The sequence below is a fragment of the Borostomias antarcticus genome, assembly GCF_949987555.1.
Source record: "Borostomias antarcticus genome assembly, chromosome: 17".
Lineage (NCBI taxonomy): Eukaryota > Metazoa > Chordata > Actinopteri > Stomiiformes > Stomiidae > Borostomias > Borostomias antarcticus.
Window position 1 is genome coordinate 1,335,248 of NC_140250.1, and position 69,301 is coordinate 1,404,548.

Here is a 69,301-nt window from a genome sequence, read left to right on the forward strand (position 1 = left end):
TCTCTATTCTTGGACTAGCCTCTACAGCGTTGGTCTCTATTCTCAGACTAGCCTCTACAGCGTTGGTCTCTATTCTCAGACTAGCCTCTACAGCGTTAGTCTCTATTCTCAGACTAGCCTCTACAGCGTTGGTCTCTATTCTCAGACTAGCCTCTACAGCGTTGGTCTCTATTCTCAGACTAGCCTCTACAGCGTTGGTCTCTATTCTCAGACTAGCCTCTACAGCGTTGGTCTCTATTCTTGGACTAGCCTCTACAGCGTTGGTCTCTATTCTCAGACTAGCCTCTACAGCGTTGGTCTCTATTCTCAGACTAGCCTCTACAGCGTTAGTCTCTATTCTCAGACTAGCCTCTACAGCGTTAGTCTCTATTCTTGGACTAGCCTCTACAGTGTTGGTCTCTATTCTCAGACTAGCCTCTACAGTGTTGGTCTCTATTCTTGGACTAGCCTCTACAGTGTTGGTCTCTATTCTTGGACTAGCCTCTACAGCGTTGGTCTCTATTCTTGGACTAGCCTCTACAGTGTTAGTCTCTATTCTTGGACTAGCCTCTACAGCGTTGGTCTCTATTCTCAGACTAGCCTCTACAGCGTTAGTCTCTATTCTTGGACTAGCCTCTACAGCGTTGGTCTCTATTCTTGGACTAGCCTCTACAGTGTTGGTCTCTATTCTTGGACTAGCCTCTACAGTGTTGGTCTCTATTCTCAGACTAGCCTCTACAGTGTTAGTCTCTATTCTTGGACTAGCCTCTACAGTGTTGGTCTCTATTCTTGGACTAGCCTCTACAGTGTTGGTCTCTATTCTTGGACTAGCCTCTACAGCGTTGGTCTCTATTCTTGGACTAGCCTCTACAGTGTTGGTCTCTATTCTTGGACTAGCCTCTACAGTGTTGGTCTCTATTCTCAGACTAGCCTCTACAGCGTTGGTCTCTATTCTTGGACTAGCCTCTACAGTGTTGGTCTCTATTCTTGGACTAGCCTCTACAGTGTTGGTCTCTATTCTCAGACTAGCCTCTACAGTGTTAGTCTCTATTCTTGGACTAGCCTCTACAGCGTTGGTCTCTATTCTTGGACTAGCCTCTACAGCGTTGGTCTCTATTCTTGGACTAGCCTCTACAGCGTTAGTCTCTATTCTTGGACTAGCCTCTACAGTGTTGGTCTCTATTCTTGGACCAGCCTCTACAGCGTTAGTCTCTATTCTCGGGGCGCTGTAGTGTAATATCACAATATTGGTTTGTTACATAACTTGCTGTGAAGTGCCATGACTGCGTGGGAGTCCTTTCCATTCCCCGGTTGCTCCGCGTGTCCGAGTGGTTTCCTGTGTAGGCTAGACTATATCCTCCTGTAGGCTAGGCTATATCCTCCTGGGTAGGCTAGGCTATATCCTCCTGGGTAGGCTAGGCTATATCCTCCTGTAGGCTAGACTATATCCTCCTGTAGGCTAGGCTATATCCTCCTGTGTAGGCTAGGCTATATCCTCCTGTAGGCTAGGCTATATCCTCCTGGGTAGGCTAGGCTATATCCTCCTGTAGGCTAGGCTATATCCTCCTGGGTAGGCTAGGCTATATCCTCCTGTGTAGGCTAGGCTATATCCTCCTGTGTAGACTAGGCTATATCCCCCTGTGTAGGCTAGGCTATATCCTCCTGTGTAGGCTAGGCTATATCCCCCTGTGTAGGCTAGGCTATATCCTCCTGGGTAGGCTAGGCTATATCCTCCTGTGTAGGCTAGGCTATATCCTCCTGTGTAGGCTAGGCTATATCCTCCTGTAGGCTAGGCTATATCCTCCTGGGTAGGCTAGGCTATATCCTCCTGTGTAGGCTAGGCTATATCCTCCTGTGTAGACTAGGCTATATCCCCCTGTGTAGGCTAGGCTATATCCTCCTGGGTAGGCTAGGCTATATCCTCCTGTGTAGGCTAGGCTATATCCTCCTGTGTAGACTAGGCTATATCCCCCTGTGTAGGCTAGGCTATATCCTCCTGTGTAGGCTAGGCTAGGCTATATCCTCCTGTGTAGGCTAGGCTATATCCTCCTGTAGGCTAGGCTATATCCTCCTGTGTAGGCTAGGCTATATCCTCCTGTGTAGGCTAGGCTATATCCTCCTGTGTAGGCTAGGCTATATCCTCCTGTGTAGGCTAGGCTATATCCTCCTGTAGGCTAGACTATATCCTCCTGTGTAGGCTAGGCTATATCCTCCTGGGTAGGCTAGGCTATATCCTCCTGTGTAGGCTAGGCTATATCCTCCTGGGTAGGCTAGGCTATATCCTCCTGGGTAGGCTAGGCTATATCCCCCTGTAGGCTAGGCTATATCCTCCTGTGTAGGCTAGGCTATATCCTCCTGTGTAGGCTAGGCTATATCCTCCTGTAGGCTAGGCTATATCCTCCTGTGTAGGCTAGGCTAGGCTATATCCTCCTGGGTAGGCTAGGCTATATCCTCCTGTAGGCTAGGCTATATCCTCCTGTAGGCTAGGCTATATCCTCCTGGGTAGGCTAGGCTATATCCTCCTGGGTAGGCTGGGCTATATCCTCCTGTAGGCTAGACTATATCCTCCTGGGTAGGCTAGACTATATCCTCCTGTAAGCTAGGCTATATCCTCCTGTAAGCTAGGCTATATCCTCCTGGGTAGGCTAGGCTATATCCTCCTGTAGGCTAGGCTATATCCTCCTGTAGGCTAGGCTATATCCTCCTGTAGGCTAGACTATATCCTCCTGTGTAGGCTGGGCTATATCCTCCTGTGTAGGCTGGGCTATATCCTCCTGTGTAGGCTAGGCTATATCCTCCTGTAGGCTAGGCTATATCCTCCTGTGTAGGCTAGGCTATATCCTCCTGTAGGCTAGGTTATATCCTCCTGGGTAGGCTATATCCTCCTGTGTAGGCTAGGCTATATCCTCCTGTGTAGGCTAGGCTATATCCTCCTGGGTAGGCTAGGCTATATCCTCCTGTAGGCTAGGCTATATCCTCCTGTGTAGGCTAGGCTATATCCTCCTGTGTAGGCTAGGCTATATCCCCCTGTGTAGGCTAGGCTATATCCTCCTGTAGGCTAGGTTATATCCTCCTGGGTAGGCTATATCCTCCTGTGTAGGCTAGGCTATATCCTCCTGTGTAGACTAGGCTATATCCCCCTGTGTAGGCTAGGCTATATCCTCCTGGGTAGGCTAGGCTATATCCCCCTGTAGGCTAGGCTATATCCTCCTGTAGGCTAGGCTATATCCTCCTGTAGGCTAGGCTATATCCTCCTGTAGGCTAGGCTATATCCCCCTGGGTAGGATAGGCTATATCCCCCTGTAGGCTAGGCTATATCCTCCTGGGTAGGCTAGGCTATATCCTCCTGTAGGCTAGGCTATATCCTCCTGTAGGCTAGGCTATATCCTCCTGTGTAGGCTAGGCTATATCCTCCTGTAGGCTAGGCTATATCCTCCTGTAGGCTAGGCTATATCCTCCTGTAGGCTAGGCTATATCCTCCTGTAGGCTAGGCTATATCCTCCTGTGTAGGCTAGGCTATATCCTCCTGTAGGCTAGGCTATATCCCCCTGGGTAGGCTAGGCTATATCCTCCTGTAGGCTAGGCTATATCCTCCTGTAGGCTAGGCTATATCCCCCTGTAGGCTAGGCTATATCCTCCTGGGTAGGCTAGGCTATATCCTCCTGGGTAGGCTAGGCTATATCCTCCTGTGTAGGCTAGGCTATATCCTCTTGTAGGCTAGGCTATATCCTCCTGTGTAGGCTAGGCTATATCCTCCTGTGTAGGCTAGGCTATATCCTCCTGTGTAGGCTAGGCTATATCCTCCTGGGTAGGCTAGGCTATATCCTCCTGGGTAGGCTAGGCTATATCCCCCTGTAGGCTAGGCTATATCCTCCTGTGTAGGCTAGGCTATATCCTCCTGGGTAGGCTAGGCTATATCCTCCTGGGTAGGCTAGGCTATATCCTCCTGGGTAGGCTAGGCTATATCCTCCTGTAGGCTAGGCTATATCCTCCTGGGTAGGCTAGGCTATATCCTCCTGTGTAGGCTAGGCTATATCCTCCTGTAGGCTAGGCTATATCCTCCTGTAGGCTAGGCTATATCTTCCTGTGTAGGCTAGGCTATATCCTCCTGTGTGACGTCTCCAGCCCGGTCCGTTCATCCTCCTCAACTGGATGGTAAATGCTCTGCACTTGTATAGCGCTTTTATCCAAAGCACTTTACAATGGCCTCTCATTCACCCATACATTCACACACCAACAGCGTTGGGGTTCAGTGTCTTTGCCCAAGGACACTTCGACATGTGGACAGGAGGAGGCGGGATTCGAACCGCCGACCCTACGATCATTGGATGACCTGCTCTACCACTGAGCCACAGCCCAACTGGAGGCCGGTGAGGGCGAAGCTCGTTCGGCAGACCTAAAACGGACTTGGGCCGACACGTGTGGCCGGCCGGCGCCTCAGTCCAGACTTCTGGTCATGGACTTGAGTTGTCAGGGTGAATTCTGTGGGGACGCCTTTGGTGGACAGCAAGATTATAATAGTTTTTCTTTTCATTTTTTATTTCTATATAATTTTAACTTTTTTGTTTTCAATTTCAGTTTAGTTAACTAAAATGTTTTTTCACATCTAGTTTTCGTTTTTTTAGTTCGTTTTCGTTAACTATAATAACCTTGGTGGACAGTGGGGGAACATAATTCACCCCAGAACTTTGGGGCGGAGAACCGTCATTGGGGACTTTTGCCGCAATGCGATTTAAAGGCTACGCCCTCCCTGTTCCTGTGTTGTTGTGTGAGCGAGCAGATGAATACGAGGTGGACGGAGAGTCAGTGAGAAGTTGAGCTGCCTCCTCCCAGAGCTCTTGGACACAACAACGCTGTGGTTGAGGTAGCCTCAAGTCATGATACAGAATAAGCTATGACAGGTTGAGCGAGGCTATGTTGTTTATGCCAAGAACGGAATCTGGTGGGTTGATGGTGTGTTACTGATGGAAGAGGACTGTGTGTGTGTGTGTGTGTGCGTGTGTGTGCGTGTGTGTGCGTGTGTGTGTGTGCGCACGCGTGTGTGTGCACGCGCGCGCGTGCGTGTGTGCTTGCATGTGCATCTGTGTGTGTAGGGGGACTCCATTCTGGTCTGTTGTGTGGGAGCAGGATGTGATGACGGAGTGCACAGGCGGGCACGACGGCCATCGGATAACACGGCAATATTAGACCGATAATGTACCGCAAACTGGTGCTCGATAGGCCTAACTTTAATCTGACTCGCGCGATAACCTCATCCTGCCGTCGCACAGTGATGATGTCAGTGGGAGTCGACTGTTCTCTTAATACATCCATGGAGCCAGCGGGTTGGATGTCTGTTATTGTGATAGTTCAACTTCAGAGAGCTACGAAAGTTCCTGTGTGACTTTCTTCCATTTTGTGTGTCTTAGCTTTCCTTATATCAGTCCCACTTCTAGACTGGACCCCCAGCATATTGAGTTGAGTTTGAACGCTGAACAGCTGTGCACAGTAAATGCATACAGGAGTGAATGTAACCCATCTAGCTCAGTTACACAATCACTATCCTCACCGTCATATCCTATCAAATGTCCTCTCAGCTGTTAGGGATGGGAATCCAGTAACGGAATCAGAATGGGTAACTCCGAGAATCGACATCGTATGCCTCCGAGCTTATGAATTCCTTTTATCAATGCCGCCATGTTTTTCTGACAGTTGCTCATTGCGAAACAATGTAACCTGTCTACGCTGCTGAAAGGGAAAGACGAGGAGCATTGTCATTTATTTTAACGAATATTTTTAACGTTTAATGTTCAAATGTTATTAAGCAGACTTGCATGGCTTTTTTTCTACACTTGTGTTAAGACTCGGACAATAATAAAACGGTTGAAAACCTGTGTAGGCCTACTCTTTTTTCCACACTGAAAATTGACCAGGAATCAATAAGGGAATCGGTAATGAATCGGAGCGATGAGCAGAATCTCTAATGGAGCCGTCCTGACCCCTGACCCCCTCGCTCCCTAAGCCCTCCAGCTATCCCAACAACAGCCTTCCATTCCATCATCAACAATCACCAGGACCCCCCCCCCCCACACACACACACACACACACACACACCTCCCTAAACTATCTACCTTCCATTCCATCATCAACAATCACCAGGACCCCCCCCCACACACACACACACACACACACACACACCTCCCTAAACTATCTACCTTCCATTCCATCATCAACAATCACCCCCCCCCCCACACACACACGCGCACACACACACACACACACACACCTCCCTAAACGAGCTCTGATCCCTATGGACACGTTAAGCCTCGAGCCTCTGGGAATGAAGCTTCGTCCTACTTGTCGTTTGGTTTCAGCTCGTGTTTTATAGCGATAAATTTGCTGGGAACTTATTTGTATGTAGGTTACAATTCCGCCGTCAATCATTCTGTCACTTTAAACCAATGGGGGACGCGTCTCTCGTCAAAGGATTCATTGTCATGTTTTCCTGAAAGCGGTTTCTCTACCTCTCTCCTCCACACTCACAGGCTTAATGGACGACTAGTCCACAGAACAACCAGCACCCAATATAGACTTTCATCCTGCTACTCCCTTGCTAAACACAATGCGCTTTACAGAGAATAAGGGAGGTGGGCATACGTATCAGTACAGTATCACCCAGGGGCCAGAAAAGTGAGCTGTAAAAAATTCTTCCCCGACCTCTCTCAAATGTCATCCCCCTCTTACACCCTGCCCAGATCCAGTCCTGTCTTTGCCCGAATTCTGGAATATTCAACTATAACTCATTTTTAAAAATATTATATAGACACCACACCACAACAGCCACCCAAGGTGCACCGCCTCTCCGCGCTCGACTCTCGAGGGTGTGTTTTGTGTTTTTGGGGGTAGACTCCAGCTGACTGTCTGCATTTCTGTCGACTCCGTTCTCCGAGGCTGGCATTTCCGCTCCCTAATTTCAGAATGTTCTCTGCCGAGGTCTCATCTTCCTGCCCCCTCACTGTCTCTCTTCCTTTGCTAGAGGCCTAGTCTCTCTCGCTCCTCTCTCTCTCTCTATCTGTTTCTCTCTCCTTCTCTGTTTCTTGCTCCCTGTCACTCTCTCTCTCATTATCTCTCGTCTCTCCACTGCCTTTCTGTCTCTCTCTCTCTCTCTCTCTCTCTCTCTCGTCTGTTTCTCACTCTCTCTCTACCCTCTCTACCTCTCGCTCCCTGTCACACTCTCTCTCTCTCCCTCCCTCCTTCCTCGTTCTCTCCCTCGGGCGCTCCCCTGCGCTCGTTCGTTCCGATCTTTGCCTCCCCTCTCTTCCCCGGGGATCACCCTCTCTCCTCTCGCTCTCTTTTGCCCCCCTCCTCCTCACTTCATCCCCCCATCCCTTCACTCCCCCTCCCCCAGCCTGGAGAACCCCGTCCAACTCTCCTCCTCTACTCCCTCGTTAGTGAGCTCTGGTACTGTACTCCTCTCCTCCCTGCTGTCTCCTGTCCCCTCATCTCTCTCTCTCTCTCTCTCTCTCCTCTCCTCCCTGCTGTCTTCTGTCCCCTCATCTCTCTCTGTCTCTCTCTCCTCCTCCCTGCTGTCTTCTGTCCCCTCATCTCTCTCTCCTCTCCTCTCCTCCCTGCTGTCTCCTGTCCCCTCATCTCTCTCTCTCTCTCTCTCTCTCTCCTCTCCTCCTCCCTGCTGTCTTCTGTCCCCTCATCTCTCTCTCTCTCTCCTCTCCTCCTCCCTGCTGTCTTCTGTCCCCTCATCTCTCTCTCTCTCTCCTCTCCTCCTCCCTGCTGTCTTCTGTCCCCTCATCTCTCTCTCTCTCTCTCCTCTCCTCCTCCCTGCTGTCTTCTGTCCCCTCATCTCTCTCTCTCCTCTCCTCCTCCCTGCTGTCTCCTGTCCCCTCATCTCTCTCTCCTCTCCTCCTCCCTGCTGTCTTCTGTCCCCTCATCTCTCTCTCCTCTCCTCCTCCCTGCTGTCTTCTGTCCCCTCCTCTCTCTCTCCTCTCCTCCTCCCTGCTGTCTTCTGTCCCCTCATCTCTCTCTCTCTCTCTCCTCTCCTCCTCCCTGCTGTCTTCTGTCCCCTCATCTCTCTCTCTCCTCTCCTCCTCCCTGCTGTCTCCTGTCCCCTCATCTCTCTCTCCTCTCCTCCTCCCTGCTGTCTTCTGTCCCCTCATCTCTCTCTCCTCTCCTCCTCCCTGCTGTCTTCTGTCCCCTCCTCTCTCTCTCCTCTCCTCCTCCCTGCTGTCTTCTGTCCCCTCATCTCTCTCTCTCTCTCTCCTCTCCTCCTCCCTGCTGTCTTCTGTCCCCTCATCTCTCTCCTCTCCTCCTCCCTGCTGTCTTCTGTCCCCTCATCTCTCTCTCTCCTCTCCTCCTCCCTGCTGTCTTCTGTCCCCTCATCTCTCTCCTCTCCTCCTCCCTGCTGTCTCCTGTCCCCTCATCTCTCTCTCTCTCCTCTCCTCCTCCCTGCTGTCTTCTGTCCCCTCATCTGTCTCTTTCTCTCTCTCTCTCCTCTCCTCCTCCCTGCTGTCTTCTGTCCCCTCATCTGTCTCTCTCTCTCCTCTCCTCCTCCCTGCTGTCTTCTGTCCCCTCATCTCTCTCTCTCTCTCCTCTCCTCCTCCCTGCTGTCTTCTGTCCCCTCATCCCTCTCTCTCTCTCTCCTCTCCTCCTCCCTGCTGTCTTCTGTCCCCTCATCTCTCTCTCTCCTCTCCTCCTCCCTGCTGTCTCCTGTCCCCTCATCTCTCTCTCTCTCTCTCTCTCTCTCCTCTCCTCCCTGCTGTCTCCTGTCCCCTCATCTCTCTCTCTCTCCTCTCCTCCTCCCTGCTGTCTTCTGTCCCCTCATCTGTCTCTCTCCTCCTCCCTGCTGTCTTCTGTCCCCTCATCTCTCTCCTCTCCTCCTCCCTGCTGTCTCCTGTCCCCTCATCTGTCTCTCTCTCCTCTCCTCCTCCCTGCTGTCTTCTGTCCCCTCATCTGTCTCTCTCTCCTCTCCTCCTCCCTGCTGTCTTCTGTCCCCTCATCTGTCTCTCTCTCCTCCTCCTCCTCGCTGTCTTGTAACTGTCCCACTGTTGTGCTCGTGGTTCTGGTGGTTCTGGTGGTTCCGGTGATTCTGGTGGTTCTGGTGGTTCTGGCGGTTCTGGTGGTTCTGGTGGTTCTGATGGTTCTGGTGGTTCCGGTGATTCTGGTGGTTCCGGTGGTTCTGGTGGTTCCGGTGGTTCCGGTGGTTCTGGTCTTCAGGTCTCTGTAATTCTAAAGACTGTCACATGATCGCTAAAGCTTAAGATGAAAAAGAGCACTTTTCTGTCGCTTACTGTCTCTGTCTCTCTCTCTCTCTCATCTCTCTCTCTCTCTCTCTCTTCATCTCTCTCTCTCTCTCTCTCTTCATCTCTCTCTCTCTGTACATTTCTCTCTCTCTCTCTCTCACTCTATGTAAATGTCTCCCTCGCTCTCCGTCTGTCTCATCCTCTGTTTTCTTCTCTCCCTCTGTGGGTATTACAGAAATTATTTTCAGTGTGTGTGTGTGTGTGTGTGTGTGCGCGCGCGTCTATGTACTGTGTGTGTGTGTGTGGGGGGGGGGGGGGGCTAGAACAGACATGGAAGTGGGGGGTCTTTCTCACCCAGGAAGGTCTCTCTCTCTCTCTCTCTCTCTCTCTCTCTCTCTTTTTACCTCTGCCTTCTCTCTCCTGGTCTCCCTCTACCTCTATTTCCATCTCTGTGTGCATCTCTCTCTTTCTCTCTCTCTCTCCCTCTCTCCCCTTCTCTCTCTCCCCCCCCCTTTCTTTCTCTCTCTCTCTCTCTCTCTCTCCCTCTCTCTCTCCCTCTCTCTCTCTCTCTCCCCCCCCCATTTCTTTCTCTCTCTCTCTCTCTCTCTCCCTCTCTCCCCCTCTCTCTCTCTCTCTCTGTCTCTCCTACCCTCTGTTGTTGTTTTAGTCATGGAGGGCACAGCATGAGTGTGTGTGGGAGAGTGTGTGGGAGAATGCGCGTGTGTGTGTGTATGCGTGTGTGTGTGTGCGTACACACACGTGTTCACTAGCATGTGATTCACATGTTTGGAGTCAACATGGAACGGGTCGCATCCTGGTCGGGGTTCAGTCCAGACGCAGAGGCCTACATGGCAACGAATGTCACATTACATCACACAGTCATTCAGCAGACGCTTTTATCCAAAGCGACTAACAATAATTGCATTTAACGTAGGAAAAGCCAATGTACTACTACTCGCCAGAACTCACAAGTGCATCTCCTTTCTAAAACAAGTATGTAACACAGCGCATGACGAATAAACCCAAGTCATCTTGCGTGGCCCCCACACAAACACAATTATCCTCAAAACATCTGATATAGGAACGACTGATTTCTAGTCAATCCCAAACCGCAGTGCTGCGCGTTTCGAGGAGTTTCGAGTCGAGTGTGAAATTGTGAATCGCATTACGAGGGAGAAGATGTCTACTCTAAAAGACCTCACCCAAGAGAACACGAGAGACGCTTGACGTAATCAGCAAACATCCTTACGTAACCTTCCTCTGGTGCGTCTGAACGCTTTCTCTTCCTGAGGGCTCTGACCCCAAACTGAAGCTTCGTAGCGGCGTTGAGTAACGCCGGAAAGATGGCTGCCTCTATAAGGTTTCTCCCTGCTGTTGAACACCCTCTCTGATGCAAGGTACCGTGGGAGGCGACATGCGCGCCAGTACAGATGAATACTTCAAAAGAGGCAGTTTATAAATAACTTTTGTTTTGTATGCAAGGCACTGAAAGTCACACAAAAAGCTTTTCTGGAAATAAAACACGACTCTGCCTCATTGATTTGGTGCTCTGGCCTCCAGTCCTATCCTTCACTACCAGAGGGACTGATGTCAGGGGGGGGGGGGGGTGTGTGTGTGTGTGTGTGTGTGTGTGTGTGTGTGTGTGTGTGTGTGTGTGTGTGTGTGTGTGTGTGTGTGTGTGTGTGTGTGTGTGTGTGTGTGTGTGTGTGTGTGTGTGTGTGTGTGTGTGTGTGTGTGTGTGTGAGAGAGAGTCTGTGTGTGTGGGGGAGGGGGGAGTTTGTGTGTGTGTACGTGTTTGTGTGAGTGTGTGTGCGCGTGTTTGTGTGAGTATGTGCGTGTGTGTGTGAGTCTGTGTGTGTGTGTGTTTGTGTGAGTGTGTGTGTGTGTGTGTGAGTCTGTGTGTGCGTGCAGGTGCCGGGGTGTTTCGCCGAGTGGGAATGCCTGGTAGGATGTGTAGGACTCTGTTACCACGGCAACCATCTGCCGCTACGCTCGCAACTCTCTCCAGCAGCCCACACAATGTCGCCACGGTGACAGCCAGCTCGCAGTTCTGAGAGAAGAAGAAGAGAGAGAGAGGAAGAGAGACAGAGACAGTGAAAGAAGAAAATTGTGTGTGTGTGTGTGTGTGTGTGTGTGCGTGTGTGTTTGTACATCTGTGTGTTTGTACGTGTGTTTCTGTGTGTGTATAGCATATACAGACCTGTGTGTGTGTGTGTGTGTGTTCTAGATGCAGGCAGAGCCAGGCTGCCCCAGGTCTGACTTCCAGCAGAGCTTCAGTGTGCTGGACCGCCTCCTCCTCACTCACTCTGTCTGGCTACAGCTGTCAATCAACGCCGACTCCGCCCACTACATCCTGCTGAGAGAACCAATCGGGGTGAGGACCAATCAAATCAGCCCTCCGCCGAAATCCACCAATGAAATCTGTCAAACAATCCATCAATCAAATCAAAATGTATTTATAAAGCACGTTTAAAACGACAGCAGTTGACCAAAGTGCTGTACAAAGGTGAGTCCCAGGTAAAAACATCTCAACAAAAACAAGGAAATTACAGGAAACAATACAGACATTGAAGGTAAACAAGGCTTGAGCACAGACTGGTTAAAACGCCAGGGAGAAAAGGAGGGTTTTAGGGAGGATTTAAAAAAACTCGAGTCTGGGAGGATCTAATGTGAAGGGGCAGGTTGGAGGTTAGGGAGGTGGAGGAGGTTAGGGAGGAGGAGGTTAGGGAGGTGGAGGAGGAGGTTAGGGAGGTGGAGGTTAGGGAGGTGGAGGTTAGCGAGGAGGAGGAGGAGGAGGTTAGGGAGGAGGAGGAGGAGGTTAGGGAGGAGGAGGAGGAGGTGGAGGTTAGGGAGGAGGAGGTGGAGGTTAGCGAGGAGAAGGTGGAGGTTAGGGAGGTGGAGGTTAGGGAGGAGGAGGTGGAGGTTAGCGAGGAGGAGGTGGAGGTTAGCGAGGAGGAGGTGGAGGTTAGGGAGGAGGAGGTGGAGGTTAGGGAGGACGAGGAGGAGGTGGAGGTTAGGGAGGAGGAGGTGGAGGTTAGCGAGGTGGAGGTTAGCGAGGAGGAGGTGGAGGTTAGGGAGGACGAGGAGGAGGTGGAGGTTAGGGAGGAGGAGGTGGAGGTTAGCGAGGTGGAGGTTAGCGAGGAGGAGGTGGAGGTTAGCGAGGAGGAGGTGGAGGTTAGCGAGGAGGAGGTGGAGGTTAGGGAGGAGGAGGTGGAGGTTAGGGAGGACGAGAGGCGCAAAGGCCCTGTCGCCTCTAGACTTCAGTCAATGAAATCCTTCAAATATCCTCCAGCTTTACCAGCTCGGTTTTGACTCGAGGGACCTCGTGGGCAGGACTTGCTTTTTGGATTTCTCAACTATGGGCCCAAAACAGTTGAAGGGCCCATATTGCATGGCCCCTCTAAAGTACTACAGATAAACACTCATTTAAAAGTATCATGATCGTTTCTTTCTTGTGACTTGTTATTGACGTGAATGACTAAGCCCTTTGACTATGCCACAAGAAGGGGCCCCCTGAGCTCTTGGGCCCCTGGGCCGGGGCCCCTGGGCCGGGGCCCGGTAGACCCGTTGGGTCATGTGTCTTTGCCTGTGCTCCAGACGTTCCTGGTTCGCAAGTGCAGCCGGACGCAGAGGAAGGTGGTGTGTGTGCGGGTGACCTCCGACAGAACGGCGTCCGCAATCAAGGAATGTTTCGTATGTGAGGAGGACTCAAGTGAGTGTAACACACACACACACACACACATCACGAACAACCCGCTATCTGTACTACTGCATATCTGAAATAGAAATAAAAGACGTTTGACAGATATCCGTAATGCTGCCTGTCAAATCTCTCCCTGTCCAATCACCAGCCTTCGCCTTGGAAAGCTCCGCCCTCGGCTTCCCGGACCTGTGCCGGCTGGTCGCCTTCTACTGCATCAGCCGGTACGCTGACTCCTCCCACTCTCCTCCACCTCCCTTTCTCTCCCACCTCCCTCTCTCTCTCTCTCCTCCCTTTCTCTCCCACCTCCCTCTCTCTCTCCTCCCTCTCTCCTCCACCTCCCTCTCCCTCCCACCTCCCTCTCTCTCTCTCTCCTCCCTTTCTCTCCCACCTCCCTCTCTCTCTCTCTCCTCCCTTTCTCTCCCACCTCCCTCTCTCTCTTTCTCCCTCTCTCTTCCACCTCGCTCTCTTTCCTCCCTCTCCCTCCTCCCTCCCTCTCTCTCTTTCTCCCTCTCTCTTCCACCTCGCTCTCTTTCCTCCCTCTCCCTCCTCCCTCCCTCTCTCTCTTTCACCCTCAGAGACGGTTTTACTGAAAACTCTGCAGGCTTAGTTTGACATTTCACCAACTGCCCACCAGTGGACTTTCGTGATTGTCTCCCTCTCTCTCCCTCCCACTCTCTCCCTCTCTCTCTCTCTCTCTCTCTCTCTCTCTCTCCCTCTCTCTCTCTTTCTCTCTCCAGGGATGTGCTGCCATTTCCTCTCCAGCTCCCAGAAGCCATTGCCCAGGCCTCCTCCCACAGGAAACTGGAGGCCATTTCACACATGGGCCTCGGTACGGGAAAAAAAAAAGAACATCGATGGGCATGGGTTCGAATACCCACGGGACCTCCCACGCGTTGGTTTTAACGTCTCATATCCATCTCTAGAGTTCTGGAGTCCCCCGAGTCTTTCGGACCTCCAGAACGGGCCTGGCGACCAGCTGGCTCCACCCGGCACCAGGACCAGCCAGGACCCAACGGCAGTCTCCCAGGATCTGGCTGCCATGCTGGGGCGCGGCAGAGAGGGGGCGCTCTGCTTCATCAACCCCCTCTTCCTCCAGCTGGAGGTAGAACATGTCGCCCTTAAAGGGATATTACACTCAAATCCCTTCTCGTTCCACCGTTATGGTCTCAAAATGTTAGCATTTTCGATATGGTAACTGTGTGAGATGACCCCTGACCCCTAGCCTGAATGCTAACCGCTAACGCTCTGACACCCCTGTCTCTACAGCAGCGGCACCAGCAGGCTGTCCACCAGGGGGCGTCGAAGAGGCGCCACCGCTTCGAGCGCAGCATGAGGGTCCGCCTCTCCTCGGAGAGTTCCTTCAGCCAGTCGGAGGGGGGGGGGGGCGCGGCCCGGCCTCAGCCCCCAGAGGAGGCTCTCCGCCCGGGCGGGGGCGCTGAAGAGGACCCCCGCCCTCGCCGCCGGCTCCACGGAGGAGGAGGAGCCGGCGTCTCGACATCCGCCGCCGGTGAGAGAGTACTTCCTGTGTCTTTACTCGCTCGGTCACCGTCCCCTCTCTCTCTCTCTCTCTCCCTTTCTCTCTCCCTCCTTCTCTCTCTCTCTCCCTCTCTCTCCCTCCTTCTCTCTCTCTCCCTTTCTCTCTCCCTCCTCTCTCTCTCCCTCTCATCTCCCTCTCTCTCTCTCTCTCTCTCCCTTTTTCTCTCCCTCTCTCTCCCTCTCTCTCCCTCCTTCTCTCTCTCTCTTCCTCTCTGTCTCTCCCTTTCTCTCCCTTTCTCTCTCTCTCCTTCTCTCTCCCTCTCTCTCCCTCCTCTCTCTCTCTCTCTCTCTCCCTTTTTCTCTCCCTCTCTCTCCCTCCTTCTCTCTCTCTCCCCCTCTCTCTCTCTTCCTCTCTCTCTCTCTCTCTCTCTTTCTCCCTCTCATCTCTCTCTCTCCCTCTCTCTCTCATCTCTCTCTCTCCCCCCTCTCTCTCTCTGACTCACTCACTCCTCCACGTCGTCCCCAGGCCAGTGTCACCGGGTCCTGGGTGTGGGAGTCCCCCCGGTCCCTGGAGGAGGAGCTGGGTGTGGAGGTGGCGTTCCTGGCGCTGGAGGGCCGTCCGGCGCTCTCCCTGGCCGACCTGGACAGCGGCAGCTCCTTCAGCAGCCCGGACGACGGGTCGGAACCGGAGGCGGAACCGGAGGACGACCTCGGCCTCGAACCCGACCGCCGGCGCCACCGCCCTCCTCCTCCTCCAACCGGGACGGAGGCCCGCCGGCGCCCGCCGCTGCAGCGGTCCCGGGGCCGCGGCGGTCTGCACCGGGTCAGCGCCGCCTTCGTGTGCTACTTCGCCCCGGAGAAACGCCTCGCCCGGCTGGTGGAGGAGCTCTCTCAGGACCGCCGGTCCGCCTTCGGCGCCATGGTCCAGGACTTCCTCCAGGCGCAGAGGGAGGGGCTCGCCGCCCTGCTGAGGTCGTCGTCGTCCGCTTCCTCCTCCTCCTCCTCGCCGTCTTCTTCTTCCTCGCCGCCGCGACCGACCTCCGTGGAGCTGCTCCAGGGGCTGCGCCACTTCCTGTCCCAGGCCCGGAGCTTCCTGTTGGACAGCGGAGAGCTGGAGCCGCCCATCGACACCCTTGTGCCTGAGAGCGAGAAAGGTAGAGGTCAAAGGTTAAAAAGGTGCCGGGGTCATAGGGCAGCGGATTTGATGATCACAGAGATTACTGGTATGCCATTCAGAATGTGAGGGATGTGTATCATTTACACAACGCATTGAAGAAATTAAGTTTATACAAGGACAAATATTATTAGACGCTGTTAGCAAACATGTCAGTCACATCGGTTGGTAGTTAATCTCATTCGGTGTGTGTGTGTGTGTGTGTGTGTGTGTGTGTGTATGTGTGTGTGTGTGTGTGTGTGTGTGTGTGTGTGTGTGTGGCAGGTGTTTGATGAGATGTAGACAAAATGCCAATACAGCGCAGATGCGTAGGGGGTAACAGCAGCACCAAACAAAAACCCCCACACACACACAGTTGAGTTCATAATTGTCCCTGATTTAGGTCAACCCGGTCAAGTGAGCCATAACTCTGTCTGCCAAAAATACTTCTGCACGTTGATTTTTGACTGAGGGGTCGTTACTGTAGGTGTGTGTGTGTGTGTGTGATGTATGGTTGCCTGGCAGTGCTGAGGCTTGTGGAAAGAGAGGGGGAGAGGGAGAGGGAGAGGGGGAGAGAGAGAGGGGGGGGAGAGAGAGGCCACACTAGCTCTGGCTGTCTGCTGGTTTCTCTTCCGTTGCGTTGGTGGAGACATTTGCATTTTTATTTCTCCCCGTCGTTTATCATAAAAAGATATCACAGTCCCACGCGCACTTGAAGAGAAGCACGATTCCCACAGACGCAGGAGGGAGGGAGGGAGGGAGGGAGGAGGAGGAGAGAAAGAGAGAGAGAGAGACCAAGGGAGGCAGATATAAAGGGATATTGAGAGAGGGAGGCAGATATAAAGGGATATTGAGATAGCAAAGGAGTGGGATTGAGGTAGAACAGGTAAGGGATAGAGGGAGGGAGGGAGGGAGGGATTGAAAGAGAGAGAGAGAGGGAGAGAGAGAGAGGAGGAAGAGAAGGGAGTTGAGTATTGACACAGTATAGAGATTAACTAAACTGTGTGACAGTGTCGACCCCAATATGACATGATGTTTTTCACCCACACTCCCTACTGGGCAAGCAGTGTACTGACAACTCTATCATCACACACTGTGTGTGTGTGTGTGTGTGTGTGTGTGTGTGTGTGTGTGTGTGTGTGTGTGTGTGTGTGTGTGTGTGTGTGTGTGTGTGTGTGTGTGTGTGTGTGTGTGTGTGTGTGTGTGTGTGTGTGTGTGTGTGTGTGTGTGTGTGTGTGTGTGTGTGTGTGTGTGTGTGTGTGTGTGCGCGCGCGCGCGCGTGCGTGCGTGCGTGCGTGCGTGCGTGCGTGCGTGCGTGCGTGCGTGCGTGCGTGCGTGCGTGCGTGCGCGCGCCTATTACAGCTAATATTGTCATTCTGTGTGCACGTGTTTGAATACAAGTTTGAAAGTGCATTTTCAACTGTGATGTGATAAATGTATCGTGTAGTTTGCTCTCTCATAATCATGTCATCATTACATAACAAAACAATCACTACATTGCTCTCTCATTCTCTCTCCCCCTCTCTCTCTTTCTCTTCCTCCCTCTCTCTTTCTCTCTCTCTTTCTCCCCATCTCCCTCTCTCTCTCCCCCCTCTCTCTTTCTTTCTCTCTCTCCCCCATCTCTCTCTTTCTCTCTCCCTCTCTCTCTCCCTCCCTCTCTCTCTCCCTCCCTCTCTCTCTTTCTCTCTTTCTCCCTCTCTCTCCCCCCTCTCTCTTTCTTTCTCTCTCTCCCCCCCATCTCTCTCTCTTTCTCTCTCCCTCTCTCTCTCCCCCCCTCTCTCTCCCTCTCTCTCTCTCCCTCTCTCTCTCCCCCCCCCTCTCTCTCTCTCCCTCTCTCTTTCCCCCCCTCTCTCTCTCTCTCCCCCCTCTCTCTTTCCCCCCCTCTCTCTCTCTTTCTCTCTCCCTCTCTCCCCCCCTCTCTCTTTCTTTCTCTCTCCCTCTCTTTCTTTCTCTCTCTCTCTTTCTCTCTCCCTCTCTTTCTTTCTCTCTTCCTCTCTTTCTCTCTCTCCCTCTCTCTCTCTCTCTCTCTCCCCCCCCCCCCCCCCCCTCTCTCTCTCTCTCTCTCTCAGACCTGGCTCTGGAGAAGGCCATGTTCGGCTGTGTTCTCCGGCCCCTGAAGACGCAGCTCTACCAGGCCCTGGTTCTGCTGCACGGCCTGGACGGCTCCACCCAGCGCCTCACCGCCGCCCTGCTCCGCCACCAGCAGGGGGCGCTGGAGCGCCTGGGCGTGCAGGTGGGAGCGCGTGTGTGTGTGGAATATTGTTCTACGATCGCCTTTTCCGCTGCGACGAGTAGAAACGGAGTAAAAGGAGTAGTAAAGGTTTATTTATGCTCCCTTTTCGTACGAAAATCTATCCGTCCGTTTCAAACGCTATAACTGTGACTGCCCACATACTTCTATGCGTCCTTTACGTCGGTTAAGTATACGTTGAATACATCCACTAGAGAGCGCTGAATACATCCACTAGAGGGCGCTGAATACATCCACTAGAGAGCGCTGAATACATCCACTAGAGGGCGCTGCAGTGTCACCCTTGGGAAACGAACATTGCTTTTATTGAACTTCAGAGGACTGGACAAAATACGGACAAAATGGCCGCAGAGTACGGACAGAAAGCTCTGTCCGTATCCGTGTGCGTTCTTTCTGTCGAGCGTAAGTGAGCCTTGAGACGGTCGTGTGTGTGTGTGTGTGTGTGTGTGTGTGTGTGTGTTCCTCGCAGGTGGGGGTCCCGGATACCAGTGGCGTGGAGAGGGCTCGCCACAAGCTGGGCCTCATGCGGAGGACGCACTCCCCCATAGACAAGGTGTTTCTGCTGCTTCAATTCTGCAAGTGTGTCCACAACGCCATGGGGTCCTTACACGGTGAGTGGCGGGGTGGGTTGGCCGTCGCAATGCCCGGTCAAAATCCGGGTCGACGTTTCGTTTTGATATCGTCAACACCGTAGCGCCGCGATCTTCCGCGGGATCGAATCGCAAAACTGCGTTTGTGTTCCACTTCCTCTCAGGACAGGAAGTGAGCCCCGAGGACTTCCTGCCGGCGCTGTCCCACCTGATCGTGCGGTGTAACAGGCCCCATCTGCTGCTGGAGGTTGAGTTCATGATGGAGCTGCTGGATCCGGCCTGGCTCAGCGGAGAAGGTAGGAAGCATGTGACCAATAAACATCCTCAAAGGCCCTACGAGGAGTTTCGGGAAGCGGAAGTGTTTTCCGCCCAAAAAGACCACATTTCCCATGAGCCTCTCCTAAGGTCGTAAACCTTAGCTAGAGATATCTCATGTAGCTTTAAATCTTTGAGGAAACGCATCATCTTTTGTGGTTGCGCCTTAAACATGTATTCAACTAAACTCATCACCACGGCACCTGCTTCCAGACCCCGCCCTCTGGTAGGAGGCATGCCGCCCCTGTAGATAAAACAACCCCCCCCCCCATGATTGGATGAACCGGCCCCGGTGGGCCAACACCCCCCCCCCCCACACCCCCTCTATGCGGACACACACACACACACATGCACACAAGCACTTCTTACACAAAAGTATTTTTAGAGGCTCTACCTCTTGCCTGTTTATTGTGATTTTTATTCTGATGTGATGTTGTACTATGATGGATTTTATTTGTCTGACTGAAGCAAAATGAATTTCCCTTGTGGACAATAAAGACATCTGATCTAATCTGATCTGATCTAATCTGATTTGATCTAATCTGACCTAATCTGATCTGATCCAGCGGTGATGGACACCCTGGCGTGTGATTTGACGCAGCTCTGCTCCGGCCCTCCAGGTGGGTACTACCTGACCGGGGCGTTCGCCAGCCTGTGTCTGATCCAGAGCCCGGAGGCGGAGCCGGCGCCGGGCCCTCTGGACCACCAGGCCCGGGAGCAGCTCAGGGCGTGGGGCCGCAGGCGCGGCAGGGAGGCCCTGGACCAGCGCCGGGGGAAGCAGAACCAGGTGGGTGGGGGGGGGGGGGGGGTGACCGAGCTCCACGGAACACCACTACCTCCCACTACCAGCAGGGTTTCAAGAGACGTGTGTGACATCGTAGATCAGGGGTTCCCCCCCCCCCCCCCCTTCGTAAAATCTCAGTGAACTTCCAGTCTGTGTTCATATGTGCGCAAAGTCCATCAATGAAGCGCTTCGCTAGTGTAGCAGTAATATTAATGTTGACACGATTCATAGTCTCACATTCATTTGTTGAGTTTATATGGTATTGTAGTTTATATGGTATTGTAGTTTATATGGTATTGAGTTTATATGGTATTGTAGTTTATATGGTATTGAGTTTATATGGTATTGTAGTTTATATGGTATTGAGTTTATATGGTATTGTAGTTTATATGGTATTGAGTTTATATGGTATTGTAGTTTATATGGTATTGTAGTTTATATGGTATAGTAGTTTATATGGTATTGTAGTTTATATGGTATTGTAGTTTATATGGTATTGTAGTTTATATGGTATTGTAGTTTATATGGTATTGAGTTTATATGGTATTGTAGTTTATATGGTATTGAGTTTATATGATATTGTAGTTTATATGGTATTGTAGTTTATATGGTATTGTAGTTTATATGGTATTGTAGTGACGTAAAGGCTTTTTGACCCTTCATCAGATATGATCATGTATTTTGTTAAAATTGCTGTTGCTGACATGTCAATAACATGATTCTTTGTCTGGCTAATATTAACGCCTCAAATTGTCTGGGGCCTGGCGCCCCCCTGCGATTGTTGGCGCCCCCCTAAGGGGGACCCGGACCCCAGGTTGGGAAACCCTGTGGTAGAGTGTGCCTCACTGACAGGGGGCCGGGTCTGGAGCCAACCACCTCTGGTTTGTAGCAGTTTCTCAGCTCCTACTAGTAAAGCCATTCTTTGTTCAGACTTATACCATAAAACACTGCTTTCACCGTCTTTGTTGGCTGTGGGCAAAAGTCGTGAGACGCAACCTTGTCGTCATGATTGGTTTTCCGTTCTTGGACACCGGCGGTCACCTGTCCTGACGCGCCCAATGGTCTGCTTCGCATAACCATCCGGGAACTCTCCATTGGAAACCGTTTGGAAAGGGGCGGGCGCTTTCAAAAATACCTGGCAGGCGATTGGATGAACCGTCTGTCTATCACGCGCTAACTTCAACCGCTCCTCGCTGTCGTCACACCTAAACCCGCCCAGCGTAGCCGTCTGCGTTTCCAATCCCTCCAATCCGCCGCCGATCGGCGAGGTCGTTTTCCGATCCGGCACAAACGGATCTCTATGGAGAGTGTCCATACTGATCGGCGGGAAGAAACGGAATGCGAGCTCGAGGGGAACCGGGATGGTCTCACGAGGCGGCCGGCGGTCCCCCCGTCACCCGCCGTCCCCACAACCCCCGGGTGGTCGGTCGTACGTGGCGTGGCTGGGGAGTCACATGACCTGCCTCCCCCCTCTTCAAATAGCGGACCCGACTCCCCCCCGCTGACAGTTCCTCCACCGGCGCAGGGTGAGAGCGGCGAGCTGAGTGCTATGAGGGAGTGGGCGGTCAGATAACATGAAATTTATCGAGCCGCAACCCACCCAGGCAGGCAAACACAATATGCATGCGGACGACGAGGAGCGCGGAGAGTCTGTAAGTCGCTGCCTTTTTTGGGGGGGGGGGGGAATATTGCTGCCGATGGTGGCGGAGAGCGTTTAGGATGCAGATTAGAGGTGTGCGTGTGTGTGTGTGTGTGCGTGCGTGTGGGTTTGTTTGAGGCAGAGAGAGTAGAGCTCTGTGTGTGTGTGTGTGTTTGTGTGTGTAAAAAGAAGTGTACGATTTGGAATGGAGCGTGTTAGTGTGTGTGTGTGTTATGAAGACAGGTTGTAGGTGGTTCTGTAATTATGTAATAGCTTTGTACAGAACATTTATGTGGGTTGTGTATCAAAGCCAACAGCATTTAGTATGGAAATGTCATATACAGTATATGTACAGGTCTATTGAAATGGAAAATGTCAGGTCTATTGAAGCAGAAAATAGGTAGGTAGGAAGGTAGGTAAGTAGGAAGGTAGGTAGGAAGGTAGGTAGGTAATATAGGTAGGTACGTACTTTAGTGATCCCTGGGAGTGAATTGCAGAAAGGTGGGTTTTGTCTCTGTGAATATGAAATATGAAAATCAGCTATAGTTGTGTGCGAAGAAACTAAATGTTGGTTGTGTGAGAGACAGTTCATTGTGATGATTGTGGTTCTGTGCATGTTTTGTAGGAGGCACTTGCAGGTTGTTAAGTTTATAATGGAAATCACAAAGCCTGTGCAACTGAAGGAATTAACCTTCTGCTGTTTAACATTGTAAAGCTCTGATCTCCTGGGTGACTGTGTTTGGAAAGATGTTTTTTATGCAAAGGATAAATGTGCAACTAACACGGGACTGTAACTCTCTCGTTGAATGTGTTTGTCCATCTGTGCTTCTCTCTCTCTCTCCCTCCCTCCCTCCCTCCCTCGCTCTCTCTCTCTCTCTCTCTCTCTCTCCCTCCCTCGCTCTCTCCCACTCTCTCCCCTCCCTCTGTGCTCACGTGTGTCTGGGCTCACATGTCTGTCTGCCTTTCTCTCTATCTTCCATCCCTCCCTCCCTCCATTTATCCATCCTCCACCCCTCCGTCCATCCCTCCCTCTATCCCTACATCCATCCATTTCTCCATCCATCCCTCTATCCTTCCATCCATCCATCCTCCACCTCTGCATCCATCCATCCCTACCTCCATCCATCCCTCCCTCTATCCCTACATCCATCCATCTCTCCATCCATCCCTCCCTCTCTCCCGCTATCCTTCCATCCATCCATCCATTTCTCCATCCTCCACCTCTCCATCCAACCCTCTATCCTTCCACCCCTCCCTCCCTCCCTCCCTCCCTCCCTCAGCGGTGTGTTCGGGTGCTGTTCCAGGATGGCGAGCGCAGTGCGGTGCGGACGCTGCAGTGGCGCTCCGGCCAGAGCAGCTCCGCCCTCGCCCAGCTGTGCGCCGCCACCTTCGCCGTGGACGACCCCGGGCGCTACGCCCTGTTCTGGCGCAGCGGCGGCGAGATGCGGGCGCTGCCCCCCCAGGCCCAGCCCCAGGACCTGGCCGGCCATGGCGAGGGGGGCGGGGCCTCGCTCTCCTACCTGAGGACCGACCACGACTTCAGCAAGATGCGCCGGCTCACCAGAGGGGGCGCTGTGGACCTGGGGGAGTCGGTGTGCGAGGAGTGAGGGGGAGGGAGGAGGAGGAGGAGTGAGGAGGAGGGAGGAGAAGACGACACGTAGAGTTACCTCTTTATTTCTTCCGTTCTCTCTCTCTCTCTCTCTTTCTCTCTCTCTGGCTGTCTTTCTCTGGCCGTGTCGGTTGATAACGCTGTGTTGTGTCTCGTTGTAGCCCCCACGACATGTCAAAACTGTAACATCCCCCCCTAGGGTGAACCTCAAACAGTGCACTATTTCTCCTTATAGTGCACTACTGGTCTGGCTATGGGCAAAACTAGTGCACTGTTCTACACAGGGGCTATCGTGATGCGTAAACAGTGCACTACGCCTCATAGCCAACAGTGGTCAAGGGTAGTGCACTACTGTAGGTAGTAGAGCACAAGTGTTTAATCGTACGTAGTGAACTATCTACCTAATGAGAAGCTGTCGTTTGAGCCTTAGAGGCCTGGCGATTAAGGGGAGTTTGGTTGTTTGGTTTATATTCACATCGCGTCCGCGTCTACCGGTCTGCTCCTTGTTCAAACCCTGATGTCGAAGGTTGGGGGTGCCCAAACATTACGTCCTGTGGAAATATTGCTACCGGAAGACTTGGAGTCAGGAAAACTTGTAAAACAATATTTTATACCGAGCGAGTCGAGACCAAACCTCAATACCAAAGTAGTCACAGGCTAGACGTAGGATTGTATGGTGACGAGGCGAAGGTGGACAATCTGTGTTGAAGATGGACTTGGTGGAAGGACTGATCAGATATGTAGAGAGCACACACACACACACAGTTCTCAAGAAGCCATTTTGTGATACTAGTTGGATGATGCCCATGTTGTACAACATGCCGTTAACATGACAGATGTGGGAGAAATGTTTTTTTGATTGTTTGTTTCTTTTGCAGTGAATAGAGCTGGTTTGTGGGTTTGCTGAATTTTCTTGTCACTAGATTTTTGTCAACGGAATCTTACTTCACAATGAAAAGACATATTTGTCTCACAAAAATGTTTCAAACAGTTTTTCCGTTGAACTTTCCATTCATATTTCTATAGAGATGATTTTACTATAGTGTTCCATGACAAGGAGGGCGGGCTTTGAGGAAGACAATCTGACCAATGTGAATAGACCTGGACCATGGCATACCTCGTGGTGATTGGTTGAATGTAAAGTCAGTCACTAGCGACAGGTGACTCCCATTGCAGGTGGTCTTACTCAACTGACTGTTCAATTGAGCTTTTATCAATAAAAGACCAACTATATATGTGATTATTCAAATGTGGAATAGACATTATACTGAATATGGATATGAGGTTTGAACAAATGTAACGTTTATATTTCATAACAATGACATATACTGAAAATTACTGCATGCTAGAATGTTTCATTTTCCGTAAAGGTTCAGAGAATGTGGTGTGTGATGCTGCATGTGTTGATTGTATGCTAAATAAGCCAACTTTTAAAGAGTACACACAATATCTTTGAATGTAAAACACATTGCTGTATTTTGTCACGTAATTCAAAATCGCAATAAAATTGCATTGTCTGTTCATAACGGGTTATATCCAGTGTTTGTGTATTACTGTACATTCGATGTCAGGGTAGCTGTTCCGTGTTCCGCCACTAGAGGGCAGCAAAGCCTTGCTTTTCAGTATCGTCCCCTTTGAATGCGCTGTCTTCACAACTGTATCACACAGGGAACTGTCAACGCCCAATCCCATTCCTCTCAGATCTACAGTCTCAGAAAGAGATGCCCGTTTTTTCAACATATTTATATATTCAGCTTTGTTCTCCGTCACAATAAGAGTAGTCAGTCATCAGAAACAGTTGTTTGACATTTCGTATTCCAGACAGTGGTGAAGAAGGAAAAAAAGCAGGTTCTTGCAACGTTGAATAATAGCAAGGCAACTGCACACCAACATTAGCCTGACAATAACTTGACATTTGACAAGTTCAACAGAGGATAACCCACTTCCCTCTATCATATAATGGTACTTCTTCTTTCGTGTAACGTCAGAGGTCCAACTCGGTGTCGTGTAGCCATGCCAGCATCTCGGGTCCTAGGTCAAAGAGGCTGGCTTCCGAGGGAAGTGCTTATATAATGTATATAATGGTACTTAGAACAGATGGATGTTTTGAAGAATTAGAAAGGCTGGTTTTTCATTATACTGTACATCCCAGATGACATAAAATATTATTTTTTCAATTTCCAGTAAGGCATGGGTTTTAAACCCAGTGGTCTGATATATTTGCTTGTTGCAGCTCAAGCCTCAGTCTCACCCCGTCAGCTTTGACCAGTACAGGAAGCCCTTCTGATATTTCACCCCCCTCCCTCTCTCTCCTCATCCTCTATCTCTCTCCCTCTCTCTCCCCCCTTCCTCTCTCCTCATCCTCTCTCTCTCTCCCCCCTTCCTCTCTCCTCATCCTCTCTCTCTCTCCCCCCTTCCTCTCTCCTCATCCTCTCTCTCTCCCTCTCTCTCCCCCCTTCCTCTCTCCTCATCCTCTCTCTCTCTCCCCCCTTCCTCTCTCCTCATCCTCTCTCTCTCCCTCTCTCTCCCCCCTTCCTCTCTCCTCATCCTCTATCTCTCTCCCTCTCTCTCCCCCCTCTCTCTCTCCCTCTCTCTCTCCCCCCTCTCTCTCTCCCCCTCTCTCTCTCTCTCTCCCCTCTCTCCCCCCTCTCTCCCATCCTCTATCTCTCTCCCCTCCCTCTCTCCCCCCTCTCTCCCATCCTTTATCTCTCTCTCTCTCCCCCTCTCTCCCCCCCCCTCTCCCCCCTCTCCCCCATCCTCTATCTCTCTCCCCTCCCTCTCTCTCTCTCTCTCCCCTCTCTCCCCCCTCTCTCCCATCCTCTATCTCTCTCTCTCCCCCTCTCTCTCCCCCCTCTCCCCCATCCTCTATCTCTCTCCCCTCCCTCTCTCTCTATCTCTCTCCCCTCTCTCCCCCCTCTCTCCCATCCTCTCTCTCTCCCTCTCTCTCTCTCTCTCCCCCCTCTCCCCCCTCCTCTATCTCACCCCTCCCCCCAGCTTGTCCAGGACGGCCAGGCCTTTCTCCAGGTATTCCTCCCTGCTGATCCAGAAGGAGTCTTTGTCCTTCATGATGTTGGCCAGCACGGCCCCGCCCAGGAACACCATGTGCTTACGACGGGGGGGGTCCTCGATGCGGATCTTAAACTTCTGCGGGGGGGGGGGGCAGAGAGAGAGGGGGACAGAGATAGAGAGTGCTTGACTTTTCTCACTGCAATACTGAGCATCTGCGAATCGGTGTATTAAAAACATAATACTGTGTGTGTGTGTGTGTGTGAGAGAATATGTGTGTGTGAGTGTGTGTGTGTGTGTGTGTGCGTGCGTGTGTGTGTGTGTCTCTGTGTGTGTGTGTGTCTCTGTGTGTGTGCATGCGTGTGTGCGCGTGTATGCATGTGTGTGTCTCTGTGTGTGTGTGTGTCTGTGTGTGTGTGTGTGCGTGCGTGCGTGTGTGCGCGTGTATGCATATGTCTGTGAGTGTGTGCATGTGTGTGTGCGTGTGTATGCATGTGTGTGTGTGTGTGTGTCTGTGAGTGTGTGCATGTGTGTGTGCGTGTGTGTGACCTACGGAGAGCGACTTGGTGTCCCCCTTCAGCACGTTCTCCAGGTACAGCTGTTTGATCTCTCTCTCCAGCCGCGAGGGGAGGCCGGGGTACATGGTGGAACCCCCCGACAGAACGATGTGCTTGTAGAAGTCCGACCTTCAGCGGACAGACAAGACCACAGAGATCCATACGGGCTCACAGCAGATAACACTGTCAAGGTTGTTATGATTAAGTGTTTTTAATACTGTAATGTATTGTTGATGTATGTATTCAGTTTTACCCAAAATAAAAATCAATCAATTATGGATCATGTAAAAACTATAATTTATGACGGTTCTCGTGGCTAAAGTTTGACGCTAGGCTAAAGGCACACTTGGGAGTAAGTACTGTACATTGAGCCCCAACAAACTATCATACAATCTTCAAGGAATATCAAGGAACATAATCTCATAATCTAATAATCTCATAATCTCATATCGTATCTGAAACTACTGCTACACTGGGAGAGTGGACCCAGAGTTCCTTTGCAGTTGGTTCCCCGATGCACTTTTAGACGTTCCGTGTGTGTGTGTGTGTGTGTGTGTGTGTGTGGAGGGGAGAGCGTTGACCCCCGACCTCAGGTCGATGTCCGCCGCCTGGATGGTGTTGAAGAGCAGCTCGGCCACGCCCGCCCCCTCCACGTTGACGAGGTGGGGCTGGAACAGCGCCTCGGGGGCCCCGAACCTCTCGCCCCCCACCATGACCTGCCGGCCATCGGGGAGCTGGGGGTCACAGGGGTCACGGGGGGGCGGGGGCACAGTCAGTTCATGCAGCCAAATATCATCATAATGCCTTTTGTTTATGCAGACATAAACGTTCATATCCCACATATACCCACTTACTCGAACCCTTTAAGTAGTGTTGTAGTGGCGTTTATTGTGTGTATTGTTTCGTGTGTTTTTTTTTGTATTCCTTTCCTTATTCATAAGGGGGTTTTGTAAAAGAGACTTAGGTCTCAACAGAGTAAGCCCCGTTTAAATAAGGCATAAATACAATATACAGTAATATTATTTTTTTAAATAACAAGCAATTGTTGCTGAATATGTAGTCATATTAGAGTCCTATTCTAGTCACCGTGTAGGACTCGACCAGGACGGTGGTCTCGGTGGCCAGGCGCTGCTCCTGCTCGATGTTGTAGCCCACGTAGCACAGCTGCTCCTTCAGCATGCGCACCGTCTCAAAGTCGGCCGAGTGGTTGAACGCGTAGCCGCGTAGCAACAGGAGCTGAGGGAGGGATGGAGGGGTGGAGGGAGGGATGGGGGGAGGGATGGAGGGGTGGAGGGATGGTAAAGTGATATTGAGGGAGAAGAAATGGATGGATGGATGGATGGATGGATGGATGGATGGATGGATGGATGGATGGATGGATGGATGGATGGATGAATAGATGGATGGATGGATGGATGGATGGATGGATGGATGGATGGATGGATGGATGGATAGATAGATAGATAGATAGATAGATAGATAGATAGATAGATAGATGGTAAAGTGATATTGAGAGAGAAGGGACGGATGGAGGGAGGGAGGGAGGGAGGGAGGGAAGGATGGATGGATGTATATTACCGGTATACTGTCCCTCATTAGTAAATCGTTCTAATCATCAACAACAACCAAATAGAGCCTCAGCAGACGATCGAGGCCTCAGGGGAGACTGCGGCGCACCTTGATGAGGTAGCGCGTGATGTCACGTCCTGCGATGTCCAGCCGGCGCGTGAGGTGAGGCAGGGAGAAGCCCTCGTACACGGGACAGATGTGCGTCACGCCATCGCCAGAGTCCACCACCACGCCGGTCAGAAGGCCTGGACACAAGACACCTCGTCACTCGCTTGGATTTATCATCACACAAATCAATCAGTGGCAATGCAGCTCGTTCTAGGAAGTAGGAGTTCCCTGAAACTTATCAATCACATAAAGAGAGAAAATCTGTTTCTATCACACTGCAATAGTCTTTACTGGAGTAAGATTTGGTTACTCCAGTGCCAGATAAACCTCAGCCAGCAGAAGGACTGGGCCACATCAATGGCTTCTCCCTTTCGAAGGCCGAGAACAAATTATGAATTATTTTGAAATAATTGCTTATCTTAAAGGTACATGCTCAATAAATGAAGTGAAATAAAATAAATAAAAAATAAATAAATAAAAAGATTTGGTTACTCGATTAATTGCTTGTTAATGGAACAGAACTTTTTGGGAGAACGAACGTTATCAACAGGAGTTGCGTGAAATGTAATCATGATTTAGGGTCTCACTGCACATGAGGGCGCCACGCCATGTAGTGAAGGCTAAATGGGATGCCGGGAAATTTCAACGCCAGCAGTAGAGGACACAGAAATGAACGGAGCAAAGCGCAGTCCAGCGCTGGACGTTCTTATCAATTAATCGACTATTTTTTGTTAAGTTTAATAGTTATCGATGAATGAAATTCCTTGAAATTTGCAACCCTACTCTCCACACGTTTACCTTGGGCGTAGAGCGTGAGCACGGCCTGGATGGCCACGTAGATGCCGTGGAACTGGTACTTCTCGAACATGACCTCGGCGATCTTCTCCCGGTTCTTGGTGGGGTTCATGGGCGGCTCCGTGAGAAGCACCTGTCAGTGAGGGTCGGCTGGTATCAATATTTATATTTTTTTATGGACGATATTGGCATGACAAAATATCACAATACGCGATAATATCGTCCGCCGGAGAAGTATATTGTCAACAGCGGATGTGCTCATCACCTCAGACTTTTTTGGGGGAAATTGTCCACATTCTATGACTATATGTTTCAACATTGAACAAAATCTACTCCTGACGATGTGATTATCATTGTTTATGTAACAGAGTGGAACGAGGAGTAGCTGGTGAGACTCTCTCCTCAAAGCAGCGCTGACAGTCCCTCCAAGAGGGACGTCCCCTTATTGGCGCAACTGTCAGCGTGTCCGCCTCACAAACGGGGGAGAGCTTGTCGAGCGCGGGTTCGAATCCCGCCCGGGGCGAGCCATTAACACACGGTCGAGAGCCTGGCTCTACCTTGCAGTCCGGGGGGCTGACGTTGAGGCGGTCGGGGCCGAAGGTGTGATCCCACAGGTGGAGCATGTCGTCCCAGTTGCGCACCATGCCGTTGTCCATGGGGTAGGTCACCTCCAGCAGGGAGCGGCACTCGCTGGCCTCCTCGCCCACCATCAAGTCCTGAGGGGTCGGGGGGTCAGGGGTCAGAGGTGAGGCGGTCGGGGACGCCGAGTCGTCAGGGTAGAGGGTTCGACTGATCTCACCTTGATCTCAATGTCGCCGACTTTTGTAGAGGAGCGGATCGTAGGCCGGCCCACCATGGCGGGGAAGATGTGCTCCGGGAAGTTGGAACCGGCAAAGCCACACTTGACAAACTGGGAACCAATAGGAAATGACACTTGACAAACTGGGAACCAATAGGAAGTGGCACTTGACAACCTGGGAACCAATAGGAAATGACACTTGACAAACTGGGAACCAATAGGAAGTGACACTTGACAAACTGGGAACCAATAGGAAGTGACACTTGACAAGCTGGGAACCAATAGGATGTGACACTTGACAAACTGGGAACCAATAGGAAATGACACTTGACAAACTGGGAACCAATAGGAGATGACACTTGACAAACTGGGAACCAATAGGAGATGACACTTGACAAACTGGGAACCAATAGGAGATGACACATTGCGTTTGAATGTGTTTGTAGGTTAAATTCTTTCAATATATGACGTCAAGGAAGGTTCAGTTCTAATTCAACGTGCTGCATTGAAACCAAATTATCAGAGAATGTCACTTCTCCAAACGTTTTTTTTTTTGCTGTTCCTGAGTCAAGACTGCATGAAAACATTTGAGAGACAGAGTTGCACCGTGTGCAGAATAAATGAATGACAGCTTAATTGTAGTGATGGGCAAAATGTTACATTTCTGATGACCTCGTTCATCTGGCTGTTCTCGTGACTGTGTTGAAATGTGTTGACTTGTCTAGACTTGGCCTGATCCACATTCCATGGCCTGGAGGTGGGAGAAACATTCCGATCACTTGCAACGAGCAGAGAAAAGGTGAGCTACACCGTCACATCTGCGGCTCATTTATGAACAGAGGTCTTTCAGAGAATTGTCTGAAAACTGTCAACAGATGATAGAAAGTAACAGCGGAAGCCCGACCGATTCACGCCGTGAATAAACACTCACAACACTTGAGTAATTGAGAGTTACCGTAAGTTTATTCTCTTCCTGGTTTAATAAATGGACAGGCTATTGAAACTCACTACTACACGGTAGCACCATTTATGGCGTGTGAACGTGTCCAAACAGATGTGCATAACTGCGCATAGCCACGCCCACGCGACCCTCCCTTCCTATAGCCTATACACGCACAACTGTACCCTAATACATGCACAAATGTACCCTAATACATGCACAACTGTACCCTAATACATGCACAAAAGCGAAATATTTGCAGCCAACACAAATTATTTAATGGGAATAAAAACACATACGTGTAGATAAAGGAGGGCAACCTAGACCTAGTGTGCCATATCAAGCAGTTAAGAGATCACAAACTTCTAAACACAATACCAGGTGCTGCCGCTGTTGAATTATGATTGACACATGACATGACACATAGTCGTATTACAGACCATAGGGACATACAATTCCCATTCACTACACAGAATGTATGACTAACTACTGTAAACTCACCCCGGTCCCGTTGTCGCAGACGACAACTTTCCTGCCCTCGCTGTCCATGTCCAGTGATGCTGGAGAGCGCTTCACTAATATGTATTCCCTCCCGTCAGTAGGCTACAGTGTGTGGATTCGGTTATAATACAATTACAGCAAATTCTAAACTGCGATCAAAACGTAAAAGCCTACTGTTCGCTCAACAGTGGATAGCAGAAATCTGCCACTCCAGCGGTGCTGCGGCATGGGCGGGGTTAACAGTGAGTCAGGAATTTGTGCACAGGTAGGATATGTGCTACTGCTTTGCTGCCTGTTTCCAATAGCTTGTGACCTCAAACTGTGACAACAGTATTGGGAAATGGTATGACCAGTAACTAATACAGCTCAATTTGCGTTTCAGCTTTAAACTCAGCGGTTGAGATTTCCTAGCAAGAGAGAAACCGAGATCGATTAAGATCCTCAATTAAGAAATTCTCCTCACCGCCACAAGGTGGCGCCATTTACCAGCGTTCTCAAATCTCTTTAGCAGATGAAGGGTTGAGGCAAAGTGGAAGGTAAAACGTTTGGGACAAAATGTTTCTTCAAGGTTACGTTAGCCTGTATGCTTGTGTCTTTTCTATAAACCTGCTGAAGAATATTCCAATTGTAGCAGCAGAAAACGGTTGTAGGCCAAAGTAGGATAAAGTGTAGGCTTGTCCGTGGAGAATCGTTTTTTTGTGTCTTTTTGTCTGCTAAACCACCACTGGCGAAGTGAAATAACGTCGAGTTGGTAGCATAATCTCCAATTACACTACCAGACCAACACAGAAGAAACCCGGGTAAAAATAGTGTATTTTATTCCAAATGCATACATCATCAGACATTTACAAAATACATTGGCCTATTAGGCCCATGTCCTGGCTGTTAAGCCTTCTGTGTGGAGCATGTTCGACAGAAAGAGCCTGTGTCACTCTTGACCGACAAGACTGCGTTGAGACGGACCGCCTGTTTCACAAGTCCGTCTGTCGGTGGTCCCCGGAGATCAAATAGGCACATTGAGTAAAGAACAAGCTTAACATTTCACACTATTGTGTTGTCTGTCACAGGTAACGGTCGAAATTAGGACAACTGAAGAGAAAGAGTGCGGTAGGCCTGACTGGTAAGACACTGACCACAATGATATTCACAGTTATATAACAATAAAACCACTAGAGTTGGTTAAATTGGGATGTTTTGGATTCAAAGAAAGCAGCATATTGGCGTAGTTAGTTATATTGTAATGGTATATTGCAAGCAGGTGGAACAAAGTCTGTTGTGACTTTAAATAACGGAAATAGCAATCGCAAAAATAGCAATGCATAAAAATAACAACCCAGAACTAAAGAGAGTTTGAGTGATGTCTGTACCCTCCATAAGGCAGTGAAGTGTGTTTGTGGGGAAATAGTGTCTGTTTTTTAAAGTAGGCTATCTATTCCTTTGCAGTTCTTCAGTACATTCACTTATTTTATTCTCTGAAGCCTCCTGAAGAAGGTGGTGTATGCGGTGTCCTTTTCAATAACATTGCTCCCTTATTAATTAAAAATAATGGAATAGTGTCGAGCTACCTATAAACTATACAAAATAGCCTTCTATGAGTTGAAACCCATCAAAACGTAGTCATCAAAATAACATTTCAGTAGTCTAAGACCGTACGGTGTGTATATATACACGTGTATATATATTTCTATAAATACTTCTCCTGAGAATTTGTGAAGTGTGATTATCACTGATGAAACATGTAGATATATAACCGGATGTGACGGCACCAGTCGATCAAAGATGCGACTTGGCACACTTTTAAGTGCATGCGTTCATGGATATACAATCCCCCACCTTTTGACCCCATCCCCCACCCCCGAAACCCCCTATCCTTCCCCCTCTCATCATCAAGAGGTCATCACATCGACTGGTCCCAATCCAGTCTCGATTCAAGTCACTTTTCATCAAGTCGATAGAGCTTCTTCCTGGGCCTGCAAGCCACAGGGTTCCGAGTTCTAGAACATTCTTTTTGGTTTTGCTGTTGCCATGGGCCATTCTGAGCTCAGGTAAGAGTCGTCTATCGTCTCCTCTCTCCTCCTCGTCCTCGTCCTCCTCCTCCTCCCTCACAATCCCGATTTCCGGACGCCTCAGAGCTCGGCGCGCCGAGGGACCGTTTCGGGGGTCCGGAGGCGGAAGAACCCCCCCCCCCTCAGGACTCGCTGTCGCTGCTGACCGAGATGTCTGGCGTGGAGCGGCCGGTGCCGTGGCGCTGGTCGGTGCCGGTGCTGCAGTCGCTGGCCTCGGGGCTGCCCGGGGGGTGGGGCGAGGCTGGTGAGGAGGGCGAGGCGGGCAGCATGCGCTGGTGGTGACGGCCGCGCTCCTGGACGGAGCTTTCGGGGGAACTTCCGGACGGCAGGAGGGTGACGTCCTGCTGCAGCCTGAGGGGAGGAGAGAGAGAGAAAGAGAGAGAGAGAGAAAGAGAGAGAGAAAGAGAGAGAGAGAGAGAAAGAGAGAGAGAGAAAGTGGGGGAGAGAGAAAAGAGGAAATAAGGAGTCCATTTTTGGTTTGACCCGTCAGGCTGCCTGATCCTCTCTCACTCCCCGTTACCGTGCTCTTGTGTGACACGCTGCCATCGTCACCCTTGACCTGGCGGCTGCGTCTTGGCGTACCTGTTCTTGGCCGAGGCGGCCCGGTCCCTCTGGCGGCGGTTCTTGAACCAGTTCCCGACCTGCGTGGGCGTCAGACCGGTGGCCTGGGCCAGGTGGCGCTTGCGGGACGGGTTGGGGTAGGGGTCCTGCAGGTACCACTCTCTCAGCAGACTGCGCGTCCTCTCCTGTGGAGCCAACACAAACTATGCTACGTCAGCGAGCTGCGCTACGTCCAGGGCGCTCGGCGGAAGAGACGGAAACACGCAAGACCGAATGGGAGCTTGTGAGATCGGCGTGGCCGTACACAGGTCAGGGGTCAGGGCGCCGTACACAGGTCAGGGGTCAGGGCGCCACGGGGCCTTGAAATCCTTGAAAGTTTGTGAATTTGAGGGGGGAAAAATCAAGGCCTTGAAAGTGCTTGAAAATAGACATGGGTCACTGCTTGAATTTATATATTTTGTGCAAGTATGTTAGATTTGTAAAAAATGTAATATGAGTAAATATGGTATAATATGTCTGCATGTTTCCCGCCATCTGAGATTGAGAGTCGTGCCACCTGCCCCAAAAAAGTGTGGTCAAGTGCGGTGAATTGGGTCCTTAAAATGGAGGGAATTGGGCCCTGAAGGTCATTGAAAGGTCCTTAAATGTGATATTGCAGAAGGTGTGTGAACCCTGACAGGTGTGATCTAAGTGTCTCCTGCTTTGGGACGCACTGCAGGCTGGGATTCTGTCTTAACATTTGAGTCTTAGACATCGAACTAGAGCAGATAAACCTGAAAATAATCTCATTAAAACTAGGATTGATAATAATCTTAATCTGTTAGCTATAATAACCTTAATCTACAGTTGAAGCATGCATTTATATGCTGATAATTAGCTCAGGAGTCAGGATAAGGGGCTTAGTATTGGAGAGGCTGTAGTTCACTTTTATTTGATCATTTACAACATTATTCCTCACAAAATAAGACAGGATTTAAAACAAACAAACACTCACAGCTTTGAGTTACGATGCCGGTAACCGCTGAGTGGGCTAAAAACTAGAAATGTAAGATGGCAGCATAGTTGGTTCATAGCACACAGGAGAGGCTTAGCTGCCTTAGTTGGGGCGGCTGTAGCTCAGTTGGTAGAGCGGGTCGTTCAATGATCGAAGGGTCAGCGGTTCGAATCCCAGCTCCAACTGTCCACAAGTGTCCTTGAGCGAGACACCTCACTCCAAATTGCTCCCAATGAGCAGGTTAGCACCTTGCATGGCAGCGGCCTCCATTGGTGTGTGAATGGGAGGCCATTGTAAAGCGCTTTGAGTGCCGCTAAGGTGGAAAAGCGCTATATAAGTGCAGTCCATTTACCATTTAGCTGACTAAACCTCTCAGACCCACCTCACTGCCTCAGTAGGTCTCCAGACAGTCACAGAGCAGTCACAGAGCAGTCATAGAACACACTGTAGAATGGTTGAGATTATATCTCTGTGTGATAATCCCACATAACAGCCCATGGCTGCCTCTCCCTTGCTCCAACATAGCATTCTATTCAGAATCCATTTAATAAATAGAATAGAATGGTTGATATTTCCAGTGGTTAGTGTGACTAAGTAGGGAGAGTGAATTTCCTGAAATTAGACCGTTTTTACATCAGTGTTGGTCATCATGATGTGGGTCATGATTGGTCAACAGATGTAGCTTAGCACCACCGGTGTGACTGACTGAATGAATACTGGACTCTGTAAAGCTCTCTGGGTATCATGAAGGGTGCTATATAAATGAAATTCATAATAATAATAATCATCGTCATCATAAGAAGGGCAACTTAATGGGGAAATAAGTGAGTGTTTCCAAGTACTCTAAGTTCATGTTAATCGGACAGAGAGGAACCTCCTGTTGACCCCGGCTCTGCAGCCTTGGGTCATCTTGGCCTCGCCGTGGCCCCGACCCCGACCCCAACCCCAACCCCAACCAAGACCCTGACCACGCTGGGGAGGAAGGGGGGAAGGATAACGCTGTCCGTAGCCTCATCATCTTAAAAGATCAGGAGCTGGGGGACCATTCACCAAAGAGCCTTAACTGGGCACATGAGTTACTTGAGTATGTTATAATGTATTAGTACTCTATATACTATATACTCACTATCTCCAGCCAAATTATGTCCAGTTAGGTGAGTTTTTACTTATTTGGTTTCCAATGTAACATTTCCTGCATACTTTAGGCATGATTATTAAGATGAGATACAGTATTCTATAACTTTAATGATCCCCAAGAGGGACAATGTAGGCGTTGCAGCAGCAGAACGAACAGAAGAGGTACAGAAAAAAATCAAGAATCAGTGCGTCATATAACACAAAATATGTGCATTAAAAGAACTATAAATAAATAACGGCTATGATTAGGGTTATTCTGTAGTTTTTTAATAGTAGTTAAGTGCGAGTCAATTATTTGAACGGGAGATCGACACTAAACAGCTGGACTGTGTTCTGGCTCACCTTAAAGCAGTGCGTCTTCTGCTCCCCGTCCCAGATCGTACGGGGCAGGGGGAACTTCTTGCGGATCCGGTACTTCTCCACCGGTCCCAGCGGCCTTCCCCGTAGTCGCTCCGCCTCCCTATAGTGCGCGTCCAGCCACAAGTCCTGGAGTTTGGCGTGGGACTCGCGCGTAAAACGGTGGCTCTGGAGAATCTGGTACAGAGCCTCGAAATTCCCCCCGTGGAAGGCGACCAGCGCCCGTGCGCGCATCACGGATTCGTGTCGGTTCAGAGCCTCTCCGGCCGAACCGGGGACGGCGGCCGGCAGCGACCACAGGAACCGACCCAGGCGCTCGATGTCTCCCGTCTCCTCCAGGTTCTCGCACACGCGAGCTACCTGGTCCGGTGTGAACATCGGTAGATGGAACATGTTTCCCGTCGGTTCTCACGATGCACTCAACGAAGTATTCTATTATTGTCCTATTGGCTTATGTGTATTTTTCTTCAGCTACGAAGACATGGCTACCGTCATATCTCGCAGCGCATTCTATCCAAAACGCGCGTAAAAGTTCCAAACGCGCTCTGACTGACTTCAAAACTACAGACTTTGTGAAATCGAGACGATGGGGACAACTCAACTAATGCAACATCTAATTGGAGCGGGTTTATGCAATTTATCTCTCTTCAGGTTCTCGGTGCGGTGAGCGGGTTTCTGACCCGGGATGGTGATATGGGTAAAGGACGAACACCAGAAGTCAACCGGTATTTATAGCTGGATACAATTAGCATTTTTGTAGTTGTTTTGAAAGGGATTATACGCCCTGGTCATTAGCCACTTAGCAGGGGGTAGTGTGTATAGAGGTGACTGGTTGATCCGCTTGTTTGGCTTAGTATAGGGTTACATTGACTGGCAGAGTGATTGCTAACGGCAATGATATTTAATTGGTCGGATCTGGGAGAAATCCAGTTTAAGTAAGTAAGTAAAACTTTAGAGAGAAGAGTGTCACGAAAATATGTAACGAAGCGTCACACGTGTTGGAAAAGGGTTGAATCATCCATTTGCAAGGATCTTTAAGCTTATAACCTGTCTAGTTTATAATAAAGTAGCCTAGGTCCTATTCATACTATGCTGTGTAGTGATTTTAGAATTTTTAAACATTGATTTCAAATATGTATAGGCTTCATACAGGCTAATCTACACTTTATAATGACTGTAATCATTAAATAAAGTTGGTCAACAGCAATAAGACATGTTGCACAAAGCGCATTACACTACATGTGAAATGTGGTATATATGACATCCGTGCGTGGTGGGATCCTCTTTACTCCTGCGTGTAGACGACAGACAGGTGGCGATCAGCGTTCCGGTTTTAACGAGGACGGGATCTCCCGGTCGAGCGCGAGCTGCGCTTAGGCCATGAAAACCTGGAGCACGCGCGCCTGCGCTGGACCTTTGGGGACGCGCGCTCGGTAAAGCAGCAAGCAGATGTTCATTAAACTAGAGACGGCTATACCGTATATCCTCCTTAGACATACAGTCTACTGTATGCAGATTCATAATCACTGAGTAGCCTAGTTTAATGGGCTTTGAGAATATTGCTTCTCCAAGCGTTAAGGACGTGAGACCTGTCCATAATTACTTGTAGTGACAAACCATATGCTACAATATGTTGATTGATTGTTGTACCTTTAAGAAACCCATAAAATGTGTATGTGTATTTGTCTTTGTGTGTGTATGTATGTGCGTTCACTAACGTGCGCATGTGTGTGTGCGTATGTGCTTTTGTGTGTATGTGTGTGTGAATGTGTGTGTGTCCGTGTGCGTGCATGTGTGTGTGTGTATGTGTGTGTGTGTGTGTGTGTGTGCGTGCATGTGTGTGTGTGCATGTGTATATGTGTGTGCGTGTGTGTCTGTATGCGTGTGTGTGTGTGTGTCTGCTCGTCACACGTGTGGTACAGCCCAGGCCGGCTCGGCGGGCCGTGGAGCAGAACTGATCTGAGATCTGATCTCATCTCTAATCTGGTTCCATCAGGTCTCAGACTCCTGGGTCCACAGACCCTCAATCTGTTGGGAACAGACTGACCACCAAGCTGCTTAATGTCTCCCGACCACGGATGAGACATAAAATGAGTAGCCTACGGGATGAGGGGAAGAGGAGAGCGTGTGTGCACGCGTGTGTGTGTATTTGGTGTGTGTATGACAGCAGGGGGGTGATGCGAGTGTATTGATTGATTTGATTTTTAATTAGTTTTAATTAGTTTTAATAGGGAGAGTCATCCCTGTGGTTGATGGAGAGAGTTTTAATCCTACTGTTCTCAGCAAATGGAACATTTTCTCAGTTTTATTTTTCCAATACCTCCACAATCAACGTTTATTTTGGGGGATTTATTTGGGGTTTTAATGATCTATTTACAGTTTATCATACAATTAAACAATTTGCCTTAATTATTAGGCTAATACTAATTCGCCACTTGACTAAAATAAAAAACCCACTCATACGATTTATGAGGTGAACAAGTAATCTAATATACCATCCACTATCCTCATACAATGAGAAGGTTTTATATAATAACGTAATAATATACTATAGTAGGTGTCATATGACACCACTATTTCCATAAACACATGTACACCACCTGCACCCTCCTCCTCCGCACTCTCCAAAGTCCTTCTCCTGCCCCACCTCCTCTCTCCTCCTCTACCCCCACCTCCTCTCTCCTCCTCTACCCCACCTCCTCTCTCCTCCTCCTACCTCTTCTCTCCTCCTTTTACCCCCACCTCCTCTACCCCACCTCCTCTATTCTCCTCTACCCCCTCCTCCTCTACCCCCACCTCCTCTCTCCTCCTCTACCCCACCTCCTCTACCCCACCTCCTCTATTCTCCTCTACCCCCTCCTCCTCTACCCCCACCTCCTCTCTCCTCCTCTACCCCACCTCCTCTACCCCACCTCCTCTATTCTCCTCTACCCCCTCCTCCTCTACCCCCACCTCCTCTATTCTCCTCTACCCCCTCCTCCTCTACCCCCACCTCCTCTCTCCTCTCTCCTGAGTAGAGTGGAACCCCACTTGGCATAATTAAATAGAGGCTTAAACAGAAGCTTCTGCTTAAAAATGAGCTGTTGATTTTGCCAAAGCGAGGGAGGGGGGGCTGTTTGTGTGTGAGTGTGTGTGTGTGTGTGTGTGTGTGTGTGTGTGTTGTGTTTGTGTGTGTGTGTGTGTGGGGGGGGTATGCTATGGGGAAGGGGTATTACCTCTCTGTTTAAATCCACACACTCACAATCAACAAGCAATTGGGAGGAGAGCTAATTAGTATTATCTCCTTATCACCAGCCTACCGCTATTGCCAAAGAGAACCTGGTCAAAACACACGCACACACACACACGCACACACACACACACGCACACACACGCACACACACACACATTCACACACACACATTCCCTCCAGGCAAATGTTTAGGTGGGCTAATTACAAACTCGTTTGCAGCTCAATAGCACTCTCCAGTCAGACGGGTCTCGTTCCCTGTCCCCCCTACACACACACACACACACACACACACACACACACACACACACACACACACACACACACACACAGGCTCCTGTATTATAGGTTTAAGTCACAGCGCATGCTGGAGGGCATTCACCAGACAAACGACATGGTCACTTCCCCTCCCGGCGCAGAGAGGAGAGAGGAGGAGAGAGGAGGAGCAGAAGTCTCTTCTCTCAACACAGACAGCGCAGAACAAGCACAGGGGATTCTGGGAAATGTTGCAGCTCTCAAGAGCTGGCAAATATTGATATTGGATTTCACAGTTGGAATTGCAGTCTTGTCATAATCCTAATACAATAAAACACCCATGTGCTTTTTACTTTTATCAGTCCTATGAATAAGGGGAGGACTATTTTTTTTATTTAAATATAGATCAGTACATAATTTCTATGTATTTACAAGAGTGGAGTGAAGAGGCAACTTTTTATAATTTATACATTAATTCAGTTATGTTTATTAATTTAGCAGTGGTGTGTTTTTTTGTGTTTTTAGTCCAAACGTGAATAAGAATGTAGTCTTGTTTGAAGTTAACAGTGTTACAGTAGCCTTGTTTTACCATTAACTACACTATCGACACACACACACACACACACACACACACACACACAAGTCTTACTACTGAGCTTACTACAAGTTACCGAACATTTCTCCCATTTCCTGAGAGGACTGAAAATCCCTTCCACCATTAAACTGATGACAGCCAGGTCATGTGACAGGACAGCCAGGTCATGTGACAGGCCTGCCAGGTCATGTGACAGGCCTGCCAGGTCATGTGACAGGACAGCCAGGTCATGTGACAGGACTGCCGCTCCACTCGGGAGTCAGAAGCTGAACAGAGATTATATCTAACAAGATGTTCTCTTCAGCGTCAGTTAACAAAAGAGCTATGCTTGTTAAACCTTACCCACAACCACACCCACACATGTGAGCACACACACACACACACACACACACACACACACACACACACACACACACACACTCATAAAGAGAGATCATAATCATCATGTCTTCTCGAAGATCAGCTTACACCAGCCCCCACTGACTGTCCAGTTCAAATCGAAGCTCTGCTGTTACAAACAGACCTGTCATCAACTCACGTTGTGTTGTGTTTGTTTGTTTATTTGTTTGTTTGTTTGCCACGGGGCAGGGGCCAAGGCCCCCCCCCTGCACACGGTTTCATCTCCACCAACTAACAAGCAGCAGGAGCAGACGTTGGGGCGGCCATCTTTGGGGTGTCAGCCCGCTGGCATCTTAGCTCACTGGACACAAGGACAGACTGAGATTGACTCAGACTGTAAACCATAAAGATCATGTGTGATGTGTACACTGTAAACCCTGGAGGTCAGGGGTCAATAAGAGCACATTCTCTTCCTTTCTTCTTCCCTGAGGTTAAGAAACTTTGAACTTCGAAACTTCATTTTCTTAAGTGTTTCAAATCGGATCTATTCACGTTACGTATGTCCATCGACTAGATTGCTAAGTCTCAGACTAAACCGTGATCAGTTTTGATGACCCTCGTATTGATTTAAGCTGTTCTTCAGGAGGAAACGGTGTGTGAGGATCCTCAGTATTTTTACCACTGCTTAGTCTCCACACATGTTCAAGCTTTCCATCTTGACAGGGTTAGCGTCGGCTTTGACTGTAATCTATTAAAAAATCCCATTCTCACGCCAACTCCCTGCCATTCCATGATATAACAGGTGTCCCTGGCGTTGTTTAGGGTTACTAAAGGGCTTACAGGAAGAACTTATCCTCACCTGATACTTCAAGGCCCATTAATTCCAGCCTCGGTGACTTAACCCCCCCCCTCTGATCCTCTGCTCCTGACCCGCCCTTCTGACACGCCCCGGTCATCTGTCACCCTGCACCGTGACCCCCGAGGTGGACGCCGCCGGACCTAAAGAGATACACCTCGGGTGCACTTGTTTTAGATCACCCGGGACGGTAACACCTATGGAACGATAGCGAAACAACCAACTCTGAGAGGAAATCAAACGCACCTCAAATCATTTCAAGCGATCGATAATTGACCCAGCTTCAATGCAGCCTAATGCGTCAACATTTCTCTGGCAATCCTTGAGGTGATCTGAGAGTCCAGAGTGTGTCCTGATCTGAGAGAGAGACCAGAGTGTGTCCTGATCTGAGAGAGACCAGAGTGTGTCCTGATCTGAGAGAGAGACCAGAGTGTGTCCTGATCTGAGAGAGAGACCAGAGTGTGTCCTGATCTGAGAGAGAGACCAGAGTGTGTCCTGATCTGAGAGAGACCAGAGTGTGTCCTGATCTGAGAGACCAGAGTGTGTCCTGATCTGAGAGAGACCAGAGTGTGTCCTGATCTGAGAGAGACCAGAGTGTGTCCTGATCTGAGAGAGACCAGAGTGTGTCCTGATCTGAGAGAGAGACCAGAGTGTGTCCTGATCTGAGAGAGACCAGAGTGTGTCCTGATCTGAGAGAGTCCAGAGTGTGTCCTGATCTGAGAGAGACCAGAGTGTGTCCTGATCTGAGAGAGAGACCAGAGTGTGTCCTGATCTGAGAGAGACCAGAGTGTGTCCTGATCTGAGAGAGACCAGAGTGTGTCCTGATCTGAGAGACCAGAGTGTGTCCTGATCTGAGAGACCAGAGTGTGTCCTGATCTGAGAGAGACCAGAGTTTGTCCTGATCTGAGAGAGAGACCAGAGTGTGTCCTGATCTGAGAGAGAGACCAGAGTGTGTCCTAATCTGAGAGGGAGTCCAGAGTGTGTCCTGATCTGAGAGAGAGACCAGAGTGTGTCCTAATCTGAGAGAGAGACCAGAGTGTGTCCTGATCTGAGGGAGACCAGAGTGTGTCCTGATCTGAGAGAGACCAGAGTGTGTCCTGATCTGAGAGAGAGACCAGAGTGTGTCCTGATCTGAGAGAGACCAGAGGTTGTCCTGATCTGAGAGAGTCCAGAGTGTGTCCTGATCTGAGAGAGAGACCAGAGTGTGTCCTGATCTGAGAGAGACCAGAGTGTGTCCTGATCTGAGGGAGACCAGAGTGTGTCCTGATCTGAGAGACCAGAGTGTGTCCTGATCTGAGAGAGACCAGAGTGTGTCCTGATCTGAGAGAGAGACCAGAGTGTGTCCTGATCTGAGAGTCCAGAGTGTGTCCTGATCTGAGAGAGACCAGAGTGTGTCCTGATCTGAGAGAGAGACCAGAGTGTGTCCTGATCTGAGAGAGACCAGAGGTTGTCCTGATCTGAGAGAGTCCAGAGTGTGTCCTGATCTGAGAGAGACCAGAGTGTGTCCTGATCTGAGAGAGAGACCAGAGTGTGTCCTGATCTGAGAGAGACCAGAGTGTGTCCTGATCTGAGGGAGACCAGAGTGTGTCCTGATCTGAGAGACCAGAGTGTGTCCTGATCTGAGAGAGACCAGAGTGTGTCCTGATCTGAGAGAGAGACCAGAGTGTGTCCTGATCTGAGAGAGAGACCAGAGTGTGTCCTGATCTGAGAGAGACCAGAGTGTGTCCTGATCTGAGAGAGAGACCAGAGTGTGTCCTGATCTGAGAGAGAGACCAGAGTGTGTCCTGATCTGAGAGAGAGACCAGAGTGTGTCCTGATCTGAGAGAGACCAGAGTGTGTCCTGATCTGAGAGAGACCAGAGTGTGTCCTGATCTGAGAGAGACCAGAGTGTGTCCTGATCTGAGAGAGACCAGAGTGTGTCCTGATCTGAGAGAGAGACCAGAGTGTGTCCTGATCTGAGAGAGACCAGAGTGTGTCCTGATCTGAGAGAGAGACCAGAGTGTGTCCTGATCTGAGAGAGACCAGAGTGTGTCCTGATCTGAGAGAGACCAGAGTGTGTCCTGATCTGAGAGAGACCAGAGTGTGTCCTGATCTGAGAGAGAGACCAGAGTGTGTCCTGATCTGAGAGAGAGACCAGAGTGTGTCCTGATCTGAGAGAGACCAGAGTGTGTCCTGATCTGAGAGAGACCAGAGTGTGTCCTGATCTGAGGGAGACCAGAGTGTGTCCTGATCTGAGAGAGACCAGAGTGTGTCCTGATCTGAGAGAGAGACCAGAGTGTGTCCTGATCTGAGAGAGACCAGAGTGTGTCCTGATCTGAGAGAGACCAGAGTGTGTCCTGATCTGAGAGAGACCAGAGTGTGTCCTGATCTGAGAGAGACCAGAGTGTGTCCTGATCTGAGAGAGACCAGAGTGTGTCCTGATCTGAGAGAGAGACCAGAGTGTGTCCTGATCTGAGAGAGACCAGAGTGTGTCCTGAACTGAGAGACCAGAGTGTGTCCTGATCTGAGAGACCAGAGTGTGTCCTGATCTGAGAGAGACCAGAGTGTGTCCTGATCTGAGAGAGAGACCAGAGTGTGTCCTGATCTGAGAGAGAGACCAGAGTGTGTCCTGATCTGAGAGAGACCAGAGTGTGTCCTGATCTGAGAGAGAGACCAGAGTGTGTCCTGATCTGAGAGAGAGACCAGAGTGTGTCCTGATCTGAGAGAGACCAGAGTGTGTCCTGATCTGAGAGAGAGACCAGAGTGTGTCCTGATCTGAGAGAGAGACCAGAGTGTGTCCTGATCTGAGAGAGACCAGAGTGTGTCCTGAACTGAGAGAGACCAGAGTGTGTCCTGATCTGAGAGACCAGAGTGTGTCCTGATCTGAGAGAGACCAGAGTGTGTCCTGATCTGAGAGAGAGACCAGAGTGTGTCCTGATCTGAGAGAGAGACCAGAGTGTGTCCTGATCTGAGAGAGACCAGAGTGTGTCCTGATCTGAGAGAGAGACCAGAGTGTGTCCTGATCTGAGAGAGAGACCAGAGTGTGTCCTGATCTGAGAGAGACCAGAGTGTGTCCTGATCTGAGAGAGAGACCAGAGTGTGTCCTGATCTGAGAGAGAGACCAGAGTGTGTCAGTATGGACTTGATTCAGTGCATTGATGGGGGCAGACTTGGCTCACTGGGGCTCCAGCAGTGTGTGTGTATTGTACAGTATAGTATGAGTGTGTGTGTGTGTGTGTGTGTGTGTGTGTGTGTGTGTGTGTGTGTGTGTATATCGTACAGTGCAGTTAGTACGAGTGTGTGCGTGCATGCGGCTCTACTGTGTGTGAACGTGGACGTATTCAAGCGTGCACGTTGTGTGTGTGTGTCCGTGTGTGTGTGTGTGTGTCCGTGTGTGTGTCCCGATGGCTTGGCGTGACGGTGTGGGCTCGGCTCGTTGAGAGAGAGAGAGAGAGAGAGAGAGAGAGAGAGAGAGAGAGAGAGAGATTACCTCCATCATCCTCCCTCGGGCCTGATCACCTTCCCCCGGGGGCGGAGTCATCACGTCCCCTCAGACCCGCCCCTCAGCCCTGATAGGCCGGCAGCGTTAGCCGGACACATTTAAACCGCAGGTGACCTGAGGCCCCGGGTTTACCGGCAGAGCGTTATGCGTGCCCGGCTCCCCCCCCGTATAATCGCACGGGGAGTTCCCAAAGTCGACGACCTCTAAGCCGTCGCTCGTTTAAGCGAAACGGGGCGTGTCCGTGTGGGGCGGGCGCCGGCGTGGGCCCCGGGGACGACCCCCGTGTCGCTGACCGTCCGGGAGAGATGTAAACACACCTCAGCTCACCTTTGACTCGCCAGCGCGCCTTACTTAACTCCCAACGCCCCAACACACAGGAAGTAGTTGTTGTAATGAACTTGCCGTCGTTTTTCATGACTGGCCCCCTTTAAAGTGTTGTGCAGCGACCCCAAGAGTTAAATCCTGACTAAACTATCGTCGAAACATTCAGTTTTAGAACCACGGGGGCTTCACGAAGACCCCCACAGCACGGGAGCAGCAACAGAAGATCTGCGCTAACTTCCAGAACAAAACAGCTTACAGTACAAGGCTTAGGACAATTAGACGCGTTGCTTCGTGAGAGCGCTCGTCCTGGGGGATCCGAGTCACTGGTGACGCGTTGCTTCGTGAGAGCGCTCGTCCTGGGGGATCCGAGTCACTGGTGACGTGTTGCTTCGTGAGAGCGCTCGTCCTGGGGGATCCGAGTCACTAGTGAGCTCATCGGCTGCCGTTCCTAAAACCTTTGGTGCCTAATCAGGCACAAAGCCAAGCGGGGCTGGTTGTATCGGCCCTTCCAGCCAAGTGGTTTGTAAAAGGGCCTCACCACAGGAGGCCGTGACTGTGTATAGCATACAACCGGCTCCTAATTGCGCCAGGTCATTTAGACTGCAGTTTAGCGTGCTACGGTAGGTGAGCGGCTCATTCAACTGATGCCCCCGCCGCCCCCCCCCCCCCCTGCCATCGATTTCGGGTCACCGCCTCCTCCGATCCTCACCCAGGACGCGACCCGCGAAACGGGGCCGCCCAGAAGAGGAGGAGAGGACTCGGATCTCCGCCTCCCGCCGGTCTGCTCGACGCGCCCCGCGGAGATTCCACCCTGCGTCCATAACCCCCCCCCCTCCTCCTCCTCCTCTTTAGTTAGCGTGCGGCTAATCTACGCGGAGAGAGGCCTCTGGCCAGCGCACGCTGGGCAGGACAGCGCTAATTGCTTGTGTCGTAAAGCTCTCTGACCCAAATAAGCCGCGCTCCCCCAAAGCCGCTGTGATAAACCTCACCAAACCTGCTTAATGCCCCCTTCTTATCCACGCCCGCCCCCTGGCCGTCTGCCATCCTAACACCCTGGAGCGGGGGGGTTGGGGGGCGCCCCCAAGAGGAGTAGAAGAGGATGGGGGGGGATGGGGGTTCACTGATGAGGAGGAGAGAAGTGGAGGAGGAGACGATGTTGAGAAGGGTGAGGAGGAAGAGTGGGATGAGGAGGAGAGGAGTGTTAGGAGGATGAAGAGAGCTCATTTTTGTGCCCATCCCTTACGAAACAACAACCCTAACTGAAAATCCTCGTCGGTACCGTTCATTTATGAAACGCTGTTTTCTGAGATGTCCTATCCAGATCTCCGTCCCTGCTTCTCTGTGTGGACAGTGTGCGTCTGACACCTCTAAACCCACCTTTAGCCCGATCACATGGCAGATGAAACCAGCAGGCGCCCTGGAGTTTACTTCAATACCGATCTTCATTACACAACGGGAGCTTTTAATCGGATGGCGGCTGAATCGCCCTGGACACCAGGTGTCACACTCTTAACGGCTTTGGGCGGGACGTCGTTAAACGACGGACACATCTTACGTGTTTATGCGATAATCCTGTCTGTATCGGTCACTCACACACACCTTGATGCGAACTGCATTTATACCCCCTCTTTCCACCTCCCCCCAAATATTAACAACTGATTCTGTATCAGGCTCAAGGACTGAGGCTTAATTGAATATGAGATGTGGAGCAGAATCCCCTTCGTTAAATCAGTCAATTCATGATTACAGTAAGGATGCCCCCCCGGTCAGAAACACCGGATTCTTTGCCTTCCTGCCCTTTACTGGACTGAGAGAGGCAAGAACAACCCAAAGCTCCAGAGCCTGTTTTAGTAACAGAACAGCCATGATGAGATTATGAAACTGAAGGGCAGTGATGAAAAAACAAGAGTTTAGTTTGACTCGTTTTACTAGGAACCCAGACACAGCCTACAAATCAATCAAGCATTTGATAGGTTTTAAAAACTGAAATCATAAATAGTTCCGCCTTCTCAAATCAAGAAATAACTTTTGAAATATCACAAAATGATACACTATCACACTATGATTAGGCCTACTAATAATGGACACTCATAATTAATTTCACTCCAAAATAAAAAATAAAAACAATATACATCAGTGGTCGGAGAACAACGTAAGTCTGTCTGTTTCCACAGTGTTAATGTTCTAATGCTAGTCAGTCTCCTGGGTTTATTTTGACAGAATACTACCAATACAGGATAAATAACACCATCACTTCATCAGTCTGTATGCAAAAAACACAACACATGTTGAATGACGCCTGTGCCATTTCACACTTAGCAAACACAAATAGCAAAACAATAGTCAATTGTAAACAAAATGTAAACCTTTATAAATAAATGTGCATTCCCATTCAATAGACATCAGTAGTAACGAAAAAAAAAAAAGAAGTCATTTCCGAGTAATATCTTATGTCATACCTGCAGATATTGTACTAACTTTTTCCAGTTTTATCGCACATGACCAGAATCATACTAACCACTATCCTCTTAACCAGAATACACAAGCTTTCAACAGAGTGGCAAAGAAAGGACAGCTTATACTGTATGCTTGCTTATATTTCTTTCATACTTGTATTTGTTAGTGTTACCCGAATCTCTAAATAAAAATAACATCAGTAGAAGGAAAACCATGTTTGTTTAGTGTCATCCTCAGAGCTTTCTTCTCTCCTGTCAAGAATGTCTTCAGCCGTCATAAAATGACAAAAGGTGTTCAAATTAACAGCGCTGAAAAGGGATTGGACTTCTACAGAATGGGATCACAGTTACACTCGACTGCAAATCAATTCTATAGTGAGGAGTGGGATAAGAGAGGGAAAACATGCTCAAAATCCTACAGACATTTATTAACGTGGGTCTGCTGCCATCTAGTGGTAGATGTGTGTGTGACAGCGTGAGTGATAACAATGTGACAACAACGACAAACGTTCTGTAGTCTTTATATGATTGAAACAGCACCGGGCCTGAACTCAGGACCTCCAGAGAGGCGGAGGAGGGAGGGGCTGTGTTCCACCCCGCCTCCCCCCCTCTCCACCCCCCCCCCCCCCCTCCCTTCAGCATCGTCGCAGCGACGACGGGTACTTGTTCTTCAGCCCCTCCTTGAAGCTCCGGAACAGCAGGCGGTTCTGTCTGTTCTCCTCGTCCTTCCTGGAGTGGAACTCCCCGTGGACCTTGAAGCCCCGGTGGACCAGGAACGCCGAGCTGAGGACCGAGAAGCGGTATCCCGCCACGTGAAGCTCGCAGGCCTGGGAGGGGGAGAAGGGGGAGACAGGGTGAGTTACATGAGAACCTACATACGTTTCACCGTACGCACAGTTTCGGGCCCCTTAAGAGACTGTTGAGTGTTACCGTTTGTGTTGCAACCGTAGAGAGACGCTTGTGAGCTTCTGGTATCTCCTGGCTGGCTGACGAATTACCTAACTAACTAACTGACTAATTACCTAACTAACTAACTGACGAATTACCTAACTAACTAACTGACTAATTACCTAACTAACTGACTAATAACCTAACTAACTAACTGACTAATTACCTAACTAACTAACTGACGAATTACCTAACTAACTAACTGACTAATTACCTAACTAACTGACTAATAACCTAACTAACTAACTGACTAATTACCTAACTAACTAACTGACTAATTACCTAACTAACTAACTGACTAATTACCTAACTAACTGACTAATTACCTAACTAACTAAGTGGCGGACTAATTACCTAACTAATTACAGGCCAAAGGCCTGGTAGAAGTGTGTGTGTGTGTGTGTGTGTGTGTTTTTCTTTACCTGGCTGATGCGGTTGAAGCCGTACTGCCTGAACATCTCGTCGTACAGCGGAACGGTGCGGGGCCCGATGTAGAAGGGCTCCCACGGGTCGGTCCAGCTGAGCGTGTAGGCCACCTCCAGGGGCCCCAAGCCCCGGGCGTGGCGGTTCACCCACTGGGAGTAGTTGGTGGGGGCCTGGCACCGCGGGCACAGCTCCTCGTAGAACGGCCGCACCTCGCCCACCTGGTAGAGCTGGACCAGCTCTGACTTGGTGCCGGGCATCTTGCGGGTGTGCCGGATCTCGAAGGCGGGCAGCACGAACACCTCGTCCGTCGCGGGCTCGCGCTCCATCGCCAGGGCGAGGAACTGCCGGTGGAGGTCGGCGCTCGGCACCATGTCGATGTCGATGACCAGGATGTAGGAGGCATCCGTGCCCCCGCGGGCCACGTTCCGGAGGAGGTTGTTGGGGTAGGAGACGTTGCCGCCGATGGCGTAGTTCTTGTAGTTGTCCCTGTGGGTCTCCAGTCGGGCGAAGACCCCCGCGCAGTCCTCCAGCCCCAGGAAGTGCTCCAGGTCCTGCTCGGGGAAGCTGGCCATCTCCCCAGAGTGACACACCAAGTGGAAGTCCACCAGGGACTGGATCTGAGGGCAGAACGTGCTAAGGGCGTAGACCAGGGCTGTGGCGAACTTAACATCCTGGCCTTGTGCGAATATGGCCACGGACAGAGGGTTTTGCCAGCGCTCCACAAGAGAATCCAGATGATGTAAGTTGTTGATAGTCGTGTGCGACGCCAGTGCCAACAGGTTCGAGCTAGGGTCCGCACCTGGTTTGTGATTAGTCGAATAATCGCTCTTGATCAAGTTCCTGTACACGCGATACTGTCCGCTGCTGTCGAAGATGCCCCCCAATGACAGCGAGTACCTGAAATGCTCCTTCCTTGAATTCTTCTCCGGGTGGCCATTTCTCTTGCCAGAACCCCCGAAAAGTTCAAAGTAACGGTATCGCTGCTGCTTCCCGTGCAGCTTGGACAGGAACGACAGGTAGATCAGCTGCAGCAGCGCTACTATCAGCAGAGCACCGAGCACTACTTTGAACACCGAACATTTCTTAGAGAAATGCATCCCCGATCAGTAACGTTACATGCAGACCTTACTCAGCAAGTCAAAATACTGGAGCGGTTGCTCTGATATATTTGGTGCTAGGTGGCTAGCCTAGCTAGGCTAACACGCTGGGAGGGACCGTGCAGAGACCTGTTGGAATTGGCTTCGTGCATTGCAGTGTAGAAGCGGCAACGCTGCCACTAGGTTCGAGAGGACTATCGATAGAAAGATAGTTGTGCGAGCCTCCTTCATATTGTTATTCATGTGCTGGTTTCGGTCAGAATTCGTCCATATCAAAACAAGATCCCCTGCTGGCTGTGGCGGCGCATGTCGATGTGCTTTTGATTTTTACCGTATTGCACCTTCTAGAAGGGCACACTCGATTTAGATCCAACCGTCCAACATGAAAAGCTGCGCAATGCATGTATTTGCGTTAAGCGTTAGAAGCTTGCAGCTGTAACAGCTATTCGTTGAAATCAATAAATAATCAGATTAAATATGTCCATACGTTGTGCTCTCATTACTAAGAGGTACATAGAGGAATTCGTGCAGTGGTGATAGCTCATAAGACGAGGTGGCCGAGTGGTTAAGGCGATGGACTGCTAATCCATTGTGCTCTGCACGCGTGGGTTCGAATCCCATCCTCGTCGACACATCTTTTCATTCTAGTCACTTCCAAGTACTGTAGCCTCGTGAGACCATCCTGATCTCTCGAGCTCACACACTGTTTCTCTTAACAAACCATAATGTGACGCAAATCATGGTCGATGTACCTCATAGCAATCATGAGGAGAAGGCAGAAATCTACTAATGTAAAGTGAGTTTGTACTGCCACCTGGCGGTTAAATAGAGCACTACGGTTCTACACAGATCCCAGATTACAAATCAGATTGTAATCTGGGATTACAGGCAGGGTGGTCTTCAAAAGAAGTTTGACTGGTGACTATGGAATAATGAGCCATCAGAAGTACTCTACATATTAATACCATTAACTTTAATCTCCAATAAATCTTGGGATAGGTAGTACTCAAGCAGTAATCATTTCTAGTGTTGTCTGTGCTTGTCTTTCCTGTGATAACTGTGCCAACTCTAACACATACATAATTGGATGCCCCCCCCCCCCACACACACACACACACAATACTATAAAGATGCGACTTGATAACAAAAGCAGAGCAGAGATCCTTGTAACCAATACGATAGTGAAGCACACTTTTATTAGTTTACTTAAGTGCACTGTAGAGAAACAAAACAAACAGCCCAATTTTGCAGTGTTGTTTAATTCAAATATTAACAAAAACAAAACCTTTTTTCCCGACACTCAACTACAAGAACGTTGTGGACAGTGCATCTCAGATCCTAGGGGGCATTTTGCAGACGCTATCCTACAGGCCACAGGACAGATTTCAGAACAATGGATCCAGACAAGTAATCCTGTGTTGCTTTAAGACTTTGACAATGTGTTTCAATCGAAATGGAACCATAAGGCCTCAGAAAAACAAAGCTGCTATAATGATGCACTACAACCCAGTCATTCCCACATTCATATCTGCGTGTTTTGATGGAGAAGAGTACATGAACATTAAAGATAAAATGAAACAAGTTCACAGTCAAAACAAGTTTCTATGTTTATCAGCGTACAGTTGATACAATATAAGCATTTGCTTTTTCATCATTTAACATGTGAAGCAGTGAAAGCCTTAGGGTTTATTTAAACTATTTGTGAACAAGTCATTTTGAATCTAGATTCAATATTCTGAAAAATCTGATTCTGCATAGGTCATAGGTCATCCGCCGTGTTAGCCATGCCATCTCTCATTCATGCAAGACACTCAAATGTAAAACCTCCCCTTTAAAATGCCATCTAGGATCCATGCTGAAGTCACTAGGTGGCATCCTGCGCAAATTCCCTACCTACCACTAAACGCCACTACCTGCTAAAGCTATGAAACTAGAACGCCGGTGCCGCCTTTAGGCCCGCCCCCTTCACTCTCCCTATTGGACGACGCCGACGACTTGCCCTGCTCCTCGCCCTCTCCCACCAATCGGATGTTGTAACGTTCCCGGTACTCTGTGAGCTCCCGGCCTTTCGTCTGCATCTGTGTGTTGAGCGCCTCGACTATCTTGGAGATCTGAGAGAGACGGGACAGAGAGGGCAGAAGGAAGGAAGTACATTAGCAAGTACGTAAGTAAGTAAGTACAGAAGTAAATAAGTAAGTACATTTCATTTCTAGAGCACCTTTCACAGGCCAGGGTCACAAAGTGCTTTACAACGTAATAAAAGCAATTAAAAAACAACAACAACAACAAAACAAACAGATGCCATATAAACATAGAGCCAGGTAAAACAGATGCCATATAAACATAGAGCCAGGTAAAACAGATGTCATATAAACATAGAGCCAGGTAAAACAGATGCCATATAAACATAGAGCCAGGTAAAACAGATGACATATAAACATAGAGCCAGGTAAAACAGATGACATATAAACATAGAGCCAGGTAAAACAGATGACATATAAACATAGAGCCAGGTAAAACAGATGCCATATAAACATAGAGCCAGGTAAAACAGATGCCATATAAACATAGAGCCAGGTAAAACAGATGCCATATAAACATAGAGCTAGGTAAACAGATGACATATAAACATAGAGCCAGGTAAAACAGATGACATATAAACATAGAGCCAGGTAAAACAGATGCCATATAAACATAGAGCCAGGTAAAAGCCTGTCTGAGCAGGTGAGTCTTTAGCTGCCTTTTGAAGGCGTCAACAGAGACCACAGTTCTTAAGTCCAGCAGAAGAGCGTTCCACAGCTTGGGGGCCACTGCTCCAAAGGCTCGGTCACCTTTAGTTTTAAACCTTGAGCGTGGAATAGTCAATAAACCCTGGTCAGACGACCTGAGTGACCTGCTCGTGATGCAGGGATGGAGCAGGTCACAGATGTATGCAGGTGCCTGACCATGCTGGGCTCTGAAAGTGATCAGGAACACCTCAAAATGAATCCTGAACTTAATGGGGAGCCGGTGTAATGAAACCAGGATTGGGGTGATGTGACATGACCTCTTGGACTTGGGTCAACAGCCTTGCAGCTGCGTTTTGGACCATTTGTAGACGGTCCAATGATGAGTTACTCATGTGAAGGGAAGTCCTTAACATGACTGAGGTGACCTGACCAGCCCAGAGATTCTGTGGGCTTTCAATAGAGCTAAAGATGAAACCAACAAAACAACTAATAGTCAACAACATCGACGACAAGCGATCTGAAATCATAATGCATGTATGTGAATGACAAGGTCAGTTAATACATTCTATTTCCATTGTCAGGAAATAGAATGCTTGTCATATGTCACACACACACACACACACACACACACCTGTTCCTTGTTGTTTTCCAACGCGGGCAGAACCTCCTTCACGGTCCTCTCCACCAGCACGCCTCCCACCAGCCGGAAGCACTTCCTGGATGGGTCCACGTCTTTCAGGGTGTCGATGACTAAGCTGGGGACAGAGAGAAGGATGTTAGTTAGAGGTCGAAGGTCACATCCCCTCCCTGTTATTTAAAGGTGCAGTAGGCGGTTTGGCTCTGAAGCACTGTTATATTTTTTGCAATTCTCATTACATCCCGACAGCAGCAATCAATAAATAAATAAAGTACTCTGACACTAAAATGAAATAAATCTGTTGAAGTCGCAGGACCTGTAATAAGTGCGTCCAATCATTTTGAGTTGCCAACCTGAAATGATTGGATGGCTCACCTGCCTGTTAACCAGGGCTGAAAATGAACACCTGCCACCGGCCAAATGCAGGTCAAATTTCCAATTGGCGACTAGATTTGGGAAGGCTATCTGAAAAGAAAAAAAAAACTTGGCCGGTAGATTTTTTCATCTACAGTCCCCTTGGCAGGTGACTCAAAAAAGTTAATTTTCACCCCTGCTGTTAACCTACCTGCCTGCCTGACTAGCGAATGACATTTGTTTCCCCCAGTGTGGAGGAGTGGCTTTAGAGGGAGGGCTGAAGGGAGAGGATTTTGTTGGGTGCATTTTTTCAAATTCTTTCCCCCAAAAAATAATTCCGAAGTCTAACAGGAAATCGCAAACCGCATACTGTACCCTTAAACCAGAAGAGGACAGACAGGTGGACGCAATGTGACACTAACAGGCCCAACTGTCCTGTCGTTGGCTGACTGTGATGGTGGCAGGGTGATTTGGGGCCAGGCCCAGATCAGTAGAGTGAGAGGAACGTAGCAGAGACACGGTGGGTACCTGTGTTCGTTAATGTCCATCTCAAACTCTGCAACCTTGGAGGCCCGACTGCGTTGCTCCTGTCGCATCCTCTGGAAGGTAGACACGACCTGTAAAGGCACACACGCGCACACACACACACACACACGCACACACACACACACACAATACTGATCAAACTGCTACACACATCTGATGTTCCACTCTTGGCATAAACCAACTCTTAGCAATCAATCATTTGTAATTATGTGAAACAGGGAAAAAGAGACAATGCAAACACCTATTTCAGGAGTGATCGTTATCAAACGTTAGACTAGAACGAGAGGAGACACTGTATGGCTGAGTCAGGCCACCGTCATCGTGACAGGGGCAAAAATAGCATCTTGGCCCTTTCTTTCTTGAAGCTCGTCTGGGTGCGACCCCTCGTAGACAGAACACATCTCCGCCCATCTACAACTGGCAATAAATGCTAATCTGACAATCATATCACACAATAACACATTGAATACTGGCTGCTAGCAAGCTTTTGGTTGTGTGCTAGTGGCTGAGGTATAGAGCCTATAGAGTCAGAATCGATCATTATGAACAGACACGTTTGTCGTGAGGAAGCAGCAATGGCGACCTAGCTCAGACAGCTAGCCACCTAGCTCGTTAGCTCGATGTGTGATCTGGGATTATCGGACGGACACACGAGGATTAAAAACAAGCAAACGGAGGATTGTGAATTGAGGACTTAGGATACCTGTTCGGCCGACGGCCCTGACTGCTTTCCCCCGGTGCTGCTGGGCTTGCTACCCGTGCTGCTACTGTTCGCCGCCATCTTGGAAGGGTATTCCTCGCAGTGGGGGGGCTGAGGGCCCAGGTTTACTACCCTTGAGCTGGCTACTGTGATTGCCTGAGAGCAAAACCCGTCAGTATGCAGATTGAAATTGTGTCAAACAGAGATGTTCTGACAGTATGTAAATCAACTAAAGGCTAAATTCGACGTCGTCCTCGAATTCAGTCCCAAGACAAGAGTTAAAGGTACCCAACGAAACGTGAATCAAAACAATCCGTTCTTTGTTTATTTTCGATTTCCTCGATTATATGGTTCCTTGTAGTCTAATAAACATGTTGAATCACTTGAATGTCGTGCCTACCTTTTAATATCTTCGCAAAATGATATTTAGCTAATGTTTTGAAAACAACAAAAATGTGTGAAACGTCACTATGATGTGCTCCGCGTATTGACGCAATGACGTAGTACGCGATTTTCGGGGACCACCTTCTCAAATTTGCTCTAGAGCGCAAACTAGTGGTCAAAAACTACATTGGGTACCTTTAAAAGTGCGATTGTGTTCGTCTGGGACGTTTTGGAAGAGGTGGTTTGAGAGTAGCCTACACCAGACTCGATGCTCAGGTGCACTTTGAAAAGTCAGGTGAAACAACTGGGCTCTCAGTTGGTTTGGGGATTGAGCTGCTGCGTCGGAGGCCATCACAGGTAGGCTATTGATCTCATGACATTGAACACAGCAACTTTCACAGCCAAATACGGTGACTGCTTTCGGTATTGACTGACTGCACATAGACTGTTGTTATTCAAGTTCAGGCTTAATAGTTACCCATAAATGTAATCTTGTTAAGACGTGCAACATTCTCAAAAGTAAATGGTTAATGTATTCACTGCACCACGTTTAGACATTTTTTAGGAAGATGAAAGCCTTTTCTCCGAGGTGGCTACAGTTGTACCCCCCGCCTTATAAAAGCAAATTTTTGCACCTAAATATCACATATCCACCGATATTTACTGTAGCTATTAGTATTATGGTATCCACTAGCCTGGCTTCGCGACCCTAATCACGTGATCTCACTTGGTGGAGAGAGATCACGTGATCAGAGGTACGAAGCCAGGCTATTGGTGGATATGTGCTATTATTAATATTAAGTGCAAAAAGTGCTTTTTTTTATAAACGGTGCGGGGCTACAACTGTAGCCACCTTGGAGAAAAGGCTTTCGTCTTTTGAAAAATGTCTAGAAAGAAAAGAAAATAATATTGTCTGTAGATGCGGTAATGGAGGCCGAGTAAAAAAAAGTCAATAGCAGGGCGGTATACCGGGGTATAGCCGCGAATAGTATCCCGACCTGGACCATGGCTGGCCTCGACACCTGCTTTAGTTTAGTTAAGTTTATTAGACTGTAACTCATCTCATTCCTTCTTTCTCCAGGATGTCATCGTCCCTTCCGGTGGCAGCCGTCTGCCAGGTGACAGCCACCCCGGACAAAGAGGCCAACTTCTCCGCCTGTAAACGCCTGGTGGAGGGGGCCAAGGAGGGCGGGGCCAGCATGGTCTTTCTACCCGAGGGCTTTGATTACATCGGCTCCAGTCGAGACGAGACGTTGGCGCTTTCTGAGAGTCTGACGGGGGACATCATCTCGCGCTACACGCGGCTGGCCGGGTAGGCGGGCCATCATCCTAGCAGCCAACCAGCTTTGAGACGCTTCTATTCCAACCTGTTGTGTTTCCTTCTGTCCAGGAAGCTGGGATTGTGGCTGTCGCTGGGGGGGTTCCATGAGCGAGGGCCTCAATGGGAGACCGACAGACGCATATACAACAGTCACATCATCATCAACGATCAAGGTATCACACACACACACACACACACACAAACGCACAGATGCACACACGCTCTTAACGCACCCTCCTTGTTCCCACAGGTGAGGTCATTTCAGTGTACAGGAAGTCCCACCTGTTTGATGTGGAACTGCCAGGAAGGGGCGTGTCCCTGAAAGAGAGTACTTTCACGATACCTGGACCATCCCTCATGCCCCCTGTTCAAACGCCCATTGGCAAGGTCAGATCTCATTCGTCCACTCCATTGCTGCGAATGATAGAATTAGAACCAGAACCATAGAATTAGAAATGGAATCTGTATGTTTGGAACCCTCCTTGTATTCCAGAATCTGTCTCTCAGTCACCTCCATTCCGACAGCGGGCTTTAGGGTTCTTCTGTCCCATGGGTTTCAGGTGGGACTGGGCATCTGCTATGACCTTCGATTCCCTGAGATGTCGCAGGCTCTTCTGAGGCAGGGGGCAGAGATCCTGACCTACCCATCAGCGTTCACTGTCGCCACAGGGGCGGCGCACTGGGAGGTGAGAGTTCAAACAAAAATCTACTGGCATCACAGTCTTGACTAAGCTTACCACCATGGTTATCTGTTATTACTGCACTCTAACACAACTTGCATAACACTACCTAACTCTTACGACACTATACGGCCTGGTTCCAGGCAACTAGCTTCGCCGGTATCACCCTTGTAGCGCCCTCGTTCTGTCACGCCAGGTACTACTCCGCGCCCGGGCCATCGAGAGCCAGTGCTTCGTCCTGGCGGCCGCCCAGGTGGGCCGGCACCACGAGAAGCGCTGGTCGTACGGGCACGCCCTGGCGGTGGACCCCTGGGGCGCGGTGATGGGGGACTGCGGAGGGGACAGCACGGGCATGGTCCTGGTGGAGGTGGACCTGGAGAAGCTGAGGGACACCAGGAGGAACATGCCCGTCCTGAAGCACCGCAGGGAGACGGGCTTCTACGACCGCGTGGAGGGGATGGACTGACCCGACACACCCAGAACACGGCGCCGTATTCAGTGTATCTGACTGTAACAGCGGATACTCTGAAATTGTTCCGTTTTTACCTCAGCGGTGGGTGTACTGTGTGTCTATGGATGAAGAAGTGGGTGTACTCCGTATACTCTCGACTATTCTACGGGCTCGACGGGAACGTGTATCGTACTTACACACTTTCACTGACACACTCGCTGTCTGGATCCCTCGATGGGTGCAGAATGTGATTATTTTTCTGAAGGAGGAGAAAGTTACAGCCTGTGACCATTTCTGGTCACCATGGGTGTTGGGGGGGAGGGAGGGGGCAGAGGACTTCCATTAAACTGGACTGCTGATATAGTGCTGATCTAAGCAAAGCTCCTTCTCCAAATAAATACATAAACAAATAAATAAAGCCACACTATTCTAATTCGTCATGTCATTCATTCTAGTGGTGTACTGTACTTCACCAGCCTCTCTGCTATGAGTTATGTAATCAGCAGAGGGTGCTATTGGATAACGTGTTCTTATTGTGTCACTAAGTTCTGGAATTCATCACAATTCTAAATAGGAGGAAAAGTGACATAATAACAACCTTTCAGTCCCATGATTTTTTAAATGTAGGTCAAGTGGTAAGAGCAGTGAAAATAGTCTGTGACTGATCAAATACAGCGTTGTTTATATACATGTGTATATATATATATATACAAAAATGTATATATATGTGTGTATATATATATATGTATATATATGTGTGTGTGTGTGTGTGTGTATATATATATGTATATGTGTGTGTATGTATGTATATATATATATATATATATATAATGTTATTAATAATAATAATAAAAAATTGTTTCTTGCCCTCATTCGTAGAGATAGCAACGTGGGGAATCCGGCTGCAAACTTTTATAAGCTTGCGTGCATTACGTAGTGATCAACCCAGCCTCGCGCCCCTCGTCCACGGCGGTGGGGAGATCAAGAGACCGGAAGTGAACGTCAGTGAATCCCTGTTTTATAGCCCAGCGACGCCCGCCGGTCCACGGTGTGAACGTTGTACCGATTGATTGTGTAATCGTAGGCCTATTCGGTGTAATGTAAACGGAATGAGCCGCCCCGCCCTGGGCATGTGACTGGCCGTCACCGGGGGAAGACAAAACGAATTCCTATTTGACACAAGAATGGCACAGAAAAAACACATCATGAGGAGAATGTCAAACATATTTTTGTGAAAAACCTTCGTTTCTACCAGGGAGAAGGATGATTTGTTCTGTCCACGGTGGAATAGAGGCAGTTGAAAGGTATGAATCCCGGTTGTTTTGATGGAAGGTCCTCATTTCAAGGCATGGATGTTTCAAGGCCAGTCTTATCGATGCCAATTTTATGAACACAGGTTGATCATCTTCATGCAACACTCGTCGTTTCTTCAAGCCTAGCATATAACTTAGTTGTTATTAATTTAGCTACCTAATCTAATTGTCGCTTAACACAGCTACCTAGACAATTTATGTTTTGATGCATTTCTGCAAATTCGCACTGCATGCCTTGTAAACTGATGTCAAAATGGTGTGGCTGCTCCAAATCGCATCAGGCCCTCTCGTATGCCAAGAGGAGCCTCTTCTCTAGCCTCTGCCATCTGGGATAAACATCATTTCAATTGTCTTAAGTCTGGATTTTGAGAAATTATAGGCGTTCATTTTCCACGCAGGCTATCTGACTGACGGATAAATACACTTCAACTCGTCATCACTCCTTAATGTCCACTGCAGTCTCCTTGACAGTGTTGTGTTGATTTCACTCTTTCATTTTGTTTGAGTCTTTTCAGTATTGCAGTCCTGCATGTCACCTCATCAACTTGACTTTGGGCAAAGTATGAACTTATTCATTGAGGTGACGAGATTTGAAAGAGGGCGCTTCTCACTGTGTAGCCAGCAGCAGTGTGTCGTCAAGTTAGTTATTTTATCTACTACTCTCCTTTGTCCAGTCTTACATCATTTGAGTGTTGCATATCTGTCAGTGTGATGACATCATCTTCTGGGTCACCTAATGGCTTTTCTCTCCTGCTGTGTCACACCCACCAACCTTGCCTGGATTTCAGCAGGATCCTTTTAGAATTCAACCCCGAGTCTTTGACTCAATACTTAGCCATAAGGTTTCCTTCTATGACATTAACATAAAGTTCTACCAGACTCAGTCCAACAGTGCATTGCCCGGGCTCTGGGCTTGGACTTCAATGGACAGATTTCCTGTTAGAAGCAGATAGCACTGGTATGTCCTCTCCCCGGCCCCAGCTGAAGCTAAGCACTTCCTCTGTTTCCCTACGCCTGTCCTGGAGTATGGAAGTCCTGCATGAGGCATACGCTCCCCGCGATCCAAGCGGACTCTCTGGCTATTCCTGTATCTGCATGTAGTCTATTGATCTGTTATGCTATTAGATCCTCCGTTTTCACAGTGTTGATTGAAGCTTGTTGCATAGTAATAGACGTGATTAAAGGCATCATGTCTAAAGGCGAAGCGTAACTCCAGCAGCCAGGCACAGAATGCTGAGTCATATATCCCAGCAACCGTAACCCAGGCAACACCTCCTTAATGACTAAAGAGCTAGGAGTTCTCTCTCTCTCTCTCTCTCTCTCTCTCTCTCTCTCTCTCTCTCCTACTCTTTAAGTTGTGTAACAGTATCTGACATTTGTTGTTTTGATCCCGGGTCAATAACAGCATTTCCATCGATTCGACCCTCTCAAAGCACCCTCTCCCTCACCAACATGCTGTAATGTAGTGAAATTTGAGAGGTGTCATCGCCAGCCTCCCTAGTCTAGTGTCCCTTCTATCAAGGTGAGCTGGGCTCTTTTCACGCAGGCCTGGTTTCGGACACCCCCGCCTCATCCTGGACCATCCTCAGGGAGAGAGCGTTCTGTTCTTATTTGTCCCTAATTGGGAGTTTAGTGAAATCAATAGTCTTCATCTTCTCTAAAGGGCGTCTAATTTGACCTAAACGGTCACGCCGACGCGCAAGCTGCGAGGAAAGGAAGTGTGAGGGGGAAGAAGGCAGAGAGGAGATGTAGCCCGGAAGGGAACGCTGTCCAAAACTGTAGTCCATAAGTTCTGTTTGTGAGACTCCAACTGAGGGAATTGTGGGAACAGAGCCTAACTAAGTCATGACTGAGGAGAGATGGAGCCAAGCTGTTGTCAGGGGGGGTGGAGGGGGGGGGGGGGCTGAAACTTGTTAACCAGAACATGGTTCTCATCCTGCCATTCAATCTAAACCGAATCGAATTTCTTGTCTTGATTTGATTCCCCTCAAAAGGAAAGTCTTCATCCAGGCCGGCGAGGGGGTAAAGGTTGTAGGTTCTGGCGTGACGTCTGCCTAAATTTAGCTAAGCGTAATGAGAAGAAGATATTTCAGTTTCTGGAGTTGAGCTGTTGAGTGTTTCCTGCAAAGGGTCACAACAGGCCCTTATTGTCTCACTTTCTGGTTCACTATAAATGTGTTTTGTTGTTGGGTTTCCTCCAGCGCCAAGCTGCTGTGTTGAGCTCATGACTTGCTCCTCCCAGCAGAGAGGCAACGATGAACTCGTGTTATTCTGTAGACTTCTCCTCAGAGGCAGCGATGGCCGCCAGCCAGACTGATATAGCCTGTTATCACAGGGAATTGGATAGAGGATTATAGTCAGCTGCTTCTACTCCTTTGGAATGGATTCGGCCTCTTTCTCTCTCTCTCTCTCTCTCTCTCTCTCTCTCTCTCTCTCTCTCTTTCTCTATATCTTTCAGACGAGTAATATTCCTACCTCTTTTTGAGATCGCATCTGCTTCATAACTGCTCTATTACAGTTAGAGTTAGACCCATCTATCGTTCAGGCGATTATCTGGCCACTAGGGGGCGATGTTGAAAGCAGAACGTGGTTGGAGCTGCGTTGCTCTATGGCTAAACCAGCAAACCAGTGTCCTCCTCTCCTGTCCATGTGTGTTTTCACCTAATCTTCCCTTCCGGTCTAAAAATACCCGGACTTGTCACCGATATTCTAGAAGTGGCCCGTATTCATGATGGCAACGGACACGAGGTCCGACGATAGGGACTGTTAGGGACTCCCTCATCTGTGACTTGACGCAGCGGGGAGAAGTGAAGATGAATGGAAGCCATTGATATGTATAACCTGTCTTTCCTGCCAAGTATACAAACGAAGACCCCTCCTCCATCTCTCAGAGAACAGGAGAGAGAGAGAGAGAGAGAGGGATCGAGAGATAAAAGAGAGCGAATGAAATGAAATAAGTTTACCAGTCCTTATCCTCCGCCATCTCCATCGATTCTGACAGTCTCTCATCGCTTCCATCCTCCCCTCCACTCTTCCAGTCATCCCTCCATCACGGGCCTGGAGGCGCCAGTGAATCCAGGTTTGGACCCCCCCGCCCCAAACCCCCCCCCCCCCCCGCCCCAAACCCCCCCCCCCCCCCCGCCCCGCCCCGTCTCTGGTCAGAACGGGCCGCGTTTGCACGAATGTGACTGTACTTCTGTGCGTCGTGCAACCGTCCGGTGTTTCGTCTTTGTGTGCGGAACGCGCGTGCGTTTGTGACTGTGTGTCTAGTGTTTGTGTGTGTGTGTGTGTGTGTGTAGGCTCGTGTATGACGACCGTGTGTGTCCACCCCCCCCCCTCCTCTCAGGGCATCGCGTAGCTAAATGGAGTCGGAGCAACTGTTCAACAGGGGCCACTACAGGAACAGCTACAACAGCATCGCCAGCGCCAGCAGTGACGACGAGCTCCTGGATGGAGCCGGGGTCATCATGGACTTCCACACCACCGAAGACGACAACCTCCTGGACGGGGACGCCGCCTCCCCAGGTAGGACCGTCCCCCACCTGTCCCCAGCCAGCCCTGAGACCCCCAGGACCGTCCCCCACCTACCCCGAGACCCCCAGCACCGTCCCCCACCTACCCCCAGCCAGCCCCGAGACCCCCAGACCTTCACCCACGCACCCCAGACCCTCTATCCTTTCCCGTCCGCCGGGGGCCTCCTGACCGTCTGGCTCGGTTGCCCCCTGGGGGGGAGGGGTTCCGTCTGTGGGCTCGGTCGGTCTGATGACCCGCTCTACCACTGAGCCACAGGCATCTCGCGCTCTTGCTGCTTCACATTCCTTTTTTTTATTCTTACTTCCCTCCTTCGTTATTTTGCTTACGATTCGATTTTTGCTTCCGCAGCTCGCCGGTTTTGGTTCCCTTTCATCGTCGTCTGGAGATTGTGGTTTCCTGGTGTTTAAGTTGTTCTCCTCCTCTGGCGTGTAACCGTGTCTTCATTCGGTCCGAACCCGCTTCCATACGACCCGGTTTGACTCTGTCACTCTCCCGGCCCCGCTAGCGTTGCGTCAGCGTTGCTTTCCCGTCGCTTCAGGGCCGGTTTGCTTTGTGGTCGTGACTCGTGATTGACCTGTCGACCCTGCTAGCTTGTGCTCCGTCGATTCCGCCACGTGGCTTGGCAATCGGAACCTTGTTTACCCCCGCGCTGCTTTCGCGTTTGGACCACGGCACACACACACACACACACACACACACACACAACCTTTGCTTGTGGGTGTGTCTCGTTTTGCATTGGCTGATGTAAGATGGCATCCTTCACATTGTCCTAGTTACTCAGTGTACCGTACTTGGCATTCCTGTTCTTCACATGTGTACACACACACACACACACACACAGTACTACACGGGCCACGTTTACGGCGGTGTGTGTGGTGTCAGGTGTCGTCAACATCCTGTTTCCTGATCCTGGACGGATGTCTCTGCTGACTCATGTTCGTTTTGATCCGGCCTCAGCTTTGGCTCGCAGCCGATCAAACGCCATGTACCCCCCTGACAGGACGGATTATGACGTCCCCGTTGTGACCCCGTAGTCACGTTGAGTTGCCGCTAGCCAGCACTGCAGAGTCACTGGACATTTTTGGAGGTATTAATATTTAAGGGCATCGTAGGAAAGTGGACAAAGCCAGCAAGTGTTAATTGGTCTGACTAGGCTCAGATCCCCGTTTTATGCAGAGCAAACTCTTTTGATGTCAGTTAGCCTATGGTGTGTATGTGTGTGCGTGTTGTGTGTGTGTGTGTGTGTTTTGTGTGCGTGCGTGGGCGTGTTTTGTGTGTGTTGTTTCTTGATAATTGGAGATCTACTTTATTTATTTCATGCCTGTATAGTTGTCTTTCTCAAACGTGGGAGCCTTCATTCTTCACTGCAGTCAGAGACAGAGAGAGCTCTACATTCTCTGTGCGTTCTACAATCCGCTCTCTCAACAGAGAGACAAGCTCTCTGTGTTCACTTCCACAGTGCGTTGTATTGTGATGAGGAATACTGCTCATCCAGTCAGCCGGGGCCCTGTCTAACCTGCTGGTAAGTTGTTCTACTACTTGTGCTACTACAGGGCTAGCTGCCGTCATCGAAAGATAAAAGTCACCTTTTGGGGTTTTTTAACGGTGACTCCCGTGTACCGTCACAACAAGCTGTATGATGCGAGTATGACATATCCGATGTGTGTGTGTGTGTGTGTGTGTGTGTGTGTGTGTGTGTGTGTGTGTGTGTGTGTGTGTGTGCGTGTGTGTGTGTGTGTGTGGGGGGGGGGGGGTATAAAGAGCCTAAGAGAGCAGATCCAGTGTGTATAATTGATAAGGAAGGGCTTTAGGCTGTATAGCAGAGTACCCCAGTCAGGGTGGCCAGGCTTTGTTCACTGAGGCACAGTACACACACACACACACACACACACAGGACGGTAGGTAGGCAGGACATTGTTTGAGCGTGGTGGCAGAGATTGGGTTACAAGGCGTAATCAGTTGTCTCTGTGCTCTTTATTTGCAATCTGACCTTCAGAAAATGCCAATAGCTTTTGGCACAGGTGGACAGTCACCTACATGTGTCGTAGCTGCAGTCTCGTGGTACAACAACAGGCCCAAGTCCGACATGTCATTACCGAGCAACATGAGAATAAATACAGAGAAGCATAAAAAATACTAAAGCATATAAAGGGATAAGTCACAAAGTCTTGTGTACACGCCCATGGGGAACTGTACATAGTACAAGGTGAGGTCTCCTGAGGAGAGAGGGGAGGTGACAAAATTCCCATGAACCAGTTTGGCAGCCTACCGTCCGAGCGGTATGAGCAAGCAAAACTCCCAGGGAGTAGGCTCACCGTATCAATACGCTACACGTCGCTTGTTAGCCTAGCTTGTGTGTGTCAGGTGCTATTTTTATGCCCTCCTCGCGTGGTGTGGGGCCCACTGGTGTACAGTGTCAGCTAGCAGCGTGGGAATGTAGCCAGCTGGTTAGCTAGCTACACGAAGGGCTAGGCTACTTGACACAGTGACAGAGGGACCTTGAAGAGACTTGAGAGAGAGAGAGAGGATTGGACTACTTGAGAACTTTGGGACATTCTGGAACTATCCTCCACAGAAGAGCCAACTGAAATAGCATTACGGTACCAGAGTTCCATCTTTATGCTTTAGAACCAGGGTTCCAAGGAGCCTTTTGGCTAGCTGGCCAGGAAAGCCATCCAATGGCGTAGTGGTACTGGCGCGGTGTCTAGTCCTGGCCGGCTTCCGATTGGGCGGCAGAAGAAACCCCTAATGGGTGACATCACCTGTACCATCGCCTAGCAACAGGAGCAGGTCTAGAAGGTAAGGGATGGTTGTTGGAGTCTGACTGCAGCCTGACGGCCATTTTTGAAACGAATAGCTATCAGCACAGGATGTTGGTTGTGTTAATCTCTCCAGACAGTCATTTGATAGATCTGCAAGCACAATCACACACGCATGCACACACTCTCTCCTCTCTCACACACACACACACACACACACACACACACACACACACACACACACACACACACACACACACACTTGTCAGATATATGACGTGGGGGTGTTGTTGAGGTCCTCAGATGAAATCTCACACAGCCTCATATCCTCCCTGCCGTGACGTAGGAGGGTGGGAGAGAGGGAGAGAGAGACCGTCTGACACGCTGGCTGGCGTGTTTACAGACGTGTCCTGCTGCGGTGGTCTCTCGGCCACTTGGTGGTTCCGCTCACGTGAGCTCAGCCGCACGGCCTCTCTGGTATCTCCCTCTCTGGTATCTCCCTCTCTGGTATCTCCTCCTGCATCTCCCAGGTCGGCTGTCGAGGGTCGTGCTGGAAAAACAGGGCTGCGTTCCGAATCGCCTACTACCCTACTATATAGTATGCCAAAACAGGATGTAGTATGTCCCAATACATAGTATGCCACATGCAGTATGGCAAAAATACCAGGATGTCCTACTACATCCGGTCGTATTTTGCAGTATGCAAGCCAGCAGGCTTTTCTGGCTATTCTGACCCACAATCCTGTGCGCAGCGGAAATGTGCGTCACATGTGCGAGTCGTGACAGCTGTAGACGAATGTCGCGTTATGGACGGATGTGGGCAAATTTCAAGGCGCAATGTTATGACAAGGTAGTATGTCCCAATTGGATGCCTACTGCTTGCAAAGTACGTACTTTCTAAGAGCAGCTGTAGTAGGTACTGGTAGTAAGAAGTAGAAGTATGCGATTCGGAACGCAGCCCAGGTCTGTCATTTTAAGCGTCCGCGTTACGCAAGCAGCGTACGCAACTGAAAGGGCCGCAGACTGTCGAACAATCGATCGATCGATTCGATTAATATTTCGTCGGCTCCGCGGTCTTTCCTACTCATTTGACTGGCCGGCGCACCTTTCAACAGGCTTCGTTGGCCTGTACCGCTGCATTGACGATACAGAAGCGATTATCCTTCCTCTGCCCCCCCCCTCCCCGGCTCATAATAGACTGCTCCTTTCTTGAGCTGCCCCCCGCCCCCCGTGGGCTCTCCCAGACAGCCCGGGCACAGCCTGCCGTCTCCCCGGGCAACCAGGCTTGGCCAGGCTGCTCGCGCTGCGATCGTCTTTCGCGCGAGGTGACGTCATCAGCCGCTCAGTCAGCTTCTGCAGTGGCGCGAGAGCGAGAGGAGGGAGGGAGGAAATAAACTAGAGAGGGAGGGGAGAGAGAGAGGGAGGGATAGAGAGAGAGAGAGAGAGGGAGAGAGAGAGGGAGGGAGAGGGGATAGAGGGAGAGAGAGAGAGGGAGGGAGAGAGGGGATAGAGAGAGAGAGAGGGAGGGGGAGAGAGAGAGAGGGAGGGAGAGAGAGAGGGAGAGAGGGGATAGAGAGAGAGGGAGGGGGAGAGAGAGAGAGAGAGAGGGAGAGGGAGGGAGGGGATAGAGAGAGAGAGAGGGGGAGGGGGAGAGAGAGAGAGAGAGGGAGGGGATAGAGAGAGAGGGAGGGAGAGAGGGGATAGAGAGAGAGAGGGAGGGAGAGAGGGGATAGAGAGAGAGGGAGGGGGAGAGAGAGGGAGGGGGAGAGGGGATAGAGAGAGAGAGAGAGAGAGAGGGAGGGGATATATATGGAAAAGGCGGGGGAGGGAGAAAAGGCGGAGGGAGCAGCTACGCACACAGCCAGCTCGTCTCTGCATAGCTCGCTGGTAAACAATGGCGGTCAACAGCAGCAGCTGATAAGACCCACGACGAGCTACCCCTGAGCTAGCCTAGCCTAGCCGTCCCTGAGCTACCCCTGAGCTAGCCTAGCCTAGCCGTCCCTGAGCTAGCCTACCCTAGCCTAGCCTAGCCGTCCGTCCGACATGGAGGAGGAGGACCCGTCGGCCGACCCCTATCTGCCCTACGACGGGGGAGGGGACACCATCCCCCTGCAGGAGATCCCTAAAAGAAGAGGTACGCCACGTTCCCTCTCTCCCCTCCCCTCCCTTTCCTCTCTCTCTCCCTCCCTCCCTCTCTCTCTCTCCTCCCTCCTCCACCCTCCTAGCTGTCAGTCTGCCTGTCTGCTGTCAGTCATGGCGCAGCAGGAGCTCATGCTAATAGCATTAGCTACATTAACATTAACGCTCAACACAACCTGCTGCTGTTAATGCAATGGAGTGTGATGTGCTGTCAGTGGGGTTATGGTGTGTGTGTGTGTGTGTGTGTGCGTGTGTGTGTGTGTGTGCGTGCGTGTGTGTGTGTGTGTGTGTTTGTGTTTGAAGTGTTATCTAGCTGCCATTCTTCGACCGTTCCCTTATTTGTCGATGATTAACCTTGGCAGTGTGTGTGTGTGTCTGGGTTGTGTGTGTGCGTGTGCATGTGTTCGTGCGTGTCTTAGCTCTGTGGTGAATTAGCTGGCTCAAAGCTGAGCTGGAAGCAGCAGTGACTGGAGCGATACTTGCCTCCATCTTAATTCTCTGGGAAGGAACGGTAAAGTGTAGGGGAAATGTGTGTGTGTGTGTGTACGCACAGTAACACCACCATAAGCTTCTCCAGATGCTGGTCTCGCTTTGTAGCACTGATCTGTTCAACATGCAACAATCTTCTGACGGGGAAGCAGACCTGTTGGATAGATTAGGGACGTCTCGTCTGTACACCCCATTGTGTGTGTGTCTGTGTGTGTGTGTGTGTGTCTGTGTGTGTGTGTCTGTGTGAGTGTGTGTGTGTGTGTGTGTGTGCGCGTATCTGTCTGTCCTCCAGGACTTTTTACCGTAGATTTTCTCATGGTGACTGAGCAGAGATAATAGACCTTACCCTCCCCTATCCTCTCTCCTTTCTCCATGCTCTCCTCCTCTACTGTCCTCTCTCCCTCCTTTCCTCCCCTATCCTCTCTCCTTTCTCCATGCTCTCCTCCTCTACTGTCCTCTCTCCCTCCTTTCCTCCCCCATCCTCCCTCCTCTCTCCCCCATCCTCCCTCCTCTCTCCCCCATCCTCCCTCCTCTCTCCCCCATCATCCCTCCTTTCCTCCCCCATCCTCCCCCCTCTCTCCCCCATCCTCCCTCCTCTCTCCCCCATCCTCCCTCCTCTCCTCCATCCTCCCTCATCTCTCCCCCATCCTCCCGCCTCTCTCCCCCATCCTCCCTCCTCTCTCCCCCATCCTCCCTCCTCTCTCCCCCATCCTCCCTCCTCTCTCCCCCATCCTCCCTCCTCTCTCCCCCATCATCCCTCCTTTCCTCCCCCATCCTCCCCCCTCTCTCCCCCATCCTCCCTCCTCTCTCCCCCATCCTCCCTCCTCTCTCCCCCATCCTCCCTCATCTCTCCCCCATCCTCCCGCCTCTCTCCCCCATCCTCCCTCCTCTCTCCCCCATCCTCCCTCCTCTCTCCCCCATCCTCCCTCCTCTCTCCCCCATCCTCCCTCCTCTCCTCCATCCTCCCTCATCTCTCCCCCATCCTCCTCCCTCCTCTCCTCGGCCCCAGTCTGACGAGGTTGATCACATGTTCACCCAGAGGCCTAGTTAACCCTCAGCTTCCCTGAGATGCAGCAATAATGCCTGGAGTAACATTACCAGAGTAACGGTGGAGTATTGCTTAGAGTAACATTACCA

The 69,301-nt window shown here is 50.0% G+C and overlaps 7 protein-coding genes across 7 annotated transcripts in view; 3 read left to right on the forward strand and 4 right to left on the reverse strand.

Moving 5' to 3' along the window:
* Window positions 1-11,439: 11,439 nt before the first annotated feature.
* rin1b (Ras and Rab interactor 1b) lies at window positions 11,440-22,730 on the forward strand (the record flags this gene model as incomplete). The annotated part of the gene is made up of 12 exons (XM_084451543.1): window positions 11,440-11,586; window positions 12,810-12,924; window positions 13,064-13,136; window positions 13,653-13,744; window positions 13,839-14,017; window positions 14,182-14,430; window positions 14,918-15,545; window positions 17,614-17,777; window positions 18,265-18,406; window positions 18,550-18,681; window positions 19,321-19,487; window positions 22,404-22,730. 12 exons carry the CDS (start codon window positions 11,440-11,442, stop codon window positions 22,728-22,730), a joined length of 2,415 nt encoding a protein of 804 aa, XP_084307669.1.
* A 2,975-nt stretch (window positions 22,731-25,705) lies between these two features.
* LOC311320577 (actin-related protein 2) lies at window positions 25,706-31,055 on the reverse strand (the record flags this gene model as incomplete). The annotated part of the gene is made up of 9 exons (XM_084452359.1): window positions 25,706-25,876; window positions 26,292-26,424; window positions 26,884-27,029; window positions 27,382-27,531; window positions 27,973-28,109; window positions 28,771-28,900; window positions 29,325-29,483; window positions 29,567-29,677; window positions 31,008-31,055. 9 exons carry the CDS (start codon window positions 31,053-31,055, stop codon window positions 25,706-25,708), a joined length of 1,185 nt encoding a protein of 394 aa, XP_084308485.1.
* A 2,140-nt stretch (window positions 31,056-33,195) lies between these two features.
* On the reverse strand, window positions 33,196-36,515 carry six7 (SIX homeobox 7; the record flags this gene model as incomplete). The annotated part of the gene is made up of 3 exons (XM_084451547.1): window positions 33,196-33,424; window positions 33,656-33,819; window positions 36,108-36,515. 3 exons carry the CDS (start codon window positions 36,513-36,515, stop codon window positions 33,196-33,198), a joined length of 801 nt encoding a protein of 266 aa, XP_084307673.1.
* An 11,777-nt stretch (window positions 36,516-48,292) lies between these two features.
* b4gat1 (beta-1,4-glucuronyltransferase 1) lies at window positions 48,293-50,130 on the reverse strand (the record flags this gene model as incomplete). Its single annotated transcript, XM_084452142.1, has 2 exons — window positions 49,028-50,130; window positions 48,293-48,484 (listed from the first exon to the last, which is right to left on the reverse strand). Exons 1-2 carry the CDS (start codon window positions 50,126-50,128, stop codon window positions 48,293-48,295), a joined length of 1,293 nt encoding a protein of 430 aa, XP_084308268.1. The 5' UTR covers window positions 50,129-50,130.
* Window positions 50,131-51,367: 1,237 nt separating this feature from the next.
* pfdn2 (prefoldin subunit 2) lies at window positions 51,368-55,187 on the reverse strand. The gene is made up of 4 exons (XM_084452145.1): window positions 55,098-55,187; window positions 54,377-54,465; window positions 53,489-53,612; window positions 51,368-52,239 (listed from the first exon to the last, which is right to left on the reverse strand). The coding sequence occupies exons 1-4, from the start codon at window positions 55,173-55,175 to the stop codon at window positions 52,051-52,053; spliced, it is 480 nt and encodes a 159-aa protein (XP_084308271.1). The 5' UTR covers window positions 55,176-55,187; the 3' UTR covers window positions 51,368-52,050.
* A 488-nt stretch (window positions 55,188-55,675) lies between these two features.
* On the forward strand, window positions 55,676-58,222 carry nit1 (nitrilase 1). Its single transcript, XM_084452144.1, has 6 exons — window positions 55,676-55,835; window positions 56,560-56,790; window positions 56,869-56,972; window positions 57,050-57,186; window positions 57,360-57,485; window positions 57,676-58,222. The coding sequence occupies exons 1-6, from the start codon at window positions 55,747-55,749 to the stop codon at window positions 57,943-57,945; spliced, it is 957 nt and encodes a 318-aa protein (XP_084308270.1). The 5' UTR covers window positions 55,676-55,746; the 3' UTR covers window positions 57,946-58,222.
* Window positions 58,223-67,446: 9,224 nt separating this feature from the next.
* Window positions 67,447-69,301, forward strand: part of clcn3 (chloride channel 3) — a gene marked incomplete at its 3' end in the record, with an annotated part of 16,138 nt that continues 14,283 nt past the window's right edge. Inside the window, 1 exon segment of the mRNA XM_084451548.1 lies at window positions 67,447-67,670. Within this exon segment, the coding sequence (XP_084307674.1) occupies window positions 67,580-67,670 (91 nt within the window). The 5' untranslated portion in view covers window positions 67,447-67,579.

Excerpts from the sequence above, each read along its gene's own strand:
- pfdn2 (XM_084452145.1), bottom strand. The coding sequence starts at position 55,175 with ATGGCGGCGAACAGTAGCAGCACGGGTAGCAAGCCCAGCAGCACCGGG. Across the intron at positions 54,466-55,097 it reads CAGGGCCGTCGGCCGAACAG|GTCGTGTCTACCTTCCAGAG; the intron begins GTATCCTAAGTC and ends GTGCCTTTACAG. Across the intron at positions 52,240-53,488 it reads TGGAAAACAACAAGGAACAG|ATCTCCAAGATAGTCGAGGC; the intron begins GTGTGTGTGTGT and ends CGTCTCTCTCAG.
- nit1 (XM_084452144.1), top strand. The coding sequence starts at position 55,747 with ATGCTCAGGTGCACTTTGAAAAGTCAGGTGAAACAACTGGGCTCTCAG. Across the intron at positions 55,836-56,559 it reads TGCGTCGGAGGCCATCACAG|GATGTCATCGTCCCTTCCGG; the intron begins GTAGGCTATTGA and ends TTCTTTCTCCAG. Across the intron at positions 56,791-56,868 it reads CGCTACACGCGGCTGGCCGG|GAAGCTGGGATTGTGGCTGT; the intron begins GTAGGCGGGCCA and ends CCTTCTGTCCAG.